Source organism: Schistocerca nitens, chromosome 8 (genome assembly GCF_023898315.1).
Source record: "Schistocerca nitens isolate TAMUIC-IGC-003100 chromosome 8, iqSchNite1.1, whole genome shotgun sequence".
In the NCBI taxonomy this organism is placed as follows: domain Eukaryota; kingdom Metazoa; phylum Arthropoda; class Insecta; order Orthoptera; family Acrididae; genus Schistocerca; species Schistocerca nitens.
The window spans coordinates 305,446,412-305,518,500 of record NC_064621.1 but is presented as its reverse complement, the minus strand read 5'-3'; positions in this window follow the sequence as shown (position 1 = coordinate 305,518,500).

Below are 72,089 nucleotides of genomic sequence, written 5' to 3'. Positions count from 1 at the left end.
CCATTCACATACGTGTCTCTCCAAAGTGCTCATTCTAAATATTGAAAGCCCCAACGAGTGCGTTTGAGACAAAGACTCATAAAACCTACGCACGACGAAGGAATTATCTAATTATCTGAAATCTGAATGAGACTGAAATCGGTTGACGGAATGTACATGTAGAGCTATGAGATGCGGATAGATGATTAGAACTACAAAAGAATCACATGATTTATTTACGAGAAGGAGCTTCACAAAGTGAGAAAGTCAGTGACGCGATAATTTACCCTCTGACTCTTATGCAAGCAGTTTTTAGATTTGGCACTGATTGACAGAGAAGTTGGATGTTATCCTGAGGGATGTCGTGCCATATTCTGTCCAGTTGGTGCCTTAGATCGTTAAAACCCCGAGCTGGTTGAAGAGTCTGCTTACAGCGCTCAAAAAGTTCTCAATTTGGGAGATATCTGATGATCTTCTTTTCCATTATAGAGTTTGTCAAGCACGAAGATAGGTGTAAAAACTTTCGCCTTGTGCGGGCAGGCATTGACTTGCTGAAATGTATGCCCAGGATGGCTTGTCATGAAAGGTGCCTGCAATGTTGTCGGCGTACCGCTGTGCTATGTGGACTCCAACCAGATGAGTCCTGCTATGAAAAGGAATTGCTCCCGAGACCATCACTACTGGTCGGACCGTACAGAAGCTAGTGGTAGCCCACTACTGTCTGTGGCTCCACAGACACGATTTGGGTCTGGAATCTCATCTACTGGAGTAGAATTGTCTTCAGAGTTGAATCCCCTTCTAATGGTGGAGAGTCACTTGTCGGCAGTGGGATAGCAACCTTACTGTCACCCGCCATAAGGCCCGACAACGAGGAGTGATTGTCTGGGATGCCCTTTGGTTCCAATGGTTCAAATGGCTCTTAGCACTATGGGACTTAACAGCTGAGGTCATCAGTCCCCTAGAACTTAGAACTACGTAAACCTAACGAACCCAAGGACATCACACACATTCATGCCGGAGGCAGATTCGAACATGCGACCGTAGCAGTCTCGCGGTTCTGGATAGAAGCGCCTAGAACCGCTTGGCCACCGCGGCCTCCTGGGGTGCCGTTCCTCTTCATGGCAGGACCCCCCATTGGTTGTCATCCGCCACACCTTTACAGCACAGTGTCGACGATAGTTACACCCAGTTTTGTTGCCCTTCATGGCAAGCGATCCTGAGCTTACATTGCAGCATGATAATGCCAGGCCGCACACGGCGAGAGTTTCTACTGCTTGTCTTCATGCTTGCCAAACCCTGCCTTGATCAGTAAGGTCGCCGGATCTCTCCCCAAACGAGAATGTTATGAGCTCTCCGACCAGTAGGGAGTTTGATGTTCTTACGCACTAATTGGACAGAATTTGGCACAGTATCCCTCAGGAGGATATCCAACAACTGTGTCAATCAATGCCAAGAAAGATAACTGCTTGCATAAGGACTAGTGGTAGACCAAGGGTTTATTAACTTTCTGTGTTAATGAACCTCTTTCTCTTGAATAAATCATTCGGCTTTACCTCATAGTGTTGTCATTTTTGTCTGTATATGTGTATCGTATCACACCTACTGCTGTCCATCGCATGCTCGTAATTCCTCCATGCTGCGTCGTTTTTTTTTTTTTTTTTTTGTCTTACGGTGTATTAACTGAATGTGGAATTATTACCGGTTAGGGGAGCACTTGTAGAAGTGAATGGTTTTGTTGCGGCAACGGAATATGTTGAATCATGTGACCTTCTTCTAAGATATAAACGATTGCAGTTGTAAATAATGGAAGCAGTTCTTTATTAATGCATAAAAATCAGAACATTTCCAACGCTTTCCCTGTACCACAGCTTGTATAATGAGAAAGAGTACGAGAGATTGTACGACAAGTCCCTTCAGTATTTAGTCAGTAGGAACTGAGTTACATGGAACAAATCAAAAAGCTATATGCCCCGCATTAAGACACTTTTTGATCCCAGTTTGCTTATAAGTAGTTATTCCATAGAGTGAATTTAGATTACCATTTTCATTGCGACTTGATTTATTTTTTATCCTAATCACTAAAGCAACAGTCATGGAAGCTAATGTGAGAGGGTAAAGCAAAAGCAGTGAGATAGCACGAAGTTAACAGAAGTGTTCATTTGGTGACCCTGACTAGGGTGTTGTAATCACGACAGATTTTTTGTAAAGTAGTAATCTCCTTTCTGCCTCGACACGATTCTACTTGGGTCGAGAATCAGGCGTTGCACAATAGCCTTGTTAACAACGTTGTCTATTTTGTTCTTTTGGAGGGCTTTTTTCGAAGATTGTCATGCTTGCATGAAAGTTATTTAAAATAAGTATTCAGGTTTATTGTCAACAATAGGGGTCTTCTTCATTATGTTGTTTTTAAATGATCAGTATATCTTAAGATGTGCGACAAAAACAAGTGATGGTGGCATCAAAGCAAATTTAGGAATGACTGTTACAATGACATCAAGAGCTAAGTTTTGAACAAATGGCAATAAACAGCCAGCTGTAGTCAAACATAGTAGTTTATACTTCGATGATGGAGAAAATGTGTTACTCTGAGCAACGCTAGAAGCCATGTTGTACAGTTACAGGTAAGGAAGTAACCAATATTATACCAGGAAAATGAAGTGGAGCCAGAAGACGCAGTGGGAAGAGTATACGGGTGAGAAAGCCTAGAGTTGTTGTAACACAAGAGCGGATTCTATCGTGTTGGGGACTCCAGGGACCGTAACAACTGTTATGTTGGGACACTTAACTAGTTGAAATCCTCTTGCTACTATTAAAGGGACAAAACACTACATAAAAAGCTTAATGATGATCACAAGGGTTAATCTGAAGAAACGTGATGATAAAGTTCGATAATTAGGAATTCGATGTGACGCAGAAAGGCCGTCACAGAATCCACCAAGAAATCAGTGAAGAGAGAGCAACTTACTGTGTTCTGTCAGTGGTAAGACGGAAAGTAGAGAAAGTTTATGAATGTCAGGGGAAACAACAAGAGGTTTCAGAAGGCGCTGAAAGTGGCATATCGGTGATCGCATGTGAACTGAGAGTGAGGCCCAGTTAAATAACTACAGACAGCTATAACACCAGAGAGGTTATTTTGGAGGTTTATGGCGAAAGCCGCGAGACTCCCGAAACAGTGTTTCAGAAAGTCACCAAATAGGAGATCTTGTTGCGAAAACATGGGATTAAGGCTCTCAAGACAGTCAAAATGTAGACTATCTGGCAACGAAAGATACATAATTAAGGACTCTAGGAGACTCAGATCGAAGGCAGCTATTGGTAGTAGCAGTAGTAGTATGGTATTCTGCCCTACGACAGGTTCAAAATAGCTCTGAGCACTATGGGACTTAACTTCTTTGATATTGTCCAGCATTTGATATCTTCGTTTTCCTCTTCCCTTTTAACTTCCACCATTCCTTCCTTCAATAAACTGTCCCTCCTCAAACAATGTCCAATCCAGTTCCGTTTTTTCTTTCTAATGACTTTCAGCATGTTTCTTTCTTCCCCAACTCTCCTTAATACTTCTTCATTCCTTACTCGGTCTTCCCATTTCACTTTTTCCAGTCTTCTCCCCATCCACATCCCTAGTGCCTCCAATCTTCTTTCATTTTCCTTCCTCAATGTCCAGGTCTCCATACCTTACAGTACAACTTTCCAGATGTAATATTAGGCAAGTATTTTCCTCAGATCTTTGTTCAGTGGTCCGCAAAGTAATTTCTGTTTCCTCTTTAATCCTCCTTCTGCCATTGCAATTGTTTTCCTAATTTCTGTAGAGGAATACGTATCATCCATTATTACACTTCCCTAGTAATTGAAGTTATTCACTTGCTTATACGGCATTTTCTCCCCTTTCCTCCAATTTCGTTTTCTTCTTGTTAATCTTCATTCCATATTCTTCTAATTTTGTGCTTAGGTCATCTAACATTTGTTCAAACTCTCTTGCACTCTCTCTGCCATTACAACCATATCGTCAGCAAATCTTATACACTCCACTCTCCGAACCCCTAAACAAACTCTTCTCCTTCCATAAAAACTTCCATTAATAATCTCCTCCAGATAGATATTGAACAGTGTTGGCGATAAACAACAACCTTGCCTTACACTTCTTCCTAGTTCAGTTTCTTCACTCATCACACCTCCTATTTTTACTCTTGCTCCCTGGTTCAAACATAAAATTCTGATTACCAGTCAATCCCTCCAGTCAACTCCACTTTTCCTTAAGATTTCCATCAGTTTGTCCCATCTGACACAGTCAAAAACCTTCTCAAGATTAATGAACGCAACAGACACCTTCCTTTTCTTCTCCATGTACCTCTCCCCTTTCACTCTCAGTAGCCAAAAGGCATCTCTAGTTCCCACTCCTCGCCTGAAACCAAATTGTTCATCTCCTATTACGCAATTCAGCTTTCTATATAGCCTTCTGTTGAGCGACCACAGCAAGACTCTGGCTGCATGCGATATCAGGCTCACTGTTCTATGTTCCTCACACTTTTTGCTGTTCTTTTTCTTTTCTATAGGTATTACGATATTTTCTGAAAACTCCTTTGGCCATTTTATGTCATGTATATTTGATTACACAAATCAATCCACCTCCTTTTCCCTTCTTTCTCCATTGACTTTAACTGTTCCGCAGGAATCTCATAAATTTCCATTGCCTTTCCATTTTTCATCTCCTTCATAGATTCTTCAATCTCACTAACTAATATTGCATTTCCTTTTTCATCGTCCACAACTTCTTCTTCTATCCCAAGCTCTTCTTCATTTTTAAAACATTTTTAAAACGATCCCATCTTCCTTCTTTGCATTCCGTTTTCTGACATTGCATCATGATTTCACAATATGCATTCTCTAATTTTCCACAACTGTCTTTGCCTTTCAGTTTCTCAAAGTTTATGTGCTCTCTCTTCTGCCCTTTCCAGATTCTTTTCAATTTAACTAGAACCTCAGCTCCTACTAATATATGATCGGAATAAATATCTGCCCCTGGATAACTTTGACACACTTTAGGCAATTTCAGTATCTTTGTTGTATCATTATGTAATCAGTTTGATATCTTTCGTTGTCAGCTCGAGATATCCAAGTACACCGACGTCTTTTATGGTTATCAAATAGAGTATTTCTAACTACTTCCATGAAATTTTCATTGCAGTGTTCCAACAATCTTTGCCGTCTCTCATTTCTTCTCCCAGTCCAAATTTTCCCAGACCTTTTACTTCTGGTCCTTCACCAACTACTGCATTCCAATCACCCATTATAACAATTCTTCATTTCTTTTCTCTCTCTCTGCTAAGTTTTGTGTCTTCTCATAACATTCTTCTACCTCTTACTTTTGTTGGCATGCAGACCTGGATGATAACTAAGTCTTTCTTTTTCCCTTTCAGTCTCATCATCATTATTCTTCCTCCAACATATTCAACCTTGATAACTTTGTCGTTCAGTCTTTTATCTATCAAAATTCCAACCCCATAATTCCATTTTTATCTTCACCTGAATGGTACAATCGGAAGTGGGCACTTTCTAGTTCTCCACAACCGCCTCATCTCACCTCACATATTCCGAGTACATTCAATTTGTTTCTTGACATTTCATGTTTGGCCTTTTCTAGCTGTCCTTCCCAGAGAATGGATTAAACATTTCAAGTCCCAATCCTCAATAAGTCTTCCTTCATCTTCTTCTTGCTTCATTTTCCTTTTGCCCTTTTGACCTGGAGTCCTCGTTGCATTCCCCTCCTGGAGGTCCGATTGAGGGGAAGCTTAACCTCCGGAATATCGTACAAAGAGGTCCATCCCATGAACGTCTAGGGAAGTAATTCCAGTGGTGGTTTCCCGTTGCCTTCCACTGTTCTCCACATCCTGTCGGCTAGCTGACCCCGTTTCCCGCTGGGGTGGTTACCCAACCTTCCATTTGAGTTGCTCAACATAACAGGGGCACCACGTGTATGTAGGATTGTGTAGAATTGAGGTACGAGAGGCTAAGAGAACTCCCTTCTTGAGTTCTTATGTTCGAACCTCAACCTCGTTTTTAGCCAGAGTCGCAAGGTTGTAGCAGCGACTCCCCCAGGCCATCTACCGGGCCCATTAGTAGTGGGAGACAGCGAAAAGATGCTTTCCCTGCTACGTTTCAAACAAGATCCATCTGAGATCGACAGGCAGAACTGGAGACGTTCGATCGTTTGCAACAAATGCCATCAGATGAGGATGAAGTGTGTACAGATGGAGGACATCTTGAGGGTTGTATTACTGAGAACCATAAGTGTAAATGAGACATAGGAAATTGACTATCTCAATAATGGCTATGAGATATTCGACGTTCTCCATGACTTATGCATCCCATCAGATGAGGATGAAGTGTGTACAGATGGAGGACATCTTGAGGGTTGTATTACTGAGAACCATAAGTGTAAATGAGACATAGGAAATTGACTATCTCAATAATGGCTATGAGGTATTCGACGTTCTGCATGACTTATGCATCCACTTGTCCGAAAAGAGAGGGTAGATGACGTTGACGATGAATGCCCATAAGCTTTTGTGTCCGTATAAAGTTATTTATCGCCGGCCGCGGTGGTCTAGCGGTTCTAGGCGCTCAGTCAGGAACCGCGCGACTGCTACGGTCGCAGGTTCGAATCCTGCCTCGGGCATGGATGTGTGTGATGTCCTTAGGTTAGTTAGGTTTAAGTAGTTCTAAGTTCTAGGGGACTTATGACCACAGATGTTGAGTCCCATAGTGCTGAGAGCCATTTGAAAGTTATTTATCTTTCCCTGATGATCAACATCTGCAGGTAAGGTTGAATCAATTTGAACATCCGTTACTGATTTTCTGCGGGCCTGCACTAGAAATTACATTCGTATGTGAAACCCCCAAGAATAGGACAAGTATTGGAATTCATTGTGGAAGACTAAGCCCGTATTATGACATCATTCATTATTACTCACAATCAGAATTTTTTCTAGGAGATAATGACAACTGAAAAAGGGCTAATTTGTCCTGAAGAATTGGAACAATTGTACAACAATTAATAACATTACAAGTTCAAATATTGTGCGTCACAAATGGTTCAAATGGCTCTGAGCACTATGGGACTCAACTTCTGAGGTCATCAGTCCCCTAGAACTTAGAACTACTTAAACCTAACTAACCTAAGGATATCACACACATCCATGCCCGAAGCAGGATTCGAACCTGCGACCGTAGCGGCCTCGCGGTTCCAGACTGTAGCGCCTAGAACCGCACGGCCACTCCGGCCGGCTGTGCGTCACAATTCAAATTTATAAAAAGGGGAGCAGAAAAATTTAAAATTCTTTCTTGAGACAGTGCTGAGTGACAATTATAACACCCATAGAACTGACATATAAAGTGCCGGAAAAATATTTAATACTGGATAACTTGTGAATTTAACAAAACCTAAGATGTAAAGAAAGTTACAATCCTATTTAAGGCAATACCCAATTTATAGTAGGCCCCGAAACAATTTAAGAGCAATAATCCATAAGAAAGGTCCCATTTAAGAGAATGAATTAATTAGCGTAAGTACAACTGAAATACAAGTGTTTGAACCAAGGGCAGTAAGTCCTTAATATCACAAGATCGCACCGGCACTAAGGATAAATTTGGGTAGTCAGAATCTCAGTACGTGAGGCACTGAGGAGCAAGCTGCTAAAGATCACAGAAGGAAAGGAAACAACTTAGGAAGCTGACGAAGCGGCATGAAAGGTGCTCGCGAAGGTAAGTGATGGTGTCAGACCTCGTGCAACCCCACGAACAGCATGCTGGGGTCGCGCCGCGCCGAAGACACGCACTCGGCAATACGCAGCCAGTGCAATACCGGGTCCCCCCATGGACCGCACCCAAGGCGAGAAACTTTGCCAGGTAGGAAAGTGCGCAACGAAGGAATCTCCTAAGCAAGGCAGGAAGCGCAGGATAGGCACGTTATCTACTTCAGTTAGATGCAATTAAATCACAATTTTTAATAACAAACTGAATCAGCTTATTGCACTAGGATTTGAGTATCCATTAAATTATGTATTAAACAAATTCGTTACGTAAAATCTCTAAAAGAGAGAAGTAAAATTTAATGAAATTTCCAACAACAATTACGTAAACTGTAAATTGTATTGAGGGTTATTGAACTGTGGACCTCGAAACGATGGAGAGGCTTCGTCCACGACGTAGCCCTCAGTGGTTCACAACCCCACAACAGCCTATAGCAGTCCACTCGCCCCACCTCCGCCCTACACCGAACCCAGGGTTATTGTTCGGTTTGGCCCCCAGGTACCCCCCTTCCGCCACCCCCCCCCCCCACCCAATGAAAATAGTTACATTTACTTGCCCTCATAGATAGTAAGAAAGGTCAAATAGTCAAGTAGTACCGCCCAAAATTTTGGGTGTTGAGGCACGAACGCAGGACCAGAGACAGATGCAGTGATATAAGAAAAACCAAACAAGACCTTACCCCTGGATCAGACAGGGAAATTTCGAGTAACTAACCCAATACTCCATATCAGAGGCCTCAACAAAATATCTTGAAGACTTGGCCAGGACACACATTTAAAACATAACTAAAACAGCACATATTAAAACGGGGACATATATTAAATGAATAACCAGGATTAAGCACAAATGAGCTGAAACTTGTGTGATAGTAGCATCACGTCAGGGGAGAATATCAAACAACAGTGACGTGTCCCGAAAGCTTCACTTAAGACATTAACCTTAAACCCATTATGAGGTATGTATGAAGGTCACTGATCACGTCTGGCAGAGGAATTTATGCATATTATTTGGTTAGAGTGACAAAGACCTAAATAGGGGAACAATTACAGATAGAAAACCTTAAGGCTATACTGAAACAAACAGGCTCACAGTGACGTTAATAAACTGCCGATGAGCAATACGACACTAACGGCAGGCAGAGGCGGCCCGCCAAAAAAAGCACGCCGCACCAGCAACCATGCGATTGAGCGTCTCGCCAAACGCACGAGGAAGCTGTAGACTCTCGCAGGAGGCTCACGGAGTCCACGTTAATGCAGGATAAACCGCCAGGAATGCGGTGGGCTGATCCACTTAGCCCTCGAACGAAATACATCAGCAAAACACCTTTCCAAATACCGAGCTTTTTAGTTTCCCAATACAACAACCATCCACCGTAGAGGTTTCTGCGTACAACGCAACACACTATTTCAACACAACCACCACCTCGTTCCCCCAATGGCAGTGTGTTTCTCTCTCCCTCTCCCCGGACAGACTGGTCTTGCACCTCGTGAAAATTTTCTCAATTTTTTATTATATGCAACAGTGGTGTTTTTCTTTAAATAGTTTAGTTGGAACAATTTCAGTAAAAAGATTCTGTGGACAAATGACGAACATTTCCCGCACTGTGATTTACCTTTACTCTCTGACATATAAAAAACTCCGCCCAAACCAAACAACCGTTTCCTGATTACTGAATGTTGTACGACGTACAATTTTATGTATTTTGGGTCACTGAAGATAGTAAGGATTTATACTGAGTAATCAACAAAAATGCTTGGAATGCAGGTAACAAACCTTAAAATCTAGACAGAATAAAAATGTAATAACATCTAATGGAACATAAAACACGAATTGATTTCTCTCGAATAACAAGGTTACGTTTTCAGACAGGCAGAGTGAAAGAGTAATCCAGACAAGGACTTGAAAGCGACTGACTGAAACTCAATTTAGTTGAAAGCTCCAGAGTAGAAGTCAACACAGATAAACGTTTCCTGCTTTATTGTTCTGATGGCCTTAAAGAGAAAGAATTCGTTTTATAGGAAATCAATGCTACTGGTACTCAGTTACATGAGTTAAGGGATACGAAAATGTTTAGAAAACTACCAAACACGATTACGAGATACAGTCAATGTTACATTGTGCTCATGTATTTACTTTTCTGCTTTGCTCTGATTTGTAATTCAAACCTTAATAAACGCATGTGAAATGCTGTTTATTCCATTACACGGGAAATAATTTCCTCTAGAGTGACTGGATTAGTGCCCTCCTGTTCTTCCTCAGCAAGCAGTTTCCGAAGTCCGTTTAGTGAGCAGACAGTTAGACAAAGTAATCGTAAAGAACCCTCAGAAACAATATGTTTGGGTACGCGTAGTGTACAGAGCACGTCAACAACACCAAACCAGAATAGTTACGTGACGTTGGTATTGAGCTGTTGACAGTCAATGATTATTCTTATAGTAGTCCGCAGAGAGGCGCTTCGGTAACTGTCACAACTACTTTGGCCAGTGGTAAGATATCTGAGCAGGTGCCGTTGGAGGAGCCTCGTTCTCTGCCTCGGACACCACAATTTCGAAAAGTCAGAGAGCATTACTGACGCGTTGGCCTCAACGCCGCGTCGACATACACTGGCAACGAGTGTGCGGCCCGTCTGGCTATTTTGTACAGAACGGTGAAAAAGAGATTGCCCTAGAGTCCAAGCCCCGTCAAGTCAACAGCAGGACTCGTCAGTTTTATGTTCCATGGATGATTTTCACGATAAATCTTAATGATGTGGAACGTCTCGTTCTACATTCACATCACTAATGAATTTGGAAATTCGACTACATGTTGAATATTTGTAAGCACCCTTTTATAATTTTACTTTGGTCTCTGGCAGACATTTTATATTACTGAGTAAGTTATCAAAAATTTCATTTGCGGCATTGTGCATCTCTTTTTGTGCTAAAGATAACTTTAATGTGCAGTACTGAATGTCTTATTTCCTGCTGGTGTTGTAATTATGTGCATCATTCCTCCTTTTGAGCTGCAGTGGACTACTTACCGAGTGGCTGTGATAAATGTACATCCACTCAGGGGCATCCAGCGTGGGCTGTAATTATCGTATGGCAGGGAATTTTGATAGACATGCTGATGTGTTAATGCGAAACCGATTTACGCTGGAAAAGAACTGATTACAATTTTTGAGACCAGGTGCAAATGTGTCGCTGTACAGCGCTTGTATGACTGCACGGAATCCACGCTGACATTTGACAAAATATAACGTGAGTGAACAACACGGTTATCGAAAAGTGAGACTGTGTGCAGTTAGTAAAACTGTTTTATGCGAGCGGCAGTAATTACAGTATTGCATTGAGAGAGTATCGCTGACTGAAAAGCCTGCGGAGAGAGTCGATGTCATTAAACGGTTTAAAGAAGATGATAACGGAATTTGAAAACACGGGTGGGATTTTGGTGTCAACTGGAAGAGGGAGGCGTCCTATCCCGGTGAAAGTTGTTGAGGAAGATGCTGCTGCTGTAACTGACCACGCAACAAACATCTCAGGTAATTGTAGATCTCGTGCAGTACCACGAGAACTGTCTATCCTATCGTCAACAGTAACAACAATTTTACACTCTGTTTTACATTGGTGCCCGTATGAGATCCAGAATGCGCAGAAACTGAAAACTCATGATAGACAACAACGTTCCGAATTTGCTGTTCGGTGACTGACACTCATCAAAGTTGATGACATGTGGCCGGGCAATATTCTATCGAGTGACGAGGCACACCTTACACTATATGGTAATATACAGAACTGCCGAATTTGGATTAGCGGTAAACCACGTCTTGCGCACGAAAAGCCATTGCACTCGCCGTACGCGGCTGTGTAGTGTGTATTCAGAAGCATCTTTACTCTCGCTCCATTATTCTTTCAACAGAAGACACGCAGAGGCCCTGTCAGGTGTACCGCGACGTGTGCTCGTTACCTAAACTACTGTACTGCATCCAATAATTTCTACTTATTATTGTGAAAACATAATTTTTGCTGCTTTTTGCATTTGAAGTTCAAAACAAGCATGCCCCACTTCACAAGCAAGTGCTCCCTACCGTTTCATTGGACTCGGTGCATGGTTGAATTTGGGTGCGGTACGTAATTGTTAAATGATTTCGGTATAGCAATTTTAAGAACTTTATTCTTTGAGTAAAGTGTTACTGCCTGTCATACAATCCTGGGTAGTACCGGGAGTATCCGATTACCATAAGTTACACGTTCAGTATTAACTAGCAATACGCAACCATCCAAACAAAAGGGAACCCAGGGACAAAAACCGAAGACTATAAGCAGCGTTTGACTATACAGTGGCTCTTACTGCGGAACAGTTGGACGAGGTGAGTTGCAGTTAGTGCTATTTCTGCAGCTGTCTCGGGTGTGGTTTTTCTGTTGACCCTTATAGAATCAGCTGAACAATCGTAGTCCCAAGAAGTAAATTTAGCTCTTTGAAACGCAGTTTATTCGTTATTGTATTGAATACCTTAAGACTCTGGAATTAGAACCAGAAGAGTTAGTATAAGTTAACGAGCTAGAAGCCTGCATAGTTGGGTATTATGATAGCGTAGGGGAACTGATAGATTATCCCGGGAATTAACCATATTCATCAGAATGTGGGCGATATATTAGAATTAATGTATCATTGCAACCGCCATTTGAACAAATTGCCTCTTTTTCAGCAGATGGAAGATTTATCACCATATTCCGTTCAGAAAATGCAAAACATATCATCGTTCCTGGCGGAGATGCAAGAACAAATGAAGAAATTACTTATTCGCTATATCCAAAGTATTCGTCGAGAAAGATCCTGAACTGTATTGATTTTAAGACTATTCTCATTTATTGTTCCGTCTCAGTTACCTGCCCTTAATAAAAGGTAGTTTAACTTTTAAATTATTTTGGGCCTGCCGCTTCATAATACCCCAAAATGCTGCTACATTCAAAAGGTTTTACTAACATGTTATTAGATGTCGTCGGTGCAGTGGCAAAGACATGCTATTGAAATTCATATTTCCCTGGGCAGAAGGTCAGGTATTGAAGCGCGTACAAGTGAACGCAAAACGGAAAGTTTCTACTAAGAGGTGTAGTCCACCTACGCCGCAGTAATGACCGTGCAGAAAACATCAGGTACTAAATTATGTGACGCATTTGCGAGAACACTGTTAAAAGCAAAGAAAAGAACAATAATCACACTGAAGTGGTTACAAATTAAGGTACCACCAATTACAATTCCTGTACCTAATCCCCTAACATCCTGTATACACCGTTTCTAAGAACCATAAAACTAAGGCTCTCTCGAAAATCGTCGTTAATTGTACAATTCGCTGTACAATGTGACGGGATACATCGTATTGATGGTTAAAGAATTATTGTAACTTGCGTATTCTAAAAGTACATCGCTTCACGGAAATGGCACACTGAGAATCCGCCAAAAGTGTGTTGTTCTTTGTCCAGTTTGTTATAGTTAGACGTCATTTAATGATGTACGTACTATTTGAGTTTTCACAAGATAAGATGCCAAGATAGGTCATATATCATTCATGATCGATTTAACATGGCAAGTAGAGAAGCATATTTGCAAGGTAACGGATGATGTGTTACTGATTCGAGGCCCTGTAATCTGAAATTTTCCTCCACGTTTTCTAATAGGTCTTGATAATTTATTAATAGTGTAATGGAAGTATCTGCTACAGTATTCGATGTTACGTAAATATTAGCGCGCTTTTTCTGAGGAGTGAGTTTGTTCTACTGGCTTTTTCTGCAACTGAGTAGAAATAGTGACCTGTGAGAACAACCTTAGGCTATAAATGATAAGTGAGAATGAGAAATAATTTTTACCTTATGCGGAAAAATGTTTTACATCTGTACCATACTATTTTTAATGCAGTTTTTCTTAGCTGGTGTCCTTACTGACTGGACATAATATTTTCGTTTTCGCCTTACAAAATGTTCACGTATATTGACGTATTTGTTTAAATATATTGCAGACAGAACAACTTGACTGACACATCGACAGGGGAGGATATATTTGTCTTAACATAGCTAACGTAGGAATTTTACGCTCGTTCATTTCGTAAATCGTGTCATTTTTAAGCCGGATGCAGCAGATAACTGCCGGTGGAGAGCGCTGCGATCGCGTATACTAGTCTGAGGTACACGTACTGCACGCCCAAATCACATCGATCCTGAGGTTTCAGCAGCACATTGAACTCAGCAGGCCCAAATTTGACGTACAGACGCGCGATCCTCGTGTCGACGGCTTAAGAGGACATTTGTCGGGAAGCAGATGAGTCAGAGCTGAGAATCGGCGTTGGGGAAGACAATGGGGAGCTGATGACTGGCAAGTCACCAATAGCGATGTCAAACGCATGGAGGGCGTTCCGAGCGGCTTTGTTTTTGGTTCCCGAGGAGTCCATCGCGGAGTCTGTCAGAAGCAGTAGAACCGGCTATATGTCTAGGGGAGTGGTAGTTGTCGGCTGAGAACATGGGGTAATGGTTCTGAACACACAGGCGTCGGGCCTGCCTGTGTTGTGTGGACGTCCCCGCAGACTATCCCCACAGAGCATGGACGGTGACGGCAACTTGCCTTTGTGTTTTACATCCAGGACTCCCCAAGAAAAGTGCGAGTTTGTTTCTAAATCTGAGTGCCATTTGGTCGACAGTGTACAGACGACCCTGAACATGTTCTTGCGCTCTCTTTGATTAATGGTATGTGAGGTTCGTTATAGTTGTTTATGGTCACTTGGTTATGATTACTTTTTGCAGACTTTGCAGTAGTATCGGTTACAGCAAATTCTGTATACTGATTTCATTGATGCCCTTGTATCTGGAAGATAAACTGGATTTGTGATAATTAATCTAATTGAGACGGTTATGTTACTGATTCAAGTTAATATTCTGTTGTTTCAGTTTCTCTCTCTTGAGTTTTGAGAACAGCAAACTACAGTTCAACTATGCTGTGAATTGTGTGGTCTACGCTCTAAGCGTAGTTTAATTCTACCATTTTCTGGTGCCATTATTATTGGTTTGTCCGTCATAAAGCTTTTTCTGTACATTTTGTGTTCATTAAGAAAACTGTCATTAGTTTTATGGGAATCATATGCACTCACTTCCGCTCATAATTTTGTGTATTATTCAATCTTGCTTCATTAGTGTTATGTGAATTGTAAGCATTGATCCTTCTCTCATGAGAAATTGTTCTACTGACTGAGTCCCTATTAACTCTCGTAATACCAAGGACGGAGGGGTATGTCACTTTACGCCCACGTTTTGAAATTATTAAAATCTAGCCAGTTATTTTATAATTTAAAAATCTGAAAAAAAGTTGTGTTCATAATCAGTTGTTCAACCAGATTCGTTAAGTGTTTCATATTTTTTAGTTAAGCTTAACCGAAAAATATAAATCTAAGTAGTAGATGTCACTTTCCCCAACGAATGTCAAATTTAATACATCCTGTTTCAGGACCGTACTTACTCATATATATCCAACGGAAAGATATGTTGTGACTAAGAGTCAACGGAGTCAACGACAACTGAGTTATCGTAAACTTCGAGATTTTTTTTTTCTTTTAGGGTTAGCAGAGGGTACATCAGCCTTGGTAGTACATGCTACTGAAGGAACATTGATATTGCTAAGACTGTGCTAAAAGAAATTTTCAAGTCCTAGACAGTACTTGCACATCAATATCTATTTAAAAACTATGTCGTTAGTATTTGTTAACAACAGTTAATGATTTCTGTTTTTTGTTTTATTTTCTTAAGGTGGTCATAAAATACCGCCCGGCTCCCTGTCGTAATGCGCGTTAAGGAAAATGTATTGTATTGCTAGGGTTAAGGAAGTTTGTAATTACTATTCTTTGAATCATAAGCGTTACTTTCCGCCCACTAAAAAGTTTACTCTGTTCTTTTTGAAGGCACTTACTAGATTTTCTCTAAAGTTGTACGATTACTGTGCACATATTTAACAGATGATTAGCTTGTTTGGAATGTTCTTTTGTGATTTGTGCTGTCAACAAAATGTTTATTCCGCTAAGAAACTTGTACGCCCCCTACAACCACCAGTCAGCGTCACACCTTAGCCTATGCTGTGGCTTATGTTACCGAACCATGATCTACACCGTCATCAGCATTCATGGTCGCGGCTTGAATTTTTTCGCGGTAGTACATTGGGTTGGTGCATGAGCTCGTAGCGACTTACCGCAAGATTGGTAAACACAATAGATACGCTTATCAGAGACTTTAGTCATCAATATCGTACTCTCCTTCACTACTTACAAGACTGCCAACGCTGGGGTAAGTTCCGATTCTGCGACTGCTGAAGTCGCGTGGTTTTGAGGCGAAGAACTCGTCGAGTCATGTTCGGAGCGCATTTACATCGGGAAAGGAAGTTCCTTGAAGGTGTTCGATAGAGAGTGGGAAAGGTGAAAATCTAAGGGCACGGATCAGGTGAATAAGGTGAGTGCGAAATGACTTTTCAACTCCTGTATAGTGCTCTTTGTCAGTCCAGAAGAATGCGGGCGGGTGGTCGTTATTGTGGAGTAGCATCACTTCACGCGGTCTTCCTGCTTGTTGTTCTTGGATACTGTCTACAAGACGTCTCAGTTGTTGACAATAAATGTCAGCCGTGGTGGTTGTGCCTCGGGGAAGCAATTCGTACTGCACCATACCGTCACTGTTCTACCGAATGCGCAAAATTATATTTTGTGGTTGCAAGCAGGTCTTCTTAAGGAGAGTTACTCCTTTCTCTGGGCTCAGTCATTCCTTTCTTTTCCTTATGTTACAATAAGATGCCATTACTCGTCACCAGTAACGATACAGGCCTGGAATGGACGGTGTTGTTCGCGAGCCAATTAATGACGAGCTAGCAGAGATGAACATTTGGCCACCCACTGAATTTTATGATTTAGGCTTAGAGCATCATACACTCGATTTTTGAAGCTCCCCTACTGCATGCAAATGTGACACGATCGTGGAATGATCAGATTTGATCACATTTGCCAGCTGTTATTGTGGATCCTTGGGGTTTAATGCGTTTAAACGATCTTCATCAAACCCAGAAATTCTTCCTCAATATGGAGAATCAGTGATGTCAAAATGATCCACCTTAAAACGAGAAAACCATTTTCTGGCCGTATCCTTCCCGTCCAAGTCCTATCTTCGTGGCTCCTGGAAGCCAAACCGCCTGTGTTAATAACTATCAGACTGCCAGGTAGGGGGAAGTGATGGCTAGTTTCAACCAACACGGAAGCTATCGCGTCACGGGACAACGACCGAGCGCCCAAGTCTGTAAGCCAAGCATAATGACATAATGGAAGATGTCATACTAGTGACAAAGCAGAGTTTCGGAAGGAAGGCTAGGTACGAAGCAACTTTAAGTATCCAAGTGTCGGGTCGGCAGGAAAGAGCCTTTGAAAAGTGAAGTTGCGAAAGTCTGAACTCATTAAGAGAGCTGACAATGATGAGAACCAGGATACATGGTATCATAGCCATCCCGACTACCGCAGAGCACACGGAAAGAGCCAACATAAATACCCCACCCTTCTTGACAGATTAATGGATGAGTGCTGATTGCCGACTGCCCATTGGGCAGCCTTAACCCTTGTGTCAGGTCCAAGGGGCGCTGGGGGAGGGGAGGGGGCGTGGGGGGGGGGAGGCAAAGGAGATCGACCTAGAAAATTGAAAATTTGTGGTAAGTTCCTATGGGACCAAACATCTGAGGTCATCGTCCCTAGACTTACACACTGCTTACTTCAACCTAAACTAACTTACGCTAAGGACAACACATACACACCCATGCCCGAGGGAGGACTCGAACCTCCGACGAGGGGGAGCCACGCGAACCGTGGCAAGGCGCCCAAACCGAGCGGCTACCCCGCGTTGCCAGTCCGGCAGGAAGGACGCAGCTGCTACCAACAGCACTGCCACCTCCTGAGGTCCCACAGATGGGGCGTGGAGACCGCCATCATCCTACAGACCTGCTGCAAGCTTTAACTGCGTGACCTGGACACTGTCTGTTATTTTCCTTAGAGTGGGTGTGCGCTGCTGCTGCTAATCCAGTTCCTGTCTAGAAACCAATGCCGCTGCCTCCTGTATCGAAAACAGGGGCTGAGAGCTGACCCCCGTGTGCCAGAGAGTACTTCAGGTGGACCTGGAGTGTATCTCATGGGTGTAACCATTCGATGTGAAATAATGCACTTTGGAGATCGATTCGTTGAGCTGCAGTCTGCCGGAGTTCGCTGGTCGACAGCCGCCCCATGACGAAACAACTGTCTTCCGACGCCTTGCTGTGCTGACGGAATTGTGAGTCGATCACACGGATGCATTACACTGCTGACCAGGCGCTGCTTCGCCAGCTCGCTCGTGGCATCGTGCTTTGGAAGATAATCCTGTATTTCTGCCTAATTTATCTGTTATTTACAATAATGTTTTCTTAGTGCTCTTGAGTGTATTAGGTCTCACCACCGCATCCCGCCCGAATCTCTCCTGAGCTCTGTAGTGATATGGGACTGATCACGTGTATTGTACTCCAGTGGCTTTTATCCTCCCGCATGGCGAACATATTTCTGGCTCCCTGTATTGGACTCAAACGGAAGGATATGTAGAAAATGTTCTGATATCTACATTTGGCGGTCCATTTTATACCAACCACAGCTACTCTCACTATCTCCAAATGGCAAATGACAGTATGTAAATTCAATCAGCAACAATGAACTACAAATATAAAACGATAGTCGGTATATAAACCCATAGCAGCCGGAGTACCAAGATTCAAAAGAAAAACTCGACGAACTTATGCACCAACCAAATAAAAAAAACGTGTCCGAAAGAACAGTCACCATGCGTTCATATAGATGATTCGCCTCAGTGGGCTACTAATCCACTACTTTCGGTGCGGATGCACAATATCGTTCGACGTCCGGCAGGAATCTAAAATTAGCGACCATAGTGGACATGGACGCAGACGGCAGATAGGTGGCGCTAGGTGAAAATATGGATCGACTACGAGGCATGACGAGATACTGTGATTGCAATAAACACTGTGTCCGGACGGCACAGTGGTTAACACAGCTGCCTGGTAAGCGGAAGATCCAGGTTCGAATCCCGGCCCAGTATACAACTTCATTCATCGATGCTGATTCCGCGTTAAGTCCAGATGCAGCTGACATCAAGAAATCGTTCCATTTCCTTTCGCCCCCCTCCCCCTCCCCATCTTGTATTTACATAATATAAAATGTTGTGCCTCACCCTCTTACGCCAAAGCACGCTGAAATGGGAAGTTCGGAGAGTCTCCATAAAAGACGTTGTTCCTCACTCTGCTAGTTGAGTTTGCTACGTCCAGTGCACGGCTACTGGACGTCCGCACGTCGTCACTACTCCGGGATAGCGTCTTGTTTGCCAGTAAAACAGTCATTTGTTGGCTGCGAGTGCCGGCTGGCTCATCACGCCGCGCAAGCTGGGCACTATTAAAACGGGGGTGGAGGGAGGTGGGGGAAGCCGCTAAATTGCAACCACCGTCGCTGTCGCCGTTACTCCAATTAGGGCGCGAGCCGTCGCCGGCCGACGACACAATTGGGAGGCGCCAGGCCGGCGTTGCGCGCGCGTCGCGCCGGCCGATAGGCTGCAGGGCCAGTCCTCCTCCCACTTTGCCTCCGACGCCCGGGCGGCGAAACGAAATTACGAAGCCCGAGGTTCGCCGCGCGATGAGGCCGTTCGTCTCTGGAAAACTGCTCCGTCCCATTACGGGGCGCAATTACGCCAGACAGGCGCACGGGATGAAGCAAATCCTCCCCTCAGACTAGAGACCTTTTCTCCGTATTATGCGACACGTTGCTGTCCCACCCACCCGGGTAATTCCGTTCTCTCTTCTTACGGAGTACGATATTTCCCGTTACTGTGCCTCCGCTCGTGTTCATTTACACTCATTCATAACACTCAGTACAGTAATGCCGTTGAACCTAACACGAGCGTCTTAAGGCAGAGCTAGGCGGCAGCCATAAACATGACTGAGGTGTATATGCGATAGATTAGATTTCTGTCTGGGACAGGAATAACATTGACGCCAACGAAATTTAGTAACCCTTATGTCGAGACAGGTTGTACAGTTACAATGTGCTCTAAAAGTGCGATCCTTCAAGTTTTCTCAGCGTAGATGATTAATGGTATACTTCTGGGTGTTCAGCGGGCTTGTTGTTTCCATATAAAACAAGAAATACAGGCGTCAAACCTGACTATAAGAACCAAGAAAATTAGCTGTCCCGGAGCACTGCGTCTAGTACATAGAGATTTAAGAAAGTAAACCTAGTGTCACTGTAATACCTTTGTGCCACAAAACTTTCACCCTGTTAGAAGACAGTACATGTTCCAGTTTTTGTGCAGACCGAGTTTCGTTGCGGTACAGATAACAGGTACATCACAGTGTGCCAGTGAAATGGCGCAGAAACTGGAACGTACTCCAAAGCTGAACGGCCGGACGGTGTGGCCGAGCGGTTCTAGGCGCTCCAGTCTGGAGCTTACGGACCGCTACGGTCGCAGGTTCGAATCCTGCCTCGGGCCTGGATGTGTGTGTTGTCCTTAGGTTAGTTAGGTTTAAGTAGTTCTAAGTTCTAGGGGAATTATGACCTCAGCAGTTAAGTCCCATAGTGCTCAGAGCCATTTGAACCATTTTGAGCCAAAGCTGAACGACATGGGACAAGAGTTTTAAAATTACCGTAGGCTACCGCAGAGTGACTTAAGTAAGTGTAGACTACGCTTTAAGATCCTGCAAGCGTTACCTGTACATTATGTGCGTTGCACACCTCCTGGCGAGTCACCTCATTTTGATCGTGGCAGCGTTTTTTGAATCTCCTATTAATTTTCTTAATTCATTGTATTTGTGTTGAAAATAATCGCATTAATAAAGATTAAAAACCTTAAAATACTTACTTTGAATAATTGTTACAAACGTTCCATTGTGTACAAAATCATATGTTTTCTATTTTTATGCATGTAAGCTGTACTTGCATCAAAAGGGACTGCTTTGGTTGCATGAAAGCACAGACATTATGCGTTCAACTTGATTTTGTTACTTATAAAGTGCCGTTTATATTGTATATGGATATACAATACACAATGGACTAACACTGAACGATGTGCTGTTCTGAATATGGGCATAACAGACAAACCGAAATATAAAGAACAAAGTGAAGTCGTCGGCGACCAGATACTCTGTTACACATTCATTTATGTTTCTTTCCCTACCATTGCTACCAATACTGCCGTTAACCATACCAATTACTACGTCATTTATGTACTGTACGAAAACTACCGAGACGTAGTTTAAATAGAGGACAGCTCTGGGTGGGACAGTGCGATTCTTGTGGGCTAAAGGTCTAAAATGCACATAAATAATGTGATCAAAAGTATCCGGACACCCCCAGAAACATACATTTTTCATATTAGGTGCATTGTGCTGCCACCTACTGCCAGGTACTCCATATCAGCGACTTCAGTAGTCATTAGAGATTGCGAGAGAGCAGAATAGGGCGCTCCGTGGAACACACGGACTTCGAACGTCGTCAGGTGACTGGGTGTCACTTGATTCATCCGTCTGCACGCGAGGTTTCCACACTACTAAACATCCCTAGGTCCACGGTTTCCGATATGATAGCGGAGTGGAAACGTGAAGGGACAGGTACAGCACAAAAGCGTACAGGCCGACCTCCTCTGTTGACTGACAGAAACCGCCGACAGTTCAAGAGGGCCAAAAAAATGGTTCAAATGGCTCTGAGCACTATGGGACTCAACTGCTGAGGTCATTAGTCCCCTAGAACTTAGAACTAGTTAAACCTAACTAACCTAAGGACATCACAAACATCCATGCCCGAGGCAGGATTCGAACCTGCGACCGTAGCGGTCTTGCGGTTCCAGACTGCAGCGCCTTTAACCGCACGGCCACTTCGGCCGGCTCAAGAGGGCCATAGTGTATAATAGGCAGACATCTATCCGGACCATCACACAGGAATCCCAACCTGCATCAGGATGCACTGCAAGTACTATGACAGTTAGGCGGGAGGTAAGAAAACGTGGTTTTCATGGTCCAGTGGTGGATCGTAAAGCCACACATCACGCCAGTAAATGACAAACGACACCTCGCTTGGTATAAGGAGCGTAAACATTGGACAACAGTGGTAAAACGTTGTGTGAAGTGACGAATCTCGGTACACAATGTGGCGATCCGATGGCTGGGTGTGGGTATGGCGAATTCCCGGTTAACGTCATCTGCCAGCGTGTGTAGTGCCAAAAGTAAAATTCGGAGGTGGTGGTGTTATCTTGTGTTCGTGTTTTTCATGGATGGGGCTCCCACACCTTGGTGTTCTGCGTCTCACTATCACAGCAGAGGGCTACATTGATGTTTTAAGCCCTTCTTACTTCCAACTGTTGAAGAGAAATTAGGGTATTGCCTCTTTCAACACGATTGAGAACCTGTTCATAATTCATGGCCTGTGTCAGAGTCGTAACACGACAATAACACAACTGTATTGGACTGGCCTGCGCAGAGTCCTGACCTGAAACCTATAGAGCACCTTTGGGATGTTTTGGAGCGCCGACTTCGTGCCAGGCCTCACCGACCGACATAGAATCTCTTCTCAGACAGTACTCCGTGAAGAATGGGCCGCCATTCCTCAAGAAACCTTCTAACACCAGATTGAACGTATGAGAGTGGAAGCTGTCATCAAGGCTAAGGGCGGGCCAACACCATATTGAATTCCATCATTACCGGTGGAGGGCGCCACGAAATTGTAAGTCATTTTCAGCCAGGTTTCCGGACACTTTTGATCACATAGTGTACATTCCCTGTGAGATTCTGGCGATGTCTTGATCAAATGCATTGTAGTGAAGTGGTGGCAACAATTTTACCAAGGCCGCTACAACGTGGGTGATGATGATTGAGAAGAATTCCATCTACGTCTATCACACAGGACAATGTCCAGGAATGCGATGGGCGAAATGAAATGGACGTTCGGACAGTGGATCTGGAGTGGCTTCATGACCAAGGGGCGTTTTTCTATTGTCGAAGACCTGAACGATTGGTAGAACCATGAAATGAAACGTCGTATGACTAGTATCGTACTGTAAAGCAATGTTTTTGGAACAGTTTCGTTGAGGAATTCCTCGAAATAAATCTGTCTAAAATGTAACAAACATGAGCGGAGACTTCAAAGTAAAAGAGCCCGTCACATCAGCCAGGTCTCGGAAACTCTGAGAAAATGTTCAGTTCGCGTAAAACCAGTGTATGAAAGGACATTTTGCGCATCGGGAATTGATCTCTCAATCATCTGTAAAGAGCGGCTCGGGGTGAACAATACATTTTGGTTGGAGTCTTTGCCAGGGTTGCACTTAACAAAACATATCGCAGCATTTGAAGAAGACAGCCCCAACTGTAGTCGAAGTATAGTGTGCAAGGAATGAACAACAGTTGTCCTAATATCCGGAAGTGCATCAATGCTCAAAAAGTGTTTAGTCTGTCTTCTTGAAAGTATATTTTCTTTTTTGGAATCTTTTCACTCAGTACTCTCCTGACAACACAAGAGCGAATGTGGAAGTACTTGTGTAAGAAAGGTAAGAGTAAACCGGCGTTCTCAACGTAGTTTAATAAATCATAATATGATTCCAGTCGCGGACGAGGGAATGAGGCTTGTGTAGATCGTTGAGTCTGAGATGCCTCTAAAGGTCTTTCCATGGTCAGACAGTGTGTGCATCGTTACTTTAGGGCGAGAAGAGTTGTCAGACGGTGCGGCTGTTCGCTGAGTCGGAGTGGACACAGTGACATCATTGTAGCCTCAAACTATTATTGTGAGACACCAGACAATGTTTATCTACATCGTAGTATCGCCTACGGCATGTAGGCGCTCTGAGGAAAATGCAATAATTTTGTGAGCTGCTTCTTGGAGACAAATGGGAAACTTTGTCGACCCAGATAATACGAAACCGTCTCCACACAATCAGTTTGGCTGCAGAGCAACCATAACGAACAACACTACAACCCAACCCGTCACCACGGTGCACAAAGATGATGAACAAAAAACACCGGCAAAGGAGCTTGGGTCACCTGATGATCGTCGTACACGTGTGTGAACGCAGCTAGCTATGTGATATTCATACTACGCCACTACCTCTTTCTTGTCGTCTTTTCCAGCGATTTCGCTTTGGCCGGCCATGAGTCGGTTGGTCACCGCGGGGTTGGCTATTCAAGTCTGCAGCGTCGAGGCAGCGGTCTCTCTCTGTGGTCTGTCGGTTGCTTTTACAGTACGGTCTGGAGATTGTCCCTTACTGGGTGCGCATGCTCATTGTGCTTGGAATTACTGGAGTACTGTGGCCGGACACGGCGGAAAGGGTTAGGGTTCCGGCACGAGGCGTCGTGTTTGACTTTTCTCGACACTCAGAGCAAGTTGAGAAGAGCTTGCCGGAGCGTCCCTGGCATTAACGGTTCGCCGGGGCATATGGTATGTGTTCGACTTAAACAAGTGCAATTATGTGTTTATGTATGTTGTTAATGGTTAACTAGTGTTGTCTTCAGTGACGAGTCTCGTATGTCAAAGTTATGTCACACGTGACATGATGGGGCGTGGGCTTTCTATCTAGTTTCCTATCACTTGATGACGGTTCTGCACCCAGACGTAAGGAAACCCGGTGAGCTCCTCATTAATGAGTGGTATATCTAAAATTATGATAACCTTGGTGATTATTTACCAGAATTTGCACCTTCATTAACGGGTAACGAAATACTATTCCATGAAAGTTTAGTTCTGGTGGACTCTTGCCCGTTTAAGGTAATACTCAGCTGTTGCTATTACGTTCCAACGAACAATCTTATTTACGCGTGTATTGCAGTGTTCAAATGAGTTTTTAATTGTTGAGTTAAAAAAATTGACGAGCCTTCCTGTGTCAGTGTTATGTTTTATTCCATTATGTAATTTCAATGTGCAATCTTAAGTGTGCTGCTGTAGTTGATTTATGTTTCAGCTGGGCGGAACGCTGTGTAGTATTTCTTCGAGTACGGTGGGACGTGGCACCGGGGCTTGACGACTTGGCCGTTGCCAGTGGAACTGTGTTTCGTTAGACCGGGCTTCATGTAGCTGGCCTCCTGTCTCGATCTCCTCCTTAAATTGAGTATTGCTGTTCTCTTTGTTCCTGGCTCTGTCAGGTCGTTAAGCTTTGTAGCTCGTTTCTCCGCCTCCTTGGTGGATGCTCCTTTCGCTCGAAAAGGAACTTGTAAAACTGAGTCACTCTGTAATTAGTGCCCGATCAGATTGCTGGAAGCTCCGCCTTATTAATTATGTATTGCCTTATGAGCCATTTTTAGCAACCTCACTTGGATTATTGTTTAGTCAGAAGCTCGTGTGTCCGGTGTCTCCATTGCCGAGCGTTCAAGTTTTGGTAGTTACCTTATGGTTACTTGTGTGCATTATGTTATGCCTTAATTTTGTACCTTGGTATGAGTTTATATTGCAGAAGAGAAGTCATTGTATAGGAGAGTCTTGCTGGTACAGAGTTTGGAAAGATTTGATTGTCTTAAGTATTTACATCAACAGAAATTTTCTTTGTGTTTTATGCATTTATTATGCAGATTTCAACAGGGAGTTAAGAAAGATTTTTATTTTGCTTGGTAAATTGATCGATTTTATTGTATTTAAATTGTGCAAGTTAATGACCATTGTTTGACACAACCTGTGTGTGTTTGGTAATTATGGCCCTACTGTTTCCTGCCGTATATTTGGACGCAAATAGTACGTTCCACTTATGACTTCCTTTGGATGGGTTCATTAGTGGATACATGAGCGTGGAGCAGGTGCCGTTCATGAACAGTCAAAATAGATATTAACTTATTCGACATCTTATATTAAATAATAAAAATAACACATTCATTTGTTGGTGCAGTTGTAGCATCAGTTGCTAAGAGTGGTTTCACGGTATACAGATACAAAAGATACAGATACCAAAGCTTTTTTTAATCTGCCACTCTTTCAATACAATATCTAGGCAGAAGGTGTCGAGCTCTGGCCACTGTAAATGTTATTGAACTGGCAAGCACACAAAATAGGCTCAGTACATAAATGTTGGAACTTAAGTACATCTCAGAAGTCGAGCCCCACAGGTCTGCAGAGAAATGCATGAACCAGTTTTGTACTAGTCATGAGTACAGGCTCTTACATCTCCGTTAACTGTTAGTACTGTTGTGATATTCGGTTCAAAGATTGATTTGATCCATTTCTCCACGCTAGACTACGTACAGCAAGCTAATCACTCTCTGTATTGTTGTTGCCACAGATACCCATTTGATCTTTGGTCTCCTTCTAGTATTTCTCTAGAAGATGCTACAAGATACCTGAAGACGTGACTTACCAAACTGTACAAAATAAAGAACAGCTGAAGGTTCCCCCCCCCCCCCCCCTTCCACGTTCGTTCGGCAACATCCTCGGTGCCACTCACGCAGCTTTGTTGATCACGTTAGAAACGTACTTGTCAGAAACTTAGGCACCAAATCAGTCTGGAGGCTACTGTTGCGTCTAAAAGTACGCAAAACGCACCCAAGAGCTGTGTAAGGCAGACACTAGATCAGCCGCCAGATGTTGTGAAACTGTTGGATCTTAGAGGGAGCCACTGCTGTTTTATTTACGAACATGTTAAAAATGAACACCTGATATGGATTCCAAGCCCTACACGAGAGTAAAAATTACGGTCGCACTGCACTTCACATGGATGCGATCACGTTCAATGTGGATGCAGTATCACGGTGTCCTTACAGGATTGAAAAGCCCGAGGGTGTCTGCAGTGTCAAATATTCTCAACATCTTCCTGTTACTCTCATCGCAGTGTGAACTGCCGTATCCGATGCGAAATATGTGGATACGAATACCTCAGAGAAAGGGATTGGCGCCCTTTATGCCACCGTCCTACGTCTTTCCAAGTCGATTCTGCGTTACGGTCTGTGTTAAGTTTTCCTCATCCCGGCATAAGAAAAGTGTTATTTCAACCATGGGTGTCGCGGTACTGACCTCCATCGCCACGACTTAAAAACACGGGGGTAACGTAGGTATGGGCTTTGACTACCTTCTCATCGTGTCACACGTCCACGGTGGCACTGAGTAGAACTCTGGAGAAATTTCGTGCCAATACGACGTCATTAAACGTATGATGGCGTCCCAGAGAGCCACATTTTTGCACCTTTGCAGATGAAGGTTATAGCCACCTTTGACCCAAGGTTCAAAATTCTGAAGGTAACAGATCAAGATACAGGGACCTAAAGGCAGTTTTCAACTTTTACGGAAGCCAGACGGCAGTAATGAGAGTCGAGGGACACGAAAGGGAAGCAGTAGCTGACAAGGGAGTGGGAGAGGATGGAAGTCTATCCCCGAGGTTATTCAATCTTCGCAATCAACAAGCAGTAAAGGAAAATAAAGAAAAATTCAGAATACGAAATAAAGTTCTGGGAATAAAAACTTTGACGTTTGCCGATGACATTGCAATTCTGTCAGAACAGCGAAGCACTTGAACGGAAAGGACACTGTCTTGAAACGAGGATATAAGATGAACATCAACCAAATCAAAAACAGATAATGGAATGCAGTCGGATTAAAGCAGGTGATGCGAAGAGAATAAGATTACGAAAATGAGCTACTTACAGTAGTAGATAATTTTCTATTTGGGCAGCCATATAATGATGATGGCCAAATAGAGAGGATAAAACTGAAGACTGACATTGAAAAGAAAAGCATTTCTGGAGAAGAGAAATTTGTAGTCGCATAATATAAATATAAGGATTACGAAATATTTTCTGAAAGTATTTGTGTAGAATGTAGCCATATATAGAAGTGAAACATGGACGAAAAACAGTTTAAACAAGAAGAGAATAGAAGCTTTCGAAATGTGGGGCCGCAGAAGAATGTTAATGATTAGATAGGTAGATTACGTAAGTAATGAGCAGGTACTCATCAGAAATCGGGAGACAAGAAATTTGTGGCAGAACTTGGCCAAAATAAGGGATCTCTTGATAGGACACAATTTGAGACACCAAGGAACCACCAGCTTAGTACTGGAGGGAAATGTGTATATACGTGTGTGATTCAGGGGGGGGGGGGGGGCACAGCGGGGTTAGAAGTGGTAGAGGGAGACCAAGAGGTGAACATAGAAAGCACATTCAGAAGAATGTAGGTTGCAGTAGTTATTTAGAGACGCAGAGACGAGCACAGGATGGAGCAGCATGAAGAGCTGCATGAGACCAGTCTCTGAATTGAAGACAACAGCAACAACAGGGACTGAAATAACTACAGTAATAGAGAGGTTGTAAATCGCAGACTTCCAATTGTAAGAAAATCTTTTCTGAGCATGAGAGATATATTAACATCTAATATAGACTGTGAGCTGTGAGTGGCTCGCGTTCCCGCCATCATGTATTTTACACCCTGTTTTTAACGCATTTCCACCTCACCACGTTAAATTAAATTACTACTGTCACTGAGCTGCTGCTTCGCCTGACCGTGACAGGCGCTAGCAGCGCGTATCGATATATCCCCTCTCTTAGTATGTTTGCTCGACAGCTATTACTTCCCGTTCGTTGTCTGTCGGATGAGGGAGCTTGGGTCAAGAGTACGGACTGCCAGTCGGTTGGAACGCGTCTGGAGCGCAGTCCGAACCTGCCAGTCGGGGAGTTGCAATGCGCCACTAGTGCAGTCGGGTTGGAGCAGCAGTGAGGTCTTCGTCGACATGGCTCGCCCGACCATTGCTGCCACGTATCACTTGAGCCAGGCCACGGTCTTGGTGGATCGTCGGTTGGCCGTCCTACAAGACGACGCGTTTTGGCTCGCCGATCGTTCTTGAGTCGGCTGTGTATGTGTGTGTGTGTGTGTGTGTGTGTGTGTGTGTGTGTGTGTGTGTGTGTGTGTGTGCGTGCGTGTGAATCGACTCCCGATTTGTCTTCATGCGTGCTTAGTTACTGTTGGGTATCGTTCAGATCTTCGTGCTAGTGTTCGTCAGGTTGTGTGTGTAGTTGGCGTGATTTACTTTGACAAGTTATTTTAAATGCTGTCGGCATACTGGATCTAAGAGGTCGGTCGTCTCATCGGGCGACGTGTAACTGGTTTTCTTAGCGCTTCTGGGACCCTTCAGTTACCATCTTGTGGAACTTGGGCCGGTCCTTTCCTGGTGCAAGGATGTCGTTTAGCCAGTGGGTGTGTTTCCTCTACATGGTCGGGTCCGAGCCAGTATTTCCGCTGTCGTGTGTCTGGAAGTGAGTGGGAGACTCACCGGCAGTGCAGTCGCCACGAAGCAGCAGTCGCGGGCGGGCCAGCGGCAGTCGGTCGATTGCTGCGGACCAGGGAAGTCATCTCCGCGTGGTGTAGTCGGCTGGATCGTCTGGCGGTCCCTGCGCAGTGTAAGAGCGTGTATGGAGATGTCCGATCGCTACGAGCTTCGTCGTTCACCGACCCAGGACGTCGAAGTTGAGTAGTGGTTCCAACTAGCCAAGCCACGTCCATTCATGTTGTGTGGTTCGTTTCGGTGATTCGCTGTTGGGGAGGTTTTCCTGTGAGCAACACAGAGTGTTTCTATTGCTGAAATTTAGCACCCATGCGGTGCAATTAACTATATTGGTTGACTATAATTCGAGTGCACCAGCGGAATTTTCTGCCTTGTGGCCGTTAGTGTTCTGGTTACCTGCCTTGGCCACTGACGTAAATTCAGTCAGTGTTCCTTTTAGGTTAAGTGAACTATATTACCGTGTTTCAAATTCAAGTGTACCAGCGGAATTTTCTACCTTGTGGCCGTTAGTGTTGCGGTTACCTGCCCTGGCCACTAACGTAATTTCAGGCAGCGTCCTTTCCTCACCCGTTGTCGCTGTCCAACATGGTGTGTAGTTTTGACAGCTAATACATATTTCATTGTGGATAATCACGTTCGTAACTTTTGGTGTTTGAGTTCTCATGGTGGCAAGCAAGTCGTGGTGTCGGTCGGTCTGTGGCTGTCCCCTGTTGGCTTCCGACGGATCAAGTGTAGCTGGGCTCACCACCTGTCTCACATTAGTGAAGGAGGGCAGACCGACCTCCCTGGAGGCTTCTGATTGCCGTTTTCTTTATTGTCCTCACCGGTGTTTAATTGTTTGTTTATAACTAGCATCGCCAATGATTTAGAAATTTTTATTGTCACTAGACTTTTTATATTTTTTGAATTTTGGAAAATCAGCCGCTTAAAACTTATCCTTGCAATTAGCCTTTAAGCAAAAACATTGCGGCCTTCTGCCTTAAAAGATTATAAGAATATATTTTAAAATTCAGTTGTGGCCCTCAGCCGCTTGTATTGCACGTTGCGTATATCTCTTGTATCTACTATTTCCTTGAGGCTTTCCAGCCTAGCTGTGATACCAATATATATTTTAATTATTTTATTTGCTATTTTAACTGCATTTTTATTTTGTTGACTTTTAAGGTTTATTGTTTGGAGACCTTCAGCCGTGAAATAATTGCCTTTTTACACTCGTATTTCTAAAGGTTCGGCTATGTTACGTTTCGGTTTAAAGCTGCCATTAAATTATAATAAATTACAATTTTAACTGAACTTGACCGACACTTTATTTGGCCCTTTTCACAATCCTAATCACCTGTTCTGCCCTGCAGGCTTAGCGGGCGTCTGACTGCACAAAAAATAAAGGGTCACTTTTTTCGAAACCCTGTAATTACATCCTATTGCGACACGTAGGGTTCTTGAAGTCTGAGGGTGTTAAGTCTCTCATACATCTTGCACATCAGATGGAAGAGTTTCGTCACGGCTGGCTCTCCCTAAGCCATGGGTAGGTCTGACGGATTACCGTATACTCCCAGAGCCTTGTTTCGACTTAGATCTTAAGGAGCCTTGTCAAATCATCTCGCAGTATCGTATGTGATATCTTAACTTCAACTACGTCCATTTCCCTTTGAATAACGTTACCTTAAAATTTACCTGCCTCGGAATGACCCTTTTATACTCCTTCCACTTTTTAGCTTCCCCTTTCCCGCCCGGTGGATTCACGGCGAGGGCCGATGTGTCGACCAGCCTGGATGTGGTTTTTAGGCGGTTTTCCACATCCCGCTAGGTGAATACCGGCCTGGTCCCATGTTCCGCCTCAGTTACACGGCTCGCAGACATCTGAACACTTTAGCACTATTCCACTCGACGCAGACAGTTGGGGTACACTACTTCCGTCCCGGGGGGTACGGGGCGGCGGCTGGAAGAGCAACCGGCCACACCTTCCTGGTAGTCCGCGGCTGGAGATTCAATTGAGCATCAATTTACATCTGGAACATCATTACTATATTATACAGCAGGGCTACATGCCATTGGTAAATGCTAACAAACTGAAATGAACCATAGCTGATCCCTGAATTAAATTGACCCTCTAAGGAAACGCCACGGTAGAAACGAGTTTGCCTCAAAAAGCCGAGATTTACCGTTACCTACACCCTGATCACAAATAACCGATGTAAGGACTTTTCTTACTGCCATTTGTAGTAAATACCGTGCTTCTTTTAACATAAGTAATTTATCTCATGATTAAGATAGGCCGTTTAATTGGACACCGTTGCTGTGTGATTAGTGCAGGCAAAAGAAATATACCTCTTGCCTCCAGTACCTAGAACACGCACTTTTGAGCCCTTACTTTGTCGTTCACCGTTATTGATCTCTCTGTATGTCTCCCATTCTCATTACGAAGTGATCGACGATTATTAGACCTTCTCATCTCTCGGTGATACACAACGCTTTTCTTTTGTCGCCTGCCCTGGAATTTCTTGAAAATACTCTCGCGTTCAGCCAACTTCCCGTGACGAAACGCGCCGCTATTCGTTGTACCTTCAGATTCGCCATGTCTTTTGTTAATATAACCTCGTGTTGGCATCAAATTGAACAACAGCACTTGAGTATCGGTCGAAGAAGTGTTTTGTAAACTACTCATTTCGCGGTGAACTACATTTACTTAATATTTTCCATTTAATCTCATCTGGTATCTGCTTTTCTTATAATCTTTTTAATTTGCCGTCCCTCTTCTAAATAATTCCGTACGGTTATTTTGCATAAATTCTGAACAATTTCACTGGTATACCGTCATATCTCAATACCATTTCACTATGGAGCGATTTCAATTGATGTCCTGTTCCACGATCATTTATCGCAAGACTTGCCATTTTGGCGTTTGTGCCGTGAAAAACTATCATGAAATTCCTCGTAGAAACCATTTCGTAGTACTGAATTCCATACGTCGGCCTTCTCTCTGCTACCTTCTGTTTTGGTGCCATTATGCTCGCTGACTTACCGTAAAGACGATTACGATCCAGTTATCGACTTCAGGTAAGACCAAAATGTTTTGAATTTATACTCAGATCTGTTGTCAACATTTTACGCTTCAACTCAATAAAAGATTCTCGCGTTGCTCTCATTAACCTCATTTTTGCTTCGTTCTGCATTATTTGTCAACTACATTTCAGTTAAATATATGATGAAGCTCTTTCTGTTTTTGTGGCAACTGTCGAACACGGCTATTATACGGAGGTGACAAAAGGCATGGGATATCTCAAAAAATCGTGTCGGATCTCCTTTTTCCCTGCATAGTGCAGCATCTCGACCTGCCATGGACTCAACATGCTGTTGGAAGTTCTCTGCAGAAATACAGAGCCGTACTGCCTCTATAGCCGTCCATAGTTACGAAAGTGTTGACAGTGCAGGATTTTATGCACGAAATGATCACTTGACTATGTCCCACAAATGTTCGATGGGATTCACGTCGGGCGATATAGGCGGTCAGATCATTCTCTCGAACTGTCCAGTATATTCTTCAAACCAATGGCAAACAGATGTGACCCGATGACATGCTAAATTGTCATTCACAAAAATTCCACCTTTGTTCGACAACAGGAAGTCCGTGGATCACTGAAAATTGTCTGCAAGTAGCTGAACATAAAAATTTCCAATCAATGATCAGTTCAGCTGGACCAGAGGACAGCCCACACCATTATGGAGCCACCGCCAGCTTTGCACAGTGCCTTGTTGACATCTTGGGTCCTTTGCTACATGGGGTCTGCACTATACCCGAACCCTATCATCAGCTGTTACCAACTGAAATCGGGGCTCATCTGACCAGGTCCCTGTTCTCCAGCCGTCTAAGGTTCAACCGATATGGTCACAAGCCCGGGAGAGGCGCTACAGGCGATGTGCTGTTAACAAGGGCACTCGCAACGGTCGCCACAGCCAAAGCCGATTAACGCCAAATTTCGCCGCACTGTTCTAACGGACACGTTCGTCGCGTGTTCTACATTGATTTCTGCTATTATTTCACACAGTGGTGCTTGTCTATCATAACTGGCAACTCCACACACAAGCTGCTGCTCTCGGTCGTTAAGTGAAGGCCATCTGCCACTGCGTTGTTAGTGGTGAAAGGTGATGCTTGAAATTTGGTATGCTCGGCACACTCTCGACTCCGAGGATCTCGGAATATTGAATTCCCCAACGATTTCGGGAATGGAATGAACCATGCGTCTAGCTCCAACTACTATTTCGCGTTCGAAATTAATTTTCGTCATGCGCCCATAATGCGCCGGAAAGCTGTTCATATCAATCACCTGGTTACAAATGACACTCAGTCAATGCACTGTCCCTATGTGCCTTGTTTACGCGATACTACTGCCATCTCAATACGCGAAAATCGCTGTTCCATGACTTTTGTCACTTCATTGTATATCATGGTGGGCCTATACAATTCAGCACTAGTAGCTCGATGCATTCTGATCAAAGGCGTATTGTATAGTGTCCAGAAGAGCCATGCTACTGTTCCACTCAAGCTCATAAATCCAGATTTTTTACATCTGGAGCATTTTTATCTAAGTCCGCGGCCTTAAAGAGGTGGCTAGTCGTGAAATTTTCCTACAAAATTACTTTACAAGCAGTAAAGTAACCACAATAACACAAAAAGCATATGGTATCCAGCCAGTACGGACAATCAGAACCGAATCAGTAGGGTTACATCAAAACAGAATCAAAAAGCACTTACTGTCAGCTGAATGTGTTGATATAATTGTCATTTTATTGTTACACGTTGTTCGGGACATGACTCAATAACATGCGCTCACAAGTGCTTAGTATATAAGAAGTACTCAAGACAGATAAAAAAAAATATTAGTTTAGAGTTGCTGAAACGACCATCAGTAAGCTGCGGTCGCAGGTTCGAATTCTGCCTCGGCCACGGATGTGTGTGATGTCCTTAGGTTAGTTAGGTTTAAGTAATTCTAAGTCTAGGGGACTGATGACCTCACATGTTAAGTCCCATAGAGCTCAGAGCAATTTTTGACCATCAGCGAGGGGGTGCAATTCGTTGATACGTCACAGGAAAACGGAGAAACCATGTTCGATTTTGGGAGTGATTATTATAAAAGAGTACAAGGAACGAGTAATTTCCGAACCTGAACAAGAGCAGACCTACCATAACAGTTCAGTTATTAACTGAAAAATTGGCTTCCAATTCTTAAAGATCCATTACAAGTATGAAATTACACGATCAGCAGTTCGGAATGACTGTTCTCAAAAATATGATACCATCTCTCCCAAAAATCCGATAACCTAAAGTGGACGTTTCGGACAAAAAATGTTATTCTTACAGTTTGTAGGCAAAAACTTGTGTAATATTTATGTTAATTACTACTGTTTTTATCAATAAATTAATGACTGAGATGCAATTGTATGTTGCTTTTCACGCCATTCTCCAAATTCCCGCTGTTTTTGGTTGATTGTCTGTCGTAGATTTGGATGTTGAAATCGAAATCAGCATCGAAGATTTGCCAGCATTGTACATACCTGAACGTAATGTGTAGCACTTCCTTGCGATACGAGTTGACTTCATCAAGAATTGCGCCAACTATGTCGATACAATTCCTCGAAATATCTATAGTTCCCGAGAGTTCTGTGATTCGTTGAACGTAGCGACAGCATGAAAGATTTTAATGGATGGTTGATTTGGGGGAGGAGACCAGATAGCGAGGTCATCGGTCCCATCGGATCGGGGAAGGGTGGGGAAGGAAGTCGGCCGTGCCCTTTCAAATGAAACCATCCCGAGATTTGCCCAACGCGAGTTAGTGAAATCGCAGAAAACCTAAATCAGGATGGCCGGACGTGGATGAGATTTTAATGTTGTGTGTCGCTTCGAATATTCTGTGTTGTAAAGGACCATCATCGTAAGTGGGGAAAGTTTACTTTATTCACACCCATTTCCCTCGCGATGTGTGAGCGTCGTTTTAAGTGTGACTGTAGCTTGTAGATTCGACTCACGAGGTCCTATAGGGTGTACTACCTGTTCACTTTGCCTATGACGGAGTGACCGACAGTGGTGAGTGTGAGTATAAATTTATTTATCGGTCCTGGTTGTGGTACCGAGCGGGGTGGCGCGGTGGTTAGACACTGGACTCGCATTCGGGAGGACGACGGTTCAATCCCGCGTCTGGCCATCCTGATTTAGGTTTTCCGTGATTTCCCTAAATCACTCCAGGCAAATGCCGGGATGGTTCCTCTGAAAGGGCACGGCCGACTTCCTTCCCAATCCTTCCCTAATCCTATGAGACCGATGACCACGCTGTCTGGTCTCCTTCCCCGAAACCAACCAACCAACCTGGTTGTGGTGCTGATAGAGTAAGTCACGAAAAGTGAGCAAAATCTCAGCGTCCAGTAAGTAAGCGAGATCCCATAAGTAACTGGTCCACACCGTCTACAGCCCGCGCATTGTCCTTTCTGCGTCTGTGCCAGGACAGGTCCCATGACTTGGTGTCTGTCTCAATCGTTCATTCATTCTTTCGTCAGTCGCAGTCGGGTATCCTGACTCTAGGAAGAACATTTAGGCATGCGGAAGAAGTTACTCATCCTGGTAAGAAGGACAATCAACTGCCAGAAATCATAATAGCAGGTTGTATTAAATATTAAATTTCGAGTGAAGAGGCTATAACAAGATAGTTTATTATTTGTTGCACGAATCTTTCAGTGTAGTTTACTGCATGATTCAAGTACTGCTACTGTTTTTCTTGTTTTGTTTCAGATGCAACATCTCCTTTACAGCATCATTCGGTAAATTTTCAGATATTTCGAAACGATACGTTCGCTCATCTTGTAGGTAATTGTGGTGTCACCGCCAGACACCACACTTGCTAGCTGGTAGCCTTTAAATCGGCCGCGGTCCGTTAGTATACGTCTGACCCGCGTGTCGCCACTATCAGTGATTGCAGACCGAGCGCCGCCTCACGGCAGGTCTAGAGTCTTCCTAGCACTCGCCCCAGTTGTACAGCCGACTTTGCTAGCGATGGTTCACTGACAAATTACGCTCTCATTTGCCGAGACGATAGTTAGCATAGCCTTCAGCTACGTCATTTGCTACGACCTAGCAAGGCGCCATTATCATTTGCTATTTATCTTGTGATGCAAGTACCGTCAGACCGATGTTCACCAATTATGGATTAAAGTTAAGTATTCCAGAAACTACGTACCTGTTTTGCTAGTCTCTATTCCTTTAACTGTTCCAGACCTCACGCCAGCCTGCGTGAGCTTAAACGCGTGCCTTTCGGCTACCTCCTAGTGGCTTGGCTGTCTTGCCAAGTCACAACAGTAATATATCAATTTAATCAAAAAAATCGGTACGGTTCCCGATTAGATGGACAAACTTTGGCCCATCGGTTCATTGGTCACCAATGCAAATTCTCAGCTAGTTAAGTGGTCAAATGAATTATCAGTTTGTCTAATTACTTAAATTATAAGTGAGTTTTTTGGTGTCTGTTGATGCTTCATGCTTCTTGTCTTCAAATCCCTGGATTTCGAAGAGCCAGCATGTCTTATCACATTGTTGACAGCAGTTCGTGGTTCATCATAAAATTGTTTCACATTTGATATTGGCAGACTGTAGCTTCGTCTGTGTGTGATTTCATACTATTTCATCCAGTGGTTGGTCACATGGTTCTTATGAGTTACTTTGCAACGACGTTTAAGAAGCACAATAATGAATACTCTCATGCTGCTGCTAGATTAGGGGAACGTCTTACGGGTCCAGACGCCACTTGACAAGTGACCTTACTTAACAGCAGTATCTGGACACGAAGTAATTCGCACAAGTTTTGAAGCTGCTTCTTCATATGAACTGTGTACCCACGTTTCTTTCTTTGTAGAACTACTCTACGTTTTTATAAGCACTGTAAGTTTATCTACGTAATATGGTCGTATCGTAAGCTTATGTATGTAATATAAACTATTTACGCACACTATCATAAAATTCGCACAGTATTTAATAATTCGTTTGATATTGTATTTGTTTGTTATTCCTTCCTGCACTGAAGTAAGTACTTGAATGTAAAACTAAAACAAAAAAACCTTCCGCAGTACGTGACTTTGAAGTGTTGATAGGGCTTGTCCTACCCTGGGGAAGCAGTACGTTGTACTGGACAGATTCGAGCATACCCATGTAAATAAAACCTACATTGGTTTGCGAGTTTATGACGATCTAATGTCAGAATTACTGTGGAGTAAAAGTTCCTGCTTTTGCATCCCTAAATGTGCCCAGAATATACTCATCTTTTCTGTCCTATGATAGGAGCGTTTATCGATCTGGTGCCTTTAGGTACGGTTTCCATCCTGATTTCTTCAGTTCGTCAGCAATTACTTACTGTCCTTCATATATTTCAGTTATATCATCGCATAAATATTTGATAATGTCCTGAATTTGTGAGTAATTTTTAACTACAGTACTTGCTAAGCATCATAAAAGTCTCGTTCCCTTTACGATCAGTTGTGGCAGTTCTTGCATTTTTCGGAGTTGTTTGTGCAACTGCATAAAGATTAATGAAAAATCATCGCCATATTTATACGACTGATGGAAACACATCTCAGTACCTGTTACTGATCATGGTCCAGATGCCTGCCTAATTAGAGCAAAATGTCGTGTAGGGGAAGGTGTTGTATATGGAGAATAGTGTACCCAGAATAAACGATTTTTCATCGTTGGTGTTTCAATCTAGTGAGTGATTTTAAAATCAGGCCGCAGTAGAAACTGTTATAAGGATTTTTCGGCATTTTATACAGTTTTGTTGTTGTGAGTCTTGAGCTTCCGACTTGTGCAGAGTTTGTAAACATTAATAGTTTTACATTTTTACGTTCTGTGTAATACATTAAAATTATTTGGAAGAAGTTAATTCGTCACTTACACAGTTTGACCGTGAGTAAAATTCTGCGTATGTTTTGAAAGTAGTTACGTAACGTGTGGACGGTAAGAGCACACTTCGTTAAATGTGCACCACTTTGTACTTTGAAACGGAAGAAGGTCTTCTACTATGTATACGTGATAATTTTAAATCAAGCTACTTTCTTTAGTGCCTTAACAGTTTGTCTGTTTTGGGAACGTAAATTTATGTTACTTACTCACTGCTTCTGCTGCAGAATGTTTTTAACTTATAACTTCTATTTTAAAACACTGTTTAATAATCTGATTTCCCTTACTGATTATTGGTGTGGAACATGGTAGTATTGTAGCACATAGACTATATTCTTCGTTGTAACACTTTTAATTGTGAATAGAAATTTATTCCTAGGTACATATGTTGTACCTTGGAACCGGTTTTCACAGTTGAAAATATTGGGATTTCTGAAGTAATATTTGTAATTTCAGAAAAAAACTGCAGCATATGTAAAGTAAATGCTATCATTTCGAAACAGAAGTGTAAAATATATTTAACTTCTATTACAGTAAAGGCTAGAGGCCAAAATATGACAAGTTTCCCAAGGTACAGCTCTCTCCTCTACTTAAACGTCTTTTAATTTGCAGAGAATTGCGGGCTATAAATAACAAAAGGGAAATTAATTGGAGGTCTCTGTCTCTCTGTCTTTCTGTGTGTGTGTGTGTGTGTGTGTGTGTGTGTGTGTGTGTGTGTGTGTGTGTGTGTGTGTGTGTGTGTGTGTGTGTGTGTATGTGTATGTATGACGGAAGAGAGAAGCAAGGAGAGAGATGTTCGGGAAGAGTAGAGAGCCAGTCGCCGAAGACCACTACGTGTGTCCCTGTATTGCTTCCACTTCCGTGGCTCACGTAATTGGACGCGGAGTCTGAAAAACGTCCCTGTAGCTTTCGGTCCAACGAGTGGTTCCGGTCCTTTGATGAATTCTGCGCTGACTCTACTGCTTCCGGTCAGCTAGCCACCCTTCCAGCATCTTCACTGTGACCAACAGAAGTTGCAAATGCATCGTTAAAAGTTCGCGTGCTACGACTCTGTCCTGTGGAGCTAAACATAACGACAGATGTTTTGTACAAATGTGTAATTTGACTGCTATCAAAAGTTTTCGTTCCACAAAAGAGACTGAAATTTTACGTGAAATACATAATTACAGTTTCACATCAAAGAAATACGTAGCTCTTCAACTACCCATGCCCTTTTTATTACGCTAGTGGTTTCCGATATTCATACATTCTCCATTTGCAGGTGACTGGCAGGTCTATTCACGCTTACGTACATTATCATATGCATACGCACTTGTTTGCGCTAACTGAGGATCAGAGGGTTCCTAGGTCAGCTTCACCCTACGTCGTTCAAAAATACGCCAGAGGGTGTTGTGTATCGTAAACGTCAAATACAGGAGGAACGAAATTTCTCGAATTCCAAGTAACTGTTTGAATGGACCAGGTGTAGAAGTATGAAACCGGAATTTGGTTGCAATAATTAGAGGTCTATTGCTTGAAACTGAAAAACAATATTTTATTTAAAATAATCTTCATTGCTATTTGTATATTTCTCCTACCTCTTCGGCAGGCTATGAAAGCCCCGCCAAGAAAACTGTTCTTCTTTTGAAGCGAACCAGTCAGCAAGCAGTTTTCGCACATTTTCATACGAAGCATTGTTCAGCGAGAGCTTGTCCCTGCGATGCAAATAGATGGCAATCGGGCGGAGCCAAGTATGAGAGTAAGCCGCATGCCCTGTTATTTACCAACTGAGCGCCTTGATCGTTTTTCTGACTCCATTCCGGTTGTTTTTCACGTAATGCTAGATTTAAATTGACCATTTCGTTTGGTAGAGATCAGTGTCAAGGGTCCACCAGGTTGAAGCAGCTCATAATAGACGACACACTTCTCATACAACCAAACACAGAGAATTGTCTCCTTTGAATAACGATTTGGTCTTGAAGTGGATGGCGATGGTTTGCTTCGATTCACTCATGATTTCGTACGCTTAGGATTCTCAAAATATATCAATTTTTCGTCACCTATCAATATTCGATGCAGAAACGACTTTCTTTTGTGCCTGGCGAGCAGCATTTCACAAGTGGTCTTTCGATTTGCTTGCTATCTTTCATTCTGTGTCACATTCAATTACTCCGCGAGTTACTGTTGAGTCTGAGTATCATCTTCATCGAATAAGGCATGCAATTCGTTGGGTAGTTTCGCACGCTCATTGTTTCTCACGTCAAAATCATCACCTTTGATTTTTTGAACCACTCGATACACTGCGTTTTTCCAAGAGCACGTTCGCAGAAAACTTCGACAAGCATTCGATGCGATTCTGCAACAGTTTTCTTCAAAAGATAACAGAAAACAAATCTGCCCGGAAATCGTAGTTCGTAGGTACAAAATTCGACATTTTTACGGATTTGAAACACATACAGATACATGGATTAGCGCGTGTTGCATTCGTCGTCAGCCCTTACAGAAAGCAGATGGCGCTGCAGACGCGGTCGCGCAGGCCCTACACTGACGGTTAGCACCTTTTATAGGGAAATTCCTGTTTCAGACTTCTGCACGTGGTGTTACTCCAAGACTGTTTCTCTATCTCGAACTCCACCTTTAGGCTGTGACTGATATTAACTTTATCTCAAATTGTCACCGTATTTGTCACGAAGTCTTTCGAATCTGCCCACATGGAGGGTATTCCAAATCTTTGGGGGCTAAATTATACAGATTGAAGATTCTCCTAACCTACGTAGTTTAGGATGTGGAGCTAATGGTATGAAATTAATGGGAGCTTTACTTGTTAATATAAACCACTCAAGTTTAATAGCAACAACTTGTATTTCGAAGTAATGGTCCCAAGCCTGAATGTATTGATTATAACCATTCGCAGAACAAAAGTCTCGGACTATTGCTTGCACATTAGAGCATTTGCACATTTGCAAATCTGCCTATTTCACGGGCAAGTTTACAATGTTCCTTGCAACTTTTAACACGCAATTATTAATTACGGGTCGTCGTAGTAATTGAGCGTGATGGTATTTTACCTGCTGAAATCATAAGGTTCATTTAGTACCGTTACATACACGAGGATGGAAATCAGCACGGATAATCACTGTGTCTCTTACATCTGCATCGTTACTCTGCAGTTTACATTTAAGTGCCTGACAGAGGGATCATCGAACCAATTTTAAGCTATTTTCTCTACCATTCCACTCTCTCAGATCTTGCAGGAAAAATAAACACGTAAATCTTTTTGTGTGAGCTCTGATTTCTCTCAGTTCACTGTGGTGATCGGTTATTGCTGTGTAGCTGGACAGTAACAAAATACTTTAACACTCTGAGAAGAAAGTTGGTGATTAAAATTTCATGAGAATGTGCTGCTGATGCGAAAATTACCTTTGTTATAATGACTGGCACCCAACTTCTGTATAACATCCCTAGCACTTTCTCCCTTATTTCGCGATAATACAAAATGAGCTTCCCGTATTTGAACTTTTTCGATGACTTCCGGCAGTCCTATCTAATGCGTATTCCAAACCGCAAGATAGGTAGAATGTTAAGCCAAAGACTAGTGACGCTTGATATCAACCTCTTGCTCCAGAATAGGATGGCCAAGCGTAGAGTAAGTAGCCCCTCTAGTAGACCTAACTCAATTTCTTTACATAACAATTATTATGTAGTAGTAAACACAAACAATTACATAACATTGTCTGCCTTAAACATAGGCCATGAAACCATCATACCGATCATCCAACAATTGCAGTAACAAATCTGGTAATCTAATAATCTAGGAAGATCTGAGTCTCAGAATACATAATAGCATGAACGATAATAATGCGAATGAGTCTTTGAATACCTAAGTGAGTGATACTCTGAGAATAGACTAGAACAGAACAGAACAGACAAAATATGTATGGGACTGCACCTTAGATAGTCTTTCAAGGAAGATCTATACCTCACTAGGAATAAATAATCGTTCATCACTGGTCCAAATTTTTTATCTATACTGTGTGAAAGACTTATTATTATGTACTAATACTAAAAATCAACGTGTCATGCTGCCCGCTCTTGAATGACCTTACCTTGGAGTTTCCATATCTAAGAGTTCTAGTAGGATTTGATTTCTGAAATTTGTCTAGTTGCTCAATTAAAAAAATACCTTTCTGTTAATATATCTTGATGTTGCTTGACAGTTCAAGTTTATCTCAGTATCACAGTCTGTTTGCCATTACATTTTCATTTAAGTATGTTTAAATTTCAGATTAAAGTCTCTTCCTAATTCAACACAAGATAATAATCGTCAATTAATTTTTCTGTCATTCACAACTACTCGCAAACTAGTTGTTATAACTAGTCTACTATCTTCAGCGAACATGTTAAAAAAATTGTTCTCAGAACAATATCGATTGGCTCTCCCATTTGAGCAAGCCAGACGTAAAGTTGAGCTTCAAACCTGGGCAGAGCTACGACATGTTCCTCACATTTATAAGCACTATTAATTTACAATCACATTTACACAAATATATTTTCAGCTGCAATATTAACATAATTTTTCATTCAGAAATTAGATTAACTATACAATTTTAACTTTGATAATAATTTAGTATAAATATTAGTTTTTATGAAGATGTTAAAAATGTAATTTCAAATAATCAAGTTGTTCACTATTCAGTTAGTCACATGACACTGAAAAATCATTAAATTTTGGCCATAGCATAATAAAGGGCGTATCAAAATGAATCATCCCTTTTGGCACGCCTATGTCTCTGAAACTAATAAACGTACACAATGAATTTTGTTTTTGCTGAATGGGAAACTCAAACATTTTTTTCGTAAATCTTCATAGGTATTCAATACGCCCACTTGAGATGCACGACATATGTCAGTTCGGTATTCAAATTGTTCCCACACTGCAGTGAGCACGTCTTGTGTTACAGCTTCCATAGCTGCTGTTACGCGATGTCTCAGTTCATTCATTGTTTTTGTTAACGAGGCACCTAAATTCTTTTATACCCCCTCACTCCCCCCCCCCCCCCACACACACACACACACACGCAGGAAATACTCACATACAGTCACGTCCGATGACCTTGGAGGTCAGAAATGCAAGGCTGAATCATTAAGTCTAATGTGAACGATAAATAGTTCAGTAATCCTTTGATTTTAAAATTCCCGCACTTCCAGATAGCAGTGCGGCGGTGCCCCACCCTGTTGTCGTTCGAATCAGTCTCCAAGCGTAGGAAAAGAAAGTTCTCAAGCTTATCGAGATATATATTTCCTGTAGCGGTTTCTCGGCAAAGATAAATTAACCATACACCTTTTTCCCGTGAAAGTGCACCAAATTCATTAAATTTTGGAGAGTCTCTCTCATGTTGTACAACTTCATGTGGTTGTTCCGTACCCCATATTTCCACATTACGACGGTTCACCTCTCCATCTAAATGGAATGTTGCCTCGTCACTAAGCACCTAGCGTGAAAGACAACTGTCATCCTCCATTTTTCCATGAACTAAATTACAGGACTCCACAGGTTGTTATTTGTTACCCTCACGAAGAGATTACAGTAGCTGAATTTTGTATGGTTCCGTGCGTAAATCTCGACGCAACACACGCCAGACGGATATGGGGGAATGTTGAGCTGTTGAAGCGAACGGATTTATGCTGATTCCTTGTGAAACTATGGCGGATGCGTTCGACGTCTGCATCAGACACTCGGGGATGGCTCGACTATTTGCATTTAGATAAACTACCTGTTTCTCGAAATTCTTCATGCCATAGTCAAATTCTTTGCGCTGTAGGAGGATCAACACCATACCTAGTACGAAAGCCACGCTGAATAGTTATTACTGACCAGCGCTGTGCAAAATGTAGAACACAAAACGCTTTCTGTTGTCCCGACAGCACTTTTCCTATAACTGAAGTGGGCGCACACTTACGCTACCTGGTGGGAACCATGTAAAATTCGCGAGTTAGCTCTTTCCAACAGTACGTTGTTTACGCACAGATCTCAAGTAACATAATGGTTATAATTTTTTTGTAATCGGTTGAGTCTTGTTAACAGACCCTGTAACAATAATCTGGTTGATGAATGTCTTTCAATATTCGATTAAAATTTCAACTGTTACAAAAATGTCGTTTTCATATTCAAGACGTGGATGTTGTTGACCTAGCGGCTGAGTCGGCGATGGGATGTGCGATGACGTCAGGCCGCGTATCAGCTGACTCGACGGTCGGCCGGCGACCCTTCAGTTGCTGCTGTGTCGAAGGCTGCAGGTGACTGCTTCGATGAAATAACTGCGTCAGGCAGCTGACCGTCTTTCCCTCAGTTTGACATGAAAGCGTCTAAATGTTCACTCCCGACATTCGTCATGTATACACCAATTTTACACTCAGATGACTATATGTAGAATGATTACTACAGTGAAGAGCCAAAGAAACTGATATAGGAAAGCATTTTCAAATACGGAGATATGTAAACAGGCAGAATACGACGCAGCGGTCGGTAAACGCTTATGTAAAACAAGTGTCTGGCGCAGTTGTTATATAGGTTGCTGCTGCTACAATGGCAGGTTACCAAGATTTAAGCGAGTTTGAACGTGGTGTTATAGCCTGCGCACGAGCGATGGAACACAGCATCTCTGAGGTAGAGATGAACAGGGAATTTTCCCGCACGACAATTTCGCGAGTGTATCATGAATATTAGGAACCGGGTGAAAATGAAATCTCAGACATCGTTGCGGCCAGAGAAAGATCCTGGTAGAATAGGACCAACGACTACTGCAGGGAATCGTTCACAGTGACTGTAGTGGTACCCTTCCGCAAATTGCTGCAGATTTCAGTGCTGAGCTATCAACAAGTGTCAGCGTGCGAAACATTCAACCAAACATAATCTACATGGGGTTTCGGAGCAGAAGGCTCATTCTTGTACCCTTGATGACCACACGACACAAAGCTTTTTCCATTAATACTGACATTAAACAGTTGATAACTGGATGCATGTTGTCTGGTCGGACGAGTCTCGTTTCAAACTGTATCGAGTGGATAGACGTGTAAAGGCGAGGAGACAACCTCATGAATCCATGGACCCTGCATGTCAGCATGGGACTGTTCAAGCTGGCGGTGGCTCTGTAATGGTGAGGGGCGTGTGCAGTTGGTGTGATACGATACGACACTGACAAGTGACACGTACGTAAGCATCCTAAGCATCGTATCGCCTGCATCCATTCATGTCCATTGTGCATTCCGACAGAGTTGGGCAATTACAACAGGACAATTAGACACCTCACACGTCCACAATTGCTAGAGAGTGGCTTCGTGAATACTCTTCTGAGTTTAAACACTTCCGCTGGTACCAAATTCCCCAGACATGACTGTTATTGAGCATATCAGGGATGCCTTGAATTTGCTGTTCAGATGAGATCTCAGCCACCTCGTACTCTTACGGATGTATTCTCTAAAGCACTGCTTCAGACATTAGTCGAGTACATACCACGTTGTGTTGCGACACTTACACCTGCCCGCGGGTGTTCAAATGGCTCTGAGCACTATGGGACTTAACATCTGAGGTCATCAGTCCCCTAGACTTAGAACTACTTAAATCTAACCTAAGGACATCACACACATCCATGCCCGAGACTGGATTCGAACCTGTGATCGTAGCAGCAGCGCAGTTCCAGATTCAAGAGCCTAGAAACTTCGGACACAGCGGCCGGCGCTCGCGGGGGACCTACACGAAATTAGCCATGTGCATCAGTTTCTTTGGCTTTTCAGTGTATTTGTCAGGGCAAGTTTTCCAATCTGTTTGTGTTCAAAAATGTGTGTGAAATCTTATTGGAATTAACTTCTATGGTTATCAGTCCCTAAGCTTACGCACTACTTAACGTAAATTGTCCAAATGACAAACACACACACCCATGCTCGAGGGCGGACTCGAACCTCCGCCGGGGTCAGCCGCACAGCTCGGCTAATCCCGCGCGGCTTTCAGTCTGTATCCTTGTGCGTGGTGTCGATTATGCTGATAATGTATTATTACTTTATAAATGAAAAAAAGATCATTGCAGCTATGCGTGATTATGTATTTAATATAGTCCATTGTCTGTAGGTCAACGTCGTATTTCGCTCAGAATATGTTACACGTGTGTTCATAGTTTTCTCGTCACATGAACTCCACTCAGAACAGTTATACTTTCCAAGAATATCAGTTGGCTGCTGCATAAAGTACATTAAACAGCTGATTGATTGTAGTTCTCATGGTTGTGCTGCTAATGTCGAGTCCATTTCACTCGTTGCGCTGCCAATCTAACACTCTCACGTCACTGCCGTTACGTGCGGAGTCCACCTGGCTACTTCCAGAGTCTATTTCCTCTATGAAATCCACTTGTGTGGAATGTTTCGCACTTTTACACTGACAGTGGATTTACACACTTTACACTTACATTTTTTTGTACATTGTCTTTCCGATGAATGGTTTTCACTCGAAAGAGCATCTCTATAGTAATAACTGAATAAGCGTCCTTGAAACTTGGAGCTATCCTAAGCTCTTCCAATGAACTTTAAAACTGTTAGACACTTCCTTCGTTTTCCAGTAGAACACATTTTAGTCTTGATTCCAGTAGTACGTGTAAAAGATATTTAGTCACGAAATGGTACAAACTACACCCTTTCAGTAACAGTTAAGTAAAGTTTGTGCCATACGCATTTACATACAGCGGTTACTTGCGATTGCACCTTTTCCTCTTTACAAATTCTCTTACAAAATACCGTTTTTCTCTCTATCAAGTGGCCGTAAATAGATTAACATTAACTTGAGCTAACAGACTACCATAGACCAACTATTAAATTAACTTCGAATGTAAGTGTCGTGATCCTTTGTTCACTCTTGCGGAGATCGTGGTTGAGATCTCCGCTATGTAAAAAATATTTCCTATGGCAAGCTGTTTATGTCGGTATTTAATCTCACTGCAAAATATTAAGCATTCTCAAGCATTAAGAGTGGTGAAATAGCTCTTGCGCTAATCTAGAATTTGCGTTACGAGTTGACACACAATTCTCTCTTCAGTAACCATTTGCTGCGGGATATGATACATGACTCTAGTTCATTTTAAAATGTTCATTAAACAGCATCCCTTGGTGCCTCATAGTGAGCTGTTTAGTGCTACCTAAGAAAATTTTTAACACTATAGTCTACATAAATAATTGCACACGATAAATCTCTTCCTATTGAAGTTTGTAACGTTCCCTGGCAACACTCACACTATTAATAAACTAAAATTTAACTGTACTACATACGCCGCTATGAAGCAATTTGTATATACTGTAATTATTTAACAAAAAAATATTATTTAATTTTGTGTAAAGGACATTCGTTATTATTGTAATATTTTCTGTAGTAATAATCTCAATGTATTTATGATTGTTCAAATGGTTCAAATGGCTCTGAGCACTATGGGACTTAACATCTATGGTCATCAGTCCCCTAGAACTTAGAACTACTTAAACATAACTAACCTAAGGACAGCACACAACACCCAGCCATCACGAGGCAGAGAAAATCCCTGATCCCTCCGGGAATCGAACCCGGGAACCCGGGCGTGGGAAGCAAGAACGCTACCGCACGACCACGAGATGCGGGCATTTATGATTGTAATATTTCTATACTCATAATGTAATTGCGAAATATGTCAATATCTGCGATAGCAAAAATGTAAAATTCAGCCACAGAGGAAAATAATGTTGTAAGATTACAAAGAGATGTTAATGGCCAGCAGTAGTATAAAAAGCACCACGTAGTGTGTATTCTTTGTCGTCTTCCTAGAGAGCTGAAAGTGAGAGGAACCTGTGACGTAGCATTTTATGAATGGGTAGACTTATTTTGTCTGTATCTAGAGTTAGCCGCCATTAGAGGAGAAATTACAAACTAATGTAAGTTGAATTATTGTTGTGGTCTAAATACATTATAATTTATCAAAAGTGTGTATTATTAATGTAAATTAACTTGCCCATGTCATCTATAATATTTCTTTAAAGAATTTAATTCTTTAAGATTTAATTCTCAACTAAATATTCTTAATCAGTTATTATGAATTCACGTAATTTTAAATGTACTTAATTCTGTGTAAATGAATTTTTATTACCACACGTAAATAAGAGGTTCTACAACAAAGTTTGTACGTACAGAAGGAAAGAAAGGCAAATAAACTAAAAACAAATTTAAAAAAAAGTAACTGATTATTTTTTTATTGTAATATCATTAAATTGGCGCCCAACGTGGGGCACGAATATGCAGTGGCCACAAAATACCCATGAGATAACTAGGGAATTGTTGTAGTCGAACTTTGTTGGAGAACAATTAATATTTTTTTTTTCATGTATTGTATGTATTGCCTAACCAATATTGTGTGGTAATACCTGTATATGATTTTTTGCATGAGAACACTATATACCCAGAGGCAAGCTGAAGAAGAGAGCTCATTATATCGAAAAATTAATTACCTACCACAATACCAGGGGGCAGCTGCACCCAAGATAGATCACCAAAAGGTAAAGCTACAGTGTAGTTGTCCTGTGGGTAGTAAAGTAGCCTCAGTGCAGTGTTCTCGGATCATTATTGGTGTGCTTGTTGTTAGTGTTCTTTTTTAAAAAATAACAGGACATTTGAGTAGTTAGTCATTGTAGTATATAATAAGTGTGTTTCAACAAATGACCATTCCTTGTGTGATTATGTCAGTGAAACCTGAGTGTTAGGATATTTAGTTCAGATTTTGTTTCTTTTGTTGACTATGGTTAGATTGCGTAGTCAGAAAGATATAAACATGGATAATGAACAACAGTTAGCAAGCAGTGACACCGAGTTAGAAAGTGGGGCACTAAGTAATGTCAGTGGCGTAGTTCAGGAAGTACAATGTGAGAATCTGGGGGCAGAAGGGCAAGAAATGTTGCCACTGCCAGCCTGTGATTCAGTTGAAAGTAGAAATACTGTACCACCCACAAGCACTAGACACGGACCAGAGAGTGGTGAGGTGTCAGAAATGCAATCATTAAGAGTTATGTTCGAGCGCATGCACAATTTCCAAGCTACGTTTATGCATGAACAAGCAGAGCGTGAACGACGCCAGCATGAGAGAGATTTGCAGTTAATACAATCTTTGGGAGCTATGCAAAGGGAGATTGTTAGTTTGAAACAAAACTATGAAACCATACCCAAAGCGGTGCAAGAACTGAGCGAAAGAGTAGATAATATCCAAGTGGCTAACGCCAGTATCGTGGGTGAAATCAATGTACTGGCTAACAGGATGGAACAATTAGAAATTGACACAAGTCAAGTAATTGAGCACAAAATGTCCGAACAAGTGCACAAAATTGAAAACCAATTTATAAAAAAAATAGACGAGAAGGTGCACGCCGCAATTGAGGCCTAAGACTTGGGCTCCAATGCGGAAGTGCAAGACCTAAAAAAGGCAGTGCACACTGACATTCCAGTATCGTGGGTGAAATCAATGTACTGGCTAACAGGAGGGAACAATTAGAAATTGACACAAGTCAAGTAATTGAGCACAAAATGTCCGAACAAGTGCACAAAATTGAAAACCAATTTATAAAAAAAATAGACGAGAAGGTGCACGCCGCGATTGAGGCCTAAGACTTGGGCTCCAATGCGGAAGCGCAAGACCTAAAAAAGGCAGCGCACACTGACATTCCGCTGTGGCAGCGGAGTGTCAACCGTCGTCTTGCGGAGCTGGAAAACATCTTGCTGCACGGCGACGCACAGGCGTATGTCACGCCAGCCAGGTCCAACAATGATAGGCATATAAGTACAGCAGTTAAAAATCTGCGAGACAGAACAGGCAACCAATGTTAGCGAAACAAACAAATGTCACTCCAAAATAGTGATTGAAGAAAGCTTGATCTTTACAACCCAGAAGAAATCTGTTCACCCTGTAGTGTTTATCAAGGGATTTAGAAACATTTTGCCTAGCGTTTGGAGTCATACACAGAAAATACAGTTCGTTATGTCTTACACACAAGGAGATGCTGCATTATGGGCAACCGAAGCAGCTGACAGTTGCGACACATATGAGCAATTTGAAAAGGCATTCTTGGCCAAATATTGGTCAACATGTATTCAGGGGAGATTACGGAAAGAGGTATATAATCCAGAGCCGTATTCTCCACGATTAGGCAATTTGCGAAAATATTTTGAGAAGTACATTAATAACACCCGTTACTGGGACGAGCAGATTTCATCCCGGGATTTGATCAGACTTTTGAAATCACACTTGCCGACACACGTAAAGGAAAAACTTATACACGTACCGGAGAACGACATGGAACATTTCTTGTCTGTTCTGGACTCAATTGACCTGATTCAAGATGTTGTTAAGGCAGCCTCTGAACAGGCTAGAAGTAACAGAAACGGTTACAGAAATGGTCGAAATAACACGCCTCCACCAAATAATGGAAACGGCGGAGGTAAAAATAGGAGACGAGATTATGTACAAAACGGGAATAGAGGTAGAGACCGGAACGGCAATAGACCGCCGGTGAATAATGACCGGAAAAGGAGGTCAGATGGCCGATATGAAACAGGCCCACCAAGCAATAGTAGATGGGAAAATGCCAGGGGGCCGTGGAACACACATACCTATAACGATGCAAACCGAACTTGGCCACAGAACCAGAGGCCCAGTCCGGACCGGCAAAACAGTGAAAGATATGACAATAACCGACCGCCACCAAAAAATGCGCCAATTGCGCAACCGTGGCGGCCGATGCAACACAACTTACACATAGTGGAGGTCAGCGACACAGATAAGCCACACCCATCCACCAGTAATAATCCAACAAACTAGATTCAGCCGAGATACGCTCTCCATCGTCGGCTGAGGTTTGGAGTGAGAGCAGCCCGACACAGAACAAAACATCGAGAATCTGTATCCTCAGGTATAATGACGGGGTACAGATGGGACATGAATTAATAACTGAACCACTCACGTGCATAAAGGAGCACAAAGTACAAGCGATAATAGAGATCATAATTAACAATATTGATGTGCAAGCAATCGTAGATACAGGTGCTACTGTCAGTGTCATGAGTATGGACTTATTCAGAGTACTGGGGAAAGAAAGGCGTATGCTGACTTTTCCTGTGAACAATTGCAAAGTCACTGGAACCATCAGTACACAGCGACAAATAATTAAACTCGAAGTGCGGGTAGAGATGTATATAGGGGGAGAAGCCATAGCGTGCTCATTCCTGGTAGTAAAGGGTTTAAAGGTAGCCTGCATTTTGGGGGTAGATTTTTTGAGAGAAAGGGACGCAGTAATCGACCTTTCTCGGGGAAAATTAAGTTTGATGAAAGCGGGTAGGAGGATAGAATTGTCCATGCTCAGATCTGAAGAGATACCTGTGCCTAATTGTAATGCTATTAACATAAAATGTAGGAATCAGTGGATCTGTAGAGATAATGTACTAGTGTAGAAGTATTTAGTTATAAGATTATGATTGACTTTCTCTTTTGTTTATGAATATTTGTGTTATGTCTTCTTTTAATTAGTGTTAGCTTAAACATGCTCTAAATGACTGCTCAGATAACCTGATTAGTGCAATTATTTACAGTGTTAAATTGTGACAGAGATCAGTTAGGAGGAACATTTTAGTAGTGATTAGTTTGTGTACTGCATAATATGCTATATGTATGTCAAACTTGAAATATTTCTTGGAACAATCTTTTCTATTATATGTATATGTGTATACACTCCTGGAAATTGAAATAAGAACACCGTGAATTCATTGTCCCAGGAAGGGGAAACTTTATTGACACATTCCTGGGGTCAGATACATCACATGATCACACTGACAGAACCACAGGCACATAGACACAGGCAACAGAGCATGCACAATGTCGGCACTAGTACAGTGTATATCCACCTTTCGCAGCAATGCAGGCTGCTATTCTCCCATGGAGACGATCGTAGAGATGCTGGATGTAGTCCTGTGGAACGGCTTGCCATGCCATTTCCACCTGGCGTCTCAGTTGGACCAGCGTTCGTGCTGGACGTGCAGACCGCGTGAGACGACGCTTCATCCAGTCCCAAACATGCTCAATGGGGGACAGATCCGGAGATCTTGCTGGCCAGGGTAGTTGACTTACACCTTCTAGAGCACGTTGGGTGGCACGGGATACATGCGAACGTGCATTGTCCTGTTGGAACAGCAAGTTCCCTTGCCGGTCTAGGAATGGTAGAACGATGGGTTCGATGACGGTTTGGATGTACCGTGCACTATTCAGTGTCCCCTCGACGATCACCAGTGGTGTACGGCCAGTGTAGGAGATCGCTCCCCACACCATGATGCCGGGTGTTGGCCCTGTGTGCCTCGGTCGTATGCAGTCCTGATTGTGGCGCTCACCTGCACGGCGCCAAACACGCATACGACCATCATTGGCACCAAGGCACAAGCGACTCTCATCGCTGAAGACGACACGTCTCCATTCGTCCCTCCATTCACGCCTGTCGCCACACCACTGGAGGCGGGCTGCACGATGTTGGGGCGTGAGCGGAAGACGGCCTAACGGTGTGCGGGACCGTAGCCCAGCTTCATGGAGACGGTTGCGAATGGTCCTCGCCGATACCCCAGGAGCAACAGTGTCCCTAATTTGCTGGGAAGTGGCGGTGCGGTCCCCTACGGCACTGCGTAGGATCCTACGGTCTTGGCGTGCATCCGTGCGTCGCTGCGGTCCGGTCCCAGGTCGACGGGCACGTGCGCCTTCCGCCGACCACTGGCGACAACATCGATGTACTGTGGAGACCTCACGCCCCACGTGTTGAGCAATTCGGCGGTACGTCCACCCGGCCTCCCGCATGCCCACTATACGCCCTCGCTCAAAGTCCGTCAACTGCACATACGGTTCACGTCCACGCTGTCGCGGCATGCTACCAGTGTTAAAGACTGCGATGGAGCTCCGTATGCCACGGCAAACTGGCTGACACTGACGGCGGCGGTGCACAAATGCTGCGCAGCTAGCGCCATTCGACGGCCAACACCGCGGTTCCTGGTGTGTCCGCTGTGCCGTGCGTGTGATCATTGCTTGTACAGCCCTCTCGCAGTGTCCGGAGCAAGTATGGTGGGTCTGACACACCGGTGTCAATGTGTTCTTTTTTCCATTTCCAGGAGTGTATATGTAGCTGTCAGATCGGCAGATCCGAACCCAGAATAATACCAATAATATGAGACCCTGAGAACTTTATTTTCAAACCAGTGTTATCAAAGAGAATAATGCACCCAGTAGTGACCCGAGGGCACCATGGGAGGCAAACTTATTGCAAATTTAAGTAGCGGAAAGTTACGCACAAAGAAGCTTCAATTGAAGCATGTGCAGATCGAATCAGTAAAAAGAGCTAGCCTGATACAGTCCGAGTCCATTTTAGCCTACAGAGACTACACTGTAGTTACGTAGGACCTTGCAAGTAAAGTGAGACATAATTTCAAAGGAGTTATTGAACAATATGCCTGAACCCGGCTGGAATGCACAAATAAAATCTACTCGAACATAAATATAGATAATTTTTGGGCAAAATAATACGAAATTTTAATATTTGTTACCATGTACGCAAATATCACACACCTTGGTAAAGAGAGAGCAAAGAAGTTACGAATGTGCTGTTACAAAAATTGCACAACGGACATTGTAAATGAAAAAACTTAAACAAAAGTGCAGTATTGTGTGGCAGAGACAGACAGTGACTGTTAAACCTGCAGCAATACGTCACGAGGTTGTTTTGAACATGCAATAAGAAACTGTATCATCGCCGTGTGTGCAAGTGGACAAGGAACTAGCACGACACGAACAGTGAGCCGATAACGGACGGTGGACCAAGTTCGTGTCAAACTATAGCTCTTTGTGTGTCAAGGGACGCTAGGAAAGCGCATTGACTACAGAGATACATTTTGTCCTAAGGTGAAAACTTGCGTGTGACTAATGACAAGTCATGACATGGTGAAAAAATATTGTGTGCCCATAAAACGTGTTACAGTGACAACGAAACATCGTGCAAACCAGACTAGTCAAGGCCTACTGAATAATAACTGCCAATAACTCTGTGCGTTTTTTCCCACAGCAGGAAAAATGCCCATAAGGACAGTAAACTCTTTGTGAAATTGTTGCATATTTGCTGGAGCACTGCAAGAAGATGTCACACGGGCGAGCTGATATAAAACGCGCATCCGGCTACCTCAGCCATGCAGCGGCCGCAGCAGCCCGTGGCAGACCAGACAGCCACACGCCTCTCCGCGCCGTAGCTGTCAACACCGGGGGCGGTGACCTACACGGAGCCGACGCGCCGCGCCGAGCGCCGCTCAACAATCACTCCGCACCGCTCACCAACTACAGCATTATTGACATATTCCAAAATATTTACACAAACTGCATAACATGTCAATGACTCCATTTTTGATAAACATTGAACATTTATTATGTATACCCGTAAACTGATAAGAGAAAATGAACACTAACAAGTGTAGGAGATGGATTTGTAACACATAGGTAGTGGGAACATTATGAAAAGTGACGTTGTACTAAATGATTCCAAAAAACTGATATATCCTAGGACAAGTGACCTTGCAGTATATCGCAAAATTAATAATGAGTTGTTAATCACACACAAAAAACTTTCAGTGAACTGTATGTGACTGTGATATGTAACCGTTGATGACAAACTGCTAAATCAATTCAAAAGAATGACTGTTAAAGAGACAAGTTTAATCATGAACCAACTGGGATGGCTGGGCTCCGGCACGGTTTTGCCCAGGTTTCCTGTCTACCTTCGCCCAAATGGGGGAGCCATGAACATATATAACCCTGGGACTAATTAAAAGAGCCATTCCATAAAAAAAATACAGAATTGTAAAGAACGTTACTGGCACCATTGTGTCAAAGTATAGAAACTCTTTGCCAAATGCTGCCAGGGGGCAATGTAAGGTTCCCTGGCAACAGTCACACTATTAATAAACTAAAATTTAACTGTACTATATACGCCGCTATGAAGCAATTTGTATATACTGTAATTCTTTAACAAAAAATATTATTTCATTTTGTGTAAAGGACATTCGTTATTATTGTAATAATTTCTGTAGTAATATTCTCAATGTATTTATGATTGTAATATTTCTATACTCATAATGTAATTGCGAAATGTGTCAATATCTGCGATAGCAAAAATGTAAAATTCAGCCACAGAGGAAAATAATGTTGTAAGATTACAAAGAGATGTTAATGGCCAGCAGTTGTATAAAAAGCACCACGTAGTATGTATTCTTTGTCGTCTTCCTAGAGAGCTGAAAGTGAGAGGAACCTGTGACCTAGCATTTTATGAATGGGTAGACTTCTTTTGTCTGTATCTAGAGTTAGCCGCCATTAGAGGAGAAATTACAAACTAATGTAAGTTGAATTATTGTTGTGGTCTAAATACATTATAATTTATCAAAAGTGTGTATTATTAATGTAAATTAGCTTTCCCATGTCATCTATAATATTTCTTTAAAGAATTTTCAGCATTTTTAGCAGTGTTGCTGGGCTGTGCCGCGACCGAACGATTTGCGGCAGCGGCACATATAAAAAAATGTTCCGCTAAGAAAAATTAACCAAACCCGTAAATCGGGAGCAGATAAAAATTAGCAGTGAATTAAGAAAATGTTTTTCTTTTACAACGATCCTGAGACTGACGGAATTATTTACTAGTTTCACATTTGTGCATTCATAGGCGGATAGTTAACGTTGAAATTTAACAATTTTGGTTCTTTCAAATAACTTAAATGTATAGTGAAGTGTGTTTTATCAATTATAATTAAACGTCGGCTTGGCAATATTTAACCATTTTCTGCTAATAGAGACAGTCTTGTGTTCCATAGCTAACGCCGGCAAAGAATTCAGTAAATATTTAAAAAAAACCACTGCATTTAGAAAATGTGTGCCAAGGCCGAATTATGTAAAGGATTTAATTCTCAACTAAATATTCTTAATCAGTTATTATGAATTCACGTAATTTTAAATGTACTTAATTCTGTGTAAATGAATTTTTACTACCACACGTAAATAAGAGGTTCTACAACAAAGTTCGTACTGACTGAAAGAAAGATAAAATAACAATTTATAAAAAAAGGTAACTATTTATTTTTTAATTTTTTTTTATTTTCATTAAAAGTTCACGGTGAAAATTACATTATACTCATTTACTCATTCCTCAGCACTCTTGACTACAATGTCAAATTATGCTGTAGTAAGAAATAGTCTGCAGGCTACATTCTATCTGTTTGCATCACATCTTTCATAGTAACTCGTTGGTTACAGTCTCTAGTATGTTATAAACTAATGACCTTCGGTTAAAAATAAGTTTTCTCAATACTTAAAACTACATTACTTAGAGACTACGCAGTATTAAATACATGTATACACATTTTCCCTTAATCTTTCACTTTAGTTATCTGATACAAAACATGCTGTAGAAAGGAGCCTGCATTTCATACCTCTAATCACTATAATATCTCTAGGTTTCCTTCTTCCTGTATTTCTTAATATCATTATGGTCATATAAACATTTTGGCTTCTGTTTTTCGGAGTAGGTTAGAAAATATCTTCCCTCATATGGAATACTCTAATTTATAAAAGGTCCCATGTATAAAAGTTACCACTTCTTACTTTTTTCCTTGAGCAGGGAAGGTTTTGGAAATGCCCTTACAACCACCCTTTTTCCCAACTCAGTACATCTGCACACTCTTCACATGTTGATCATACATTAATTTCCTAGCCTGGGCGTTCCTTCCTAGGCATGAAAAAGCATCTTGAGGCTTTTCATCGCAACTTACCTCTATCCCTGAGCCATTCATTGTCTTATTTCGTTTTTAGTAACAACACACTGGTAGATGCTATGGGGTATATTTCAAGTTAACTGCTGATATTGATGGGTTTACTCATTTGACACAGGAGCCAAGTTCTTGTAATACATTTCTTCTCATACTGAGGAAGTGACAATACTGTCCTACCTTTCTTGTCGATTTTGAAGAGCCAAAGTGCCCCAAAGTTATAAGTTTTTGGAATGAATCACCAGCAATACACACTCCACACTGTTCAGATGTGGGAGTACTTCGGAATAATACATCTTTACACAATTATCATGTTCTGACAGCTTACGTAATGGATTTTGAACTATATCGTGTATATTCTTTTGCTATCTTGGATCGTTCTCTTGTAAAACCTTAATATTTCTGCGCATCTAAAGAAATGATTGTCAGAACAATCGGCCTTTCATAAGCAAAGTCAGTAGTCTTTTCTACCAACTCAATATGCTTTGGTAACCCTACTGTCAATCTTGACAACCTGTGAGCAGTTACACTATTCTTGCCTTGAACGAGCGCAATCTCATAATCAAAATCCTAAAGTGTCAGTATTCATTGGGTGAGACTTCTGTGAAATTATTTGCCTATTTTCAAAAAATTAATGTTTTATGCACATAACGCAATTTTTTCAGCCCCCACAGTTAAGGCCTCTAGCTTTGTTGTGTAATATGCACGCTCGCACTGTGACAAGACATGGCTCGTAAAGCCATTCATTCAGATACTCAAAACATCATTCTCATCTTACATCTGGAAGAGACAAGAACATAATTCATATGAAGAAGAGTCTGTCACCAGACAGAAATCCTTAGATACGTCGGGACGATGCAAGGTTTTAGCATCAACCAAAGCTTCTTCGATTTTATCAAACGCTTAATCACATTCTGGTGTCCAAATCCATGGGACATTTTTCCTCAGTAGATTTAACAGTGGTTCATTGTTTAATATCTGGTTAAGCATGCAACTACGGAAGAAAGATATTAGGCCTAAAACTTCTTTATTCCAGGATAAGGACAGTCCCAGATGGCTGCTATCTTGCTCGGGTCAGGCGCTATCTCCTGGTCAGGTGTACTGTGCCCAAGGAATGTAATAGATGTTCTTCCAGACTTTGTTAGACTGACAGTGACTTCTGCTACAAAGTATCCTCTTAAAACTCTCTCATTAAGCTCTAAATGTTCCTCCAATTAGCAAGTCATCAACATATACAATTACTCTCTCACGCAGGTCGGTCCCTAAATACAGTATCCAATTATAAATACTCCTGCACCAACATTTAGTCTGAATGGTAAAATACAGACGAGATAGCTCCCACCTACGAAAATAAACTCAGTATACTTTCTTGATTCAGGTGAGCACAACTTTCCAGTATCACCATCTCAACTCCAGTGGTGAGTATTTAGTGGCATGGAATCTTTGAATCTGCTTCTCAAGATTCTCTGAAGTAGTACACACTGGTGCAATTCTTTGATTTATTTCTCATGCATCTAACACTAGGGGCACATTATCATTTGCCTTCACAATGGCAAGATAATAGCTACTCTATGAGGACTATGATGGTTCAGTTATCTACCAATCTAATGTCCTTTGTATTTATTTGCTACCTGCTGCCCTCTTGACCACACATCAGCATAGGTGGCATGACATTATGTTTTGTGGTGAACCATATCCATGTTGTATAAATAACCACATATGAAACCTATTTTTTTAAACACTTGAACATACTGTGCAAGAAGAGATACAATGTGTCTGTTCATCCATGCTTAAACATTCCGACTATCTGATTTTGTCTTGAATGTCATTTACATTCGTCCCTGAGTCACAGTTCGATACACAATCCCCTCACAGCTACTGCATCTGGATACTGTTCCCGCATCTGTGAAAGCTTACACTTCAAAAGTTTAATCCCTACTCCTGTACAATACTTACCATTACCAGTTTTTGCTGTAATTAAGTCCACAACCATTTCCTTTCCGTTTCCCCTAAATACACATTTACTATTGCTAAAGTCAAATTTAGCACCCTTTCTCTTAGGAATTGCAAACTGAGGATACAGATAACTGATGGGTTCTTTACTACCAGGAATATGCAACTATAGGCTATATCAACAACAACCTGTATCTGTTCCTTTCATAAAGTATCCGTAACATCAGTATGACCTTCTTGTAAAATTGTTTTTGTAATGCCATTTAGCCTGAAGATGAGGTATTCCCTCGAAACATGTCGCTAAATAAATAAGTAATACAGTAGTTAACAAAATATGTGACTGGTAGCGGTAATTTAAAAAACCTTTACATATTTCTTGAGACAGGCACAGTTGAAAAATAGTCAAAATGGCTTCAAATTCCGTTTCAGGTTTGTTCGTAAGAACTTGATCTTGTGTAATTATTTGTATGTCTCTACAATAAGTGTAGAGACTGTTAGTGTTCAGTTGCAAACACATGACATAGTTACGCTGGTTACATTCTTGGTTGTGGCTCCCATACACTTTCGCAACCCACACTCAATGGTGCAATGCAACTGATCTTAGTTTGTCAGACTTGAGGTAGATGGGAGTGGCTCAGTTTGGACATCCACTACTACTGTTCATGAAATTATTGTTGTTGCCGCTGATTTGGTATGTTCTTGGGTACAAAGCTATTCTGTTTGGCATTTCCATTATACATTCCATCTGGAGGAGATCCATTATTTGTTGGTCATTTGCCTGAGTGTTGGTTCAGATTCGTGATATTCCCCCAGAAAATCTTATTACAATTTTGACCTTGATAATAATTTGTGCTTTAATTCTGTGAGTGACTTTCATCAGTTCATTGGTTGGTTGTTGACTTGGGGAGAGCATCAAATAGTGAGGTCATTGGTCTCATCGGATTATGGAAGGATGGGGAAGTAAGTTGGACAGGTCCTTTCAATGGAACCATTCTGGCATTTGCCTGGAGCGTTTTCGGGGAAGTCATGTGAACCCTAAATCAGGATGGCCAGACGTGAGTTTGAGCTGTTCTCTTCCAAGTGCGAGTCCAGTGTGCTAACCACTGTGCCACCTCGCTCATTGATTTTAATTCCTACACCTCTTGTTGTTGTGATAGAAATAGTTCTGGTTGAAACTATCAAAGGTTGAAATTATTTGTTTCCTTTTGCTCTCTTTTTTGGAGAGGAATTCTGATTGAAACTTCCTGTCAGATAGAAAATGTGTGCCGGACTGAGACTCCAACTTGGGAACTTTGCCTTTCATGGGCAAGTGCTGTACCGTCTGAGCTATCCAAGCACGACTCACGACCCATCATCACAACTTCAGTTCCACCAGTGCCTTGTCTCCTACCTTCCAAACTTTACAGAAGCTCTCATGTAAATCTTGCAGAACTAGCACTCCTGGATGAAAGGAGTTCATTCATGTATACTGATTACTGTGTGGGTATTGTCTATCCTGTGTCTGCCATTCCAAACATTGAAGGTATTGTAGTGGCACAACCGTTTGGGACAGGAAAAGTCAGTTTTAGTGCAATATTTCTGAGTGTGCAAGTTAACAGCCAGGCGTGGGCCTGTTTAGAGTGAGTTACGCTCACCAGCAGTTGCGAAGTAAAGAAGAGGCCACAGGGGCGTAGAACCGCCAGAAAAAGTACATGCAGCGGTTTGCATGGTGTAAGTCACAGGCAGAAGGGGCCCACTGGCCAACTTAAGTGTTATGAGTATGTGATGATGTGGAGTGGCTTGTTTAGCAAAAGAGGTGTGCACAGCCACATATTTATATGTTCCAATTCACTAACATAAACCATTGAACTGTGGCAGCTCTCCTGTACAGAGGGCATGTCACACCACTGGCTATACACAGCAGCAGATGGGGCGCCAGAATTCCAGTCCATGGCGGGTCCCTGGTTCGACCCTCTGAGGCTGACACTGAGTCCATAGCCCGCCAGCAGCGGGCCACTTCATGGCTCACTACCATGGGCAGTCGTCTTGGCTCCCAACACATGCCAGAGACATCGTGAGTGAGGGCCACAGATTCAGCTGCCAGATCGTGGGCGTTTGTTGTTGCTGTGACCCAAGCCATGCCAGCGGTGACGCACGGCGTGGGCCACCTTGCAGTTGTCAGTCGGTAGCACTGAGGCAGTGCAGGACGAAGGCTGCTAAGTCGCTTGCCAGCGCAGCCCTGATGTCGTCATATCACCACGGCTGTACAAGGCTGACACAATAGCAGAGTGCTTGATGGGTCGCTGAGGTGGCATCCTCAGCATTGTGGGACCCAGTGATGCAGACTGACGGGAACATGGCACAGTAGTTGGAAACAATAAATCACTAGGAAATCTGGGTTGAGTCTTAATGCGGTGCCTTCTACCTCTTCATGTATCATGGTTCTGCTTACAATTCCCATTATGAGAGTTACCTTTTGCCTAATCCAGACTGTTTGTTCTGATCATTTTGTGTCACCTTCATTCATTCCTGCATAAGGTCTACGGAATTAATGCTGGACAGGAACTTATCAATTATTTTGTATTATTAAGATATCCCTCAAAGTATTAATGCAAAAAACCTTTCTTTAGCGAGTATGACAATGGGTTGTAGACATCCTTGCATAAACATTCCTCCACAATGGTGGACCAATATTTGTTTAAAGCGGCATGCTCTAATCGTTCAAATGTATCACACTGCTTTGCCGTCTCTGTAGCCTGTAATGCTATCTTTTGACCTTCACATTCTAGGAGCACACTCTTAAATGATTTGATGAAACCGAATGAAGTGATCGTGAGTAAAACTGGGAGTCACAAAGATGTTCGCCTGTTGATTAGCTCTGTTATTCGCAGTTGGCGAATAACCATTCGATGTGCTGGATTGTGGCACATGTACCTGGCCCAGTGAGGTAATGGGATTTTTCGCTAAGCATTTCCGAATGCAAACTATAGGTGTATATCACCATCTTACTACGAATCTTATTTTAGCGCAAACATACCATAGTTTACACACTTTTCAGCAAAACTCCCACGAAAAAAGGATCGTGAGACACTACAGTTTCCGAAATACGATATCTTGTGCTATAACTCAAAGTTGATCCCCTGAGGACGAATTCAACGTTAAGTCAGATTGATTTTTGTGTTCTGTCTCATTTTAGCTTACTTTATAGTTTCTCGTTCCATAAATTTAAACGAAAAGTAACAAAGAATCACCAACAGTTTTCATAAATATAGATTTTACATAGAGAAATACATGCAGACGAGCAGTCGACACTTACACTGCATGAGACGTCCTATTAAATATTGAGAGTGAGAAAGATAAAGACCTCTGTAGATAAGTGACCCGAAGTCTAATAATGTTCATAAAGTCTTACAAGTACTATGCAAATGAAATTGATACCCTCTATGTTCCCGTGAAATTACATAAAAATGGTCTAATTATTTTGTCTGTGTTCCTGTGAAATTACATAAAAATGCTCTAATTATTTTGTCTGTAAAGAGAAAAGATGTAATTAAAGCTTTACAACACTGAAAAATGAATGCCTCCTATTTCGAGCTGAGATTAATTTCATATATATTTTGATGTGAATGTACAATAAAAATAACTTTCTTCATCTTTTTGATATTACACCCAGGGTTACTCACGCCAATGTTAAACCGAGCTGAGGCTAATGTGTTTTCAGGGTACGAAATTAATCTGACACTCAAATATAAAACTTGGCCAGAAAATATTTTAGCTGTAGGACTTTGTAAAACACAAATTACTTCTCGCAAGCTCAATGATTAGGGGTTGCTATTTAATATAAAATTGCATTCTGAATAACTAAAAAAAATAATCACCAAACTGCGTAAGTATTTGGCCACACAACTAGTGGCCATATTTACTAAGGATGAGAAAAATTTCTGAAATGCGTAGACAGACTTTAAATAACAATGGTTATGAGGTGCTAAACATTAACACTTAAATAAGATTGTCTACCTTCCACATTGACAATGAAACTATCGTACCGATAATCCAGCTAATGCAGTAATATATATGATAATATTACAATCTAGAAACATGATAATTGGAATATCTGAGTGTCTGAATATCTGGTAACATGACTATGTGATACTAATGCGATGAGACTCTGAACATCTAAGTGACTGAGAAAAGATAAAAATAGAATAGACAAAATGAATATGGGATTCTGCCATAAATAGTCGTTCAAGGAGGTTCTATATCTCACAAAAAATAAACAATCATTGATCACTGGTCCACAGTTTTCACATACACTGCGTGACATAGTTAGTCTTATTAACACTGAAAAATGAGGTTTCACACAGAGGATGCTGGAACAGAGAGTTATTGAACCGATGGTGTCCTCGAACAACCTCTTGAGACTTGTTGACAATATAAATGGTACAACTCCTCTGGTATTAGACACCACACAAATTAATTCAGTAATTGCAATCGAGAATGATGCATAGGAAAATGTATGAGAGTTTTCCGAAGTTTCATGACATACTTGTTTTCTCTTCCCTGGATATGAGGATAGTTACTAGCAGACTGAAAGAGAACCATCATGTCGACTATATACCAAATGTCTGGCTTTTGTTCGCTGTTTCTAGCTTAGACGACTCCATTTTGCAACCACGTTTATTTCAGTGCTAGCCGGCATATTAGATACACATTACGGTGCCATATAACAAGGTACTTAAAAATACGTATCAGTAGCTGAATTTTCAGAGGAAGAGTACAATGATACATAAAAAACCTCCTCACAATGTTCAGCTTCCACTGAATAACAGCAAATATGTAATATTCACATTTTGGTGTTACTAGAGTCAAATTTCTAAAGCATGTAATAGACCACAAAGACCACTCTCCTGATCCAAAAATATCTTATGCAATTCCATGAGACAAGCGACATCTAGAGGGATGCCTCGACATAGTGAGCTTCTACAAGTGATCCATGAACATTGAGAACCTGGCCACTTCGAGACAGTATGAACTGACAGGAAAAAGACGACTAACATATGGGATGCAAACGCTAAGAAATAGTTCCAAGTAACGAGGGATGCAATCGTTGCGGCACAGATATTAACGCAGCTCGACCTGTCCAAGGATATTTGCTTGAAAATTGGCAGCGCAAAGACGGGTTTGGGTGTGTTATCTTCCAAGAAAGCAAAGAATGAGAAGACACAGTCCAGAAGATAATATCATTCAGCAGTTGTGTACTTACAAAAGAAAAGGAGACTTATTGTCAGAACCCTTGCCTTTGTGTGAGGTTTCAAAATTTCAGGTATTTTCTCTATGAAAGGAAGATATTTGTTTTCTCAGATCACAAAGCATTACAATTTTTAATGATGGAAAAAGTAAAGTACAGACGACTAGCGTGATAGGTACTCCATTTACCAGAGCTTTAATTCCCAATTTCATGTGTCCAGATGAATGACTATTTTGCCAGATCCATTGCCCTGCACCCAGTAGGATTAATAAAAGCTAAGGAAGAACAGTTAGAAGAGAATCAGTAAGTTCTGGATTATGTGAAACAGGTACCATTCGGGAATTTTGTTTCAGCAAGTGTAGAAGATAATTGGAAGGAGTAGGAGAACGACACAGCACTACAGGAGATAAAAGAGATACATACAGCAATGCGAAAGATCTACCTATGGAAGAAAGGAGCACTGCTTCGGCCTCAGACCATCGATGAACTCTATTTGCATATCAAAGGACATAAGAAATAAAATATTATGGTGCTCTCATGTGAGTCATGTACATTGAGGGCTGAGGAAATGTTACTTGAAATTAAGAGCGTCTTGCTACTTCAAAAGTATGGGAAGAAGAATCAAAAAGTTGCTACCCATTTTCAAGCCACGCCAAAAGTCAAAACACCTAACAACCTCTCACCAAGTGTCTCTGTATTCCATCGTACTTAACAGCTTAAGGCAACTAGCAGCAGCACATTTAATGGGACCATTACCTCACGAGAGGAGAAGTAATTATATTTTAGTGACCGTAGAACAAACCTGAAAATACGTGACCGTGGTGTCATTGCGGAGAGCAACAGCCAGGACGTTTTTGGACGTGTTCCAGAAGAGATTCGTGAAGCAGGTTGAAGGAGGGAAAGAGTGTATCTGACAGCGGGCCACAACTGGAGTCGAGAAGACGGACAGAGTATTATCGCTCCGATAACGGCAATGAAGAATAATCCAGAATTACAGAAGGTTAAAGAGATAATAGAGTTCCTGCGCTCGCAACACCAGGGGCATGCAGATTTGATTGCGTCGGCAATAAAGAAAATAAGACTAATGACGCAAAGACGAACGAAAGAATCGATACCATCACAAACATGGAGCTATGAAATAGGTCAGAAGATTTGGGTATGGTCACGTAGATTAGCAAGCTGACAGAAGGCCTTGTGACATAAATTATTCCTGCTATATTATCGACCAGTGAATATTCGGCGCATTATTCATGGCAATTTCGTTGAAGCGGAGACTCTTAAGACAGATAAATATGGGGAAAAACACCATATTTGCAATATTAAAACTTGTAGGGAATGAATATCTGAGCAAGGCCTTTGGGGTAGGAACAAATGGTGGAATCGAGCAGGCTCAAGTGAAGTCAAGGAATGTTAGCAAAATGAGTGGTAATTCAAATTACGATTTAGGGGGTGTACGAAATGTAGTCGTTTGAAAAGAAGGGGCCAATTTGGGAACACAGTGCGTAATTTCGGATTATGATAAGGGTGCGATTGATATTAATGACTACGATGAATATTAGTCTAGCGCGTATGTTTTGCTAGGATCCCTATAAGACGCAATTTAAGGGAAGAAGGTACATATTGAGATGGTATATAATACCAGCATGTGTAGAGTGCATGCCACATTCGGAAAACTTGAATTTTGTTTTCACTCCAAAGAGAGAATGAACAGTTGTGAGGGGAATAGGAGATGATTTTGTGTGTGTGTGTGTGTTTGACCTCGCCGGGCATCATCAGGTGTGAGGTTGACATGATTGCCCATGTCCAGAATGTGTTTAGTACTTTTTTACATATCGTGGAAGAACGAGTTGATGTTATTTGCATATTTGTTGAAGATTAAGGCACAAGTGTTTTCTCATAAAAGTAATCGAGGGAAGTGAAAGACGAGATGACAAGTGAACTATTCATGACGCGTGTGAGCATCTGACTGCCAGAATAAACGTTGTAGTAACGAAGGAGTCTTGCTACACAAATATAAAAAATTTCTTTTCCTCCGTGTAAGTAGAGAGCGGCAAGGCCCACTGTCTGGAGAGAACGGAAAGTTAAATGTTGAGGAATCGTATTCACTGTCTACAGCTCCATGAACAACAATGGAGAAATGTAAGCAAAACGACAAAAACTGAACGTGGAGGCTGCACTGTTCATTTGACACAGTGAAGGAAACAAGTCGATATGCCACAAATCTACACAGCGTGATGGCAACATATGGTGAGGTCCATTAAAATATTATGCTGTGTTGTTGTTTTGTTTAGTAAGATGTTCACGTAAATGAGGTAGTTCCACAGGAATAATTCGTCGAGAAGCAGACAATATCATACATGGTATCGTTGATAGAGTGAGAACTGCTGAATGATGAAATGGATGAAAATATATAAAGACGATGTGGAAGTACAGACACGAACATGCAGCAGAGCCACGTGAAGTTTGGATATGCGAGGTAGGTCATGGTGCTGATGGTAATCTTCTTTTGTCTTACGAAATAGGCCGTCATACAGGGCGGAATTATTGGCAGTCGGGAGTCCAATGTTACGCATGCTATGGGGAACCTAAGGGACATGGTTGCCAATGAGGACAATAAAGCCAGTGTGTACACTGGGTGGAGCCATTCCAGACGTGGATCGGATCCTTCCAGCTGCTATGAAGAGCACAGGGTACAGCCAACTACTGGTGGTGGCTCATGCCATTACCACTGATGTGTGTCGTCTTAGATCGGAGGAGATTCTCTCTGGTTTCGAGTGGGTATCAGAAGCGGTAAATGCTCACCATCTTCAGTGTAGTCACAGGACCAAATCGGACCTCTGGTACAGAGCCGAGTGGAGGAACTGAATCAAAGGGTCAGACGGTTCTGCGACCATGTAGGCTGCAGATTCCTCTGTTTGTGCCATAGTGTGGTGGGGTTTCGGGTCAAGCTAAATAGGTCAGGAGTCCAGCACACGCAGGAGGCGGCTACACGGATTGTAGGGGCTATGTGACATGGACTGAGTGGTTTTCTTTACCTTAGTGGGCTTCGGGCAAACACAGAAGGGATGCAGGTCGAACACAGGGAGAATGTAGATCTACGAACCATAGGTATAACAGTTGTAAATTGTCGTAGCTGTGTTGAGAAACCTCCAAGTGCCAATACAAAGCAGTCATGCTCAAATGGTTATAGACACTGAAAGTTAGCTAAACCAGGTTATAAGTGCAGGCGAAATTTTTGTGAAATAACTAACGGTGTTCAGAAAGAACTGGCTAAATACGGTTGGTGGCGATGTGCGTGTCGCTGTTAGAAGTAGTTCATATTGTGTCGAAACTAAAGTAAATAGTTCCGTGACTTAATACGGGTAGAGCTCATTCTTGGCAACTGGAATAAAATGATAACTGGACCCTTCGTCGACCTCCCAACTCAGTTATTACAATTCCTGGAAGGTTCAAAGAAAACTTGAGTCTAGTTTCTAACACGTACGGGTACATACAATTAAAGTTTGTGGTGACTTCAGTTTATCCTCGATATGCTGACGCAAGTAGATCTTTCAATTCGGAGGTACGCATAAAACATCATCCGAAACTTTGTTAAACGCATTTAGAGCGATTAATTCATGAGCCCAATAGAATAGTAAATGGTTATGACAATACACTTGACCTCTTAGTCATTAATAATCGTGAGCTAATGACGTGTATCAAATCGAGTACAAGGATTAGTCAACACAGGGTTGTCGTAGCGAGACTGAATATCGTGCCTCCCAAACCCTCAAAAAATAAGCGGAAAACAAATATATTCACAAAATCACATAAAGTTCTCATGACACCTTCCTGAAAGACCATCACCACTCCTTCTAAATTAACAATGTAAGTGTAGACCCTATGTGGTTTGAATTCGAAGAAATACTATTGACAGCAGTTGAAAGATTTATACTAAAAAAATAACAAACGAAGGAGCTGACCCCTCGTGGTACAAAATAGAGGTCAGAACACCGTAAAAGACGCAACGAAAAAAGAATGCCAAATTTAAACGAACTCAAAACCCCCAAGATGGGCGAACTTTTACACAAGCTCGAAATTTTGGGCGGGGTTCAATGTGAGATGCTTGTAAAATCTTCCACAACAAAACTTTCTCCCGAAACCTGAAAGAAAATCCAAAGAGAGACTAGTCGTATGTAAAGTATGCTATCAGGAAGACACGATCATTGCTGTCTCTGCCCCATAGCAATGGAAATACTGTCGATGACAGTGCTGCTAAGGTAAAGTTACTAAACACAGCGTCCCAAAGATCCTTCTCCAAAGAAGTCGAAGTAAATATTCCAGAATTCAGATCAAAAATAGCTGCCAACAGTAACTAAGAAGTAGATATCCTCGGAGTAGTGAATCAGCTTAAGTCACTTAATAAAATCAAGTCTTCCGGTAGACTGTATACCAATTAGGTTCCGCTCTTTTTACGAAAGATCCTGACCCATAGACAGGAAAGATGGACAGGTCGCATCGACATTCAAAAAAGGCAAGAGGGTAACCCAATACGTTAAAGGCCCATATCATTAACGTCGATATGCAGCAGGATTTAGAAACATTTATTGTGTTCGAACATTATGAATTACCGGGAAGAGAACGGTCTATTGACATACAGTCAACATGGATTTACAAAACACCTTTCCTACGAAACAATTAGATAGTTACTCATTCGAAGTGTTGAGTGCTATCGGCAAGGGATCTCACATTGATTCTGACACTGTACCTCCCAGATGGCTCGTAATCAAACTGTGTGGTCATGAAATATCCTCCCATTTATGCGAGTGGATTCGTGATTTCCTTTCAAAAAGGTCTCACTTCATAGTAACTGACGGAAAGTAATCGAATAAAAGAGAATTGACTTGTGGCGTTCCCCTAGATAACGTTATAGGCCCTCTGCCGTTTCTTATCTATATAAACTATTTAGAAGACACTCTGAGCAGCCGCCTTGGGTTCTTTGCAGAAGATGCCGTCCTTTATCGCCTAATAAAGTCATCAGAAGATCAAAACCAATTGCAAAACGATTTAGATATCTGTATGGAGCGAAAGCTGCCAATTGACACTAAATAATTAAATGAGTGAGATCAACCACATGAGTACTGAAAGGAATTCGTTGAACCTCGGTTAAACGATAAATCAGTCTAATCTAAAGATCGTAAATTCAATTGAATGCCTAGGAATTACAATTACGAACAATTTCAATTGCAAAGAACACACAGAAAAAGTTGTGGGGAAGGCTAACCAAAGACTGCATTTTACTGGCAGAACACTTAGAAGCTGCAACAGATAAGCTAAGGAGACTGCCAACACTAGACTTTTCTGTCCTATTTTGGGTTACTACTGCGCTGTGTGTGGTCCTTACTGTATAGGGTTAACGGATTACATCAAGAAAGTTCAAAGAAGGGCAGCACGTTCTGTATTATCGAGAAATAGAGAAGAGAGGATTTGGGGGTGGACGTCATTGAAACAAAAGGCTTTCCCGTTGCGACGGGATCTTCCAACGAAATTGCAGTCATCAACTTTCTCCTCCGAATGCGAAAATATTTTGTTAACACCGACCTACAAAGGGAGAAACAATCCACACAATGAAATTAGGATAATCAGAGCTCACACGGTAATATACTGTGCAGTTCGAAACTGGCATAATAGAGAATTATTGTGGAGGTTGTTCGACGAACCCACTGCCAGACACTTAAGTGTGATTTGCAGAATACCCATGTAGATGCAGATGCAGATCAATTAATGTGTGGAGGAAATAACGTAGGAATCAGAAAGGAGAGGTTGCATATATGTAATGGAAACATCTTATACATCCACAAATTTTTCTCAGTGTTAGTAGGTTCCTGTTGAAAAGTGTAATCCCTCTTTCATTTTGAAGTACCATAACAGTCTACATCTTCACGGAATTTGTATTAATGCTAATATATATTTTCTTTTGGACTGAATGGAAGTAATAGTTGCTTTGGTAGGTAATATGATGTACGTAAATACCATCATTATTTCCAATGATTCCATGCCATACTTATCCCTGTTTATCTTAGCACAATCTTTTATGGTCCACAAACTTATATATATCTCCATAACCTGTTTTACAAATTCTCATCACGGTTTTGTACTATGATTTTTACCTATTTCTGTATACTGGAGAAGATGCACACTCTTATCCTTTAACTTTGTATCTTTCCCTTCTAGTACTTCATTTTTCGCACATTTCCTGTACGCATTTCTAATGAAATGGAATGATAAGAAATTAAGTAATATTTAAATTAGGAATTGTACAAATAATAAAAGACGAAAGAAGGGGCATATGAAAAATATTTACCAGAATATGGTACAGAACGTTGGTGTGTACACTTTGGAATCTAGAAACATCTCTTTCTCCTATCTCCCCACCACCTTCAGCTCCCCCTCTCTGTCCATCTCCTTCTCCTCCATGTCCATTTCCTCCTCCTACTTCTCTCCATAGCTCCTCTTCCTCCCTCTCCTTGACCTTGAGATGTTATTGTTGTTTCGAACGAAATGTTGAATGGGACTTGTTTAAATTGAGTTGGTAAATCGGTTGGTATGGAATTAGTGACAGCTCCTGCAGCTGTATCTGTATGGATAGTAGCTTGAATGACAATATTATTTATATTTTTAATATGCAAACATTTCGGATTACAAACTTTCGGACGATTGAGACTGCGTACTAATAGCAGTAGTAGTCTTATCACTTCACTCTGCTTCAACGGGTGAGTTTCTGACCACATCCCGTGGCAAGTTAAGCACCAAAGTACTATTCCTGCATTTCGTAAGTGGGTGAAGAGGTGGAAACTAGCGTTATGGATTGACCTGGGATTGTGTGTATATGTGTGTTGTCAGGAGGGGCGGGGGGGGGGGGGGGAATTATATCTTTGCAGAGAACGTTACTCACGTAGAAGGTACGACCAACGTGATGTTGGTCGGTGACGATGTTGGTGGTCTAAACTGCTAATGAGCTGGCTGCGGCTGAGTCTCACGTTCTCGTGCAACTCACAGGCGGAGTGGCGGAATCCGTCCCGTAGCAGCACGAGGTCTGCATCCGTTTGGAGCTGACGCATGGGGTACAGCCTGGGGAGGCACAGCGTAAATTTTAAGGCCCAATTTTGTACCTGTTACAGGACGGAAATGTGGGAGCCGCGCTGAGTACTTCAGCACTGGATGGACCAGTGTGAGGTAGAACGTGATGCAGTGGCGTGGGAGAAGCGTTGACTCGTCCCTATTGCGCACCTCATGGATATGTGGGGGCCAGGTGGGCCATTGGTCAAGTTTGACCCCGAGGCAGGTGGCAGTCTTGGTCCATAGTATGGGGGGACTTGTGAGGGATAAGACAATCCCCTTGCTCTTTGCAGGGTTGAACTTGAGCCACCAATTTGTGGGCCAAGCACCAAGAACGTCACAGCCCAACTGAAGGCGGTGGCCCACGTTGTACACGTTTATGCTGCTGGTGAGCAGCACTGTCTTGTCGGCACAGAGAGCCAGCTTTGGCATCCCACCTGTGGAGCATCTTCAAAGTAGGGGGAATACAATATGGAACTCAGTGCCGACCCTGTAGCACCCTGGTCCGTATTGGCCTCAGAGTGGGCGTGCCTTCATCCACTCACACATGAAAGGTACTGCTGGAGGAGGACAACAAGTGACATCGTGACCACGTGCAGAAAGAGTTTGTAAGAGACTGTTGAACCACACTCAGTCAAAGGCCCGAGATACATCCAAGAGTACTGCCCCATCTCGGGCCTCCAGCGCCCTCATACTGGGCTCCACCAAATGTAGCAGCTGAGGGGAAGATGGCATGGCCCTGTCAGGAGCCAAACTTCTCGTCTGACAGAAGGTGTTCCCCTGTGACATGTGTCATGATGCACTGTAAGTGGAGCTTCTCTAAGACTTCTGAGATGGATAGCAGGAGAATAATGGGCCAATAATTTGACGCCAGCCAGGGGATTTATTGGTCTTTGGGATGGCGATCACTTCCACTTGCTTCCATGC